Raw genomic sequence first — 72,089 nt, 5'->3', positions numbered from 1 at the left:
TGCGTTGACACATAATTTAAAATAAGTCTCAACTTATTCATTAAATCTAGTGTTGCCCAGAGATAGTCACCCAAGAGGGGGGTGAATTGGGTGTTTTAAAACTTTTTATCTAATTAAAAATAAAACACACAAATGTATGAACTAGAGTAAAGATAGAGGTATGAGAACAGTCAATCGCAAACACAAGATTTTATAGTGGTTCGGAGCTTCCACTGCTCCTACATCCACTCCCCAAAGCACCTTTGGAAATTTCCACTATAATTCAAGATTACAGTCCGGTAGTTTTGCGAGTGCACTACCCAACTCGTTGTTTTACTCCGGGCTAACAACGAACCCTACAATCCCCCAATTTCACCTAGGCTTGGGATGCCTTTCCCTTGTTCCAAGTCCCTTGACTGGAACAAGCACAATAATGAAAAGTTTTACAAGGATTTAAAAGCTCTTAATGAAGCAAATATAGAAATGAGAAATATTAAAACCCGGAAGAACCCTTTTGGCCGTTGGAAGCTTGGGGAATGATGGTTCTTCCGATGTGGATCGCGTTGGCTTGAATGTGAGCTTTGAATGCCAAGTGGGAGTGAGTGGTTGAGCACGAAATCAGTTGGAAAAACTTGAATGCACTTGATTTCTCCTCTTGAAAGCTCTAACTCCCTTGAACCTCTTTTTCTTTCTTCTCTCTTGAATGATCTTGTGTTGGGTTGGTGAGAAGTTGTTGGAAGGCACTTAAGAGCTCCCTTTTATAGCCCAAAAAGCAAATAGATCCGTTAGACACAAAGATATGGAAGTTTGAAATTCAAACAAACCTGTAAAAGTGTGTCAGTCGCGTCCCAGGCGCTCCGGAGACGTCTCCGCTTCAACGCGAGACGTCTCGGCTGTATGAAATTACTTTTGACGATGTTGGGAGTCGACTCGGTGCTTTACGGGGACGACTCTGAGGATGAACAGTTTGAATCCTTGTTTTTCTGTTTTTCTGAGAGAGTCGCCTCGGCACTTTACGGGGACGTCTCGGGATGTTTATGCTTTTTGCATGGGGACGACTCCACTACCTTGGGGACGACTCCGCTGATTTATCTCCGAAAAATAAGTCTTCTGGAATTCTCTAAGAGAGTCGACTCCGCTACTTCGGGGATGTCTCGGCAGTTCTGTCAACGAAAAATATATCCTCTGGAATACCCTGAGAGAGTCGACTCCGCTACCTCGGGGACGACTCCGGAAGTCTGCTTTTTACTTGTGGGGACGACTCCGCGTCCTTTGGAGACGACTCGCGCGCATCCCTTGAAATCGGCCTTTCTGCCGCCTCTGAGAGAGTCGACTCCGCAGAGCCTGCGGGACGCCTCGCCAGGTGCCAGGGACGTCTCCAGACGTGCCAATTCTGCCTGTTCGTGCCAGAGACGTCTCTGAGACAACCCGGAGACGTCTCGGCTGTCCCTGATCTGTTTTCTTCATCTCAAAAATTCTTCAATAAATCCTTGAAAAATATGGGAACTTGCCTGGACATTTCTTAACAATATTCTTAATTAAGCACATGAAATCCTCAATTAAATTGTTAAGATAAAGGGAATTATACTCTAGTGTTTTGTATTCATCAAAATCCATTAGGGGGTCAACAATCTCCCCCTTTTTGATGATGACAAAACACTGAGTGACGTTTCCTCAGCGGCATTTACATTTAATGCTCAAAATTCGAAATTTAAACATATACACAGTATTTGATCAGATGTACAAGTATAGTGTTTTGATCAGTTCTTCCCTTATGCATAAGTATTGGTCTTAGTAGCTCTTGAGCAATTTTGGTATATCAACTGAATTTGAATCAAGTTAAATTGTAAATTACTGAAATATTGATGCTAAAGACAATTGAAAGCTAAGTACTTTTTGACTCCCCCTTTTTTTTCCAGAAGGGCAATTATCTTAAAGCTAATATTCTTCAATTTTATCTTTTCTAATTCAACTTTTAAGTATGAGTGTAAATTTTGCATTCCATATTTAGGTTTTACTCCATATACTCCATATATAGGTTCTATATATCTACTCCCCCTTTTTGTCATCAACAATGAAGGGGACAAATTATCCTTAGGTACTTAAAACACAATTCCTAGTGAAATTCAGCATGTTACCATGAATCACTCAAGGATATTCAAGTTATGCTCCCTCTGTCCAAGTTATTTCTATTAATGAATTCATTTCAGACTTTTTTTTTAAAAGTAGTTGTGCTCCCCCTATTTCATATGCATTGATAAGTTGTATCAAATTTGAACACTTAAGGTATGTTATGAGATTTTTATGGCACATCACAGAATCACATACACAAAGTATGATTCCACAGAATTTGAAACATACACAAGGTTTCAAAAGAAATTGTATGACAAGTATTGTCATATATCATTGCAATCATTTGAAGTCATTACAAAGTTAAAAAAAAAAGGAAATCATTACAAGTATTGATTCCTTATACAAAAGAAGTTTCAAAATGAGCCTAGGGTTTACAAAAAGAAGAACCCTTGATGTTTACAAAATGTCCCTCATCGGCGACGTTGCTCAATAGCCCTAGCCGCTGTCTCTATAAATGCATTTATTGAATCTAGTAGAGTCTTAAACTGATCTCCCTGAGATTGATGGAAGGCTGCTACTAGTGCTTCAAACTCAAGACTCGCCCTTTCAATTTTTCCTCTAAGTTGGGCAGCCACGGTGCCTATACTGCCTCCAGGGCTTGTCAACTCTTGAAGACCATCTGATATGATCTTCAATTTCTCCTGTAGCTCAATTGATCTTATAGTTTGGATGGTGCTCACATGAACCAACTCTGATGCTGTAGCTTCTACCTGAGTTTTGATTTCCTTCAATTCTTGTAGAAGTGCTTCATGTGAGGTTCGGATGGGGGCCAACTCAGCAGTGATCATCGATCTCATTTCCTCCCTCATCTGCTAGCATATCACAGATGCTAGTGTGTGCATCTGTTCATCTGATAAGGAGAGGGATCCACTGACTGGAGGAGGAGGAGGAGGCATAGAGGTGGAAGGTCCAGCTGAGCTGGAGGGTACATCAGGGAAGGCCATATGACTATGTGGAGGAGAGTGGTGGTCAGGCTCCTGATGTGGGATCTCAGGCTCTAGGGTTTGAGATTTTCTTTTAGGTTCCTTAACCCAAGACCCATCTACCTTGTAAAACTCCATTCTACGCATTGTGCTTTCATTATAGTAGTCGGTGTTTCTCAAAGGTTTTGCAGGCTCATTTTCTGGAATGGGAACTTTGAAATGTTTGAACAGTAGGGTAAAGATCATCCCATATGGTATGCTAAACCTAGAATACCTATGACATATGGAAATGTAGTTCAACATAAGTCTAGGAAGGTTTAGGGGAATTCCTAGTAGGATGTGGTGCATGATGACTAAATCTCGCTCCGAAATGAAATCGAAGCGGCCGGTTTTTGGGAATAGGACCCGGTTAACAATGCTCAAGAGTAATCTCATCTCGGCATTGAGGTCTTGGGAGTTAACCACATCAAGAGGGCCGCAGTCCTCTCATCTAAAACTAAGTTTAGGGCAATTTTTCTTTGAGGGTGTGAGGTCGGAGCCTCACCATATTTAGGAATTTGTAATACACTAGATAGAACATCCTCATTAATCTCTATCAATGTCCCTCAGACATATCCAGTGTACCCCGAGTCCCCTAAGGCCATGTTGCTAAACATTTCCCTAACTAGGCCGGGATAGGTTGATGTATTTAGGGTACAAAGGTATTCTCAACCTTGGGCTCGGAGTTTCTCTCCAATAGAGAACCCCTCATTTGCTAGAAACTGAAAGTCGATGTACCTACTAGTGGTTACTGTGCGATTTGCACAAGAAAGGGTCGTGGTTGGCGGAGCAACCGGAGGAGATGGCGCGGAAGGCTCTTCCCTCCGTTCCTCGCCGTCGGTCGCTACCCTAGGACGCCTCCCACCCGTTCTCCTAGCTCTCTTAGGTGCCATGAATCGAAAACCCTAGGGAAATGGGGAGATTTTGGTTCGGTTTGAGGTGGAGAGCAAACGGAGGCTAGGATTTTTTGTTTTTGTCGGGGACGAAAGAAGATAGCTCGGGTCGGCTCGAGCTGTTTCACCTATTTTAAAAACCCTCGTTCGGTCCCCGAGACGTCTCCACGACTAGCGCGAGACGTCTCGCCGGGGGGACGTCTCTGTGATTTGCCAGAGACGTCTCCGGCACTGAAAATTTTCTGAATGATTTCTATCTTTTCCCAATTTATTTTATTTAACCACACTAATCAACATGATTTCTTTTGGTGAATATAGAGTGAGTTTGTTTGTGATCCTCCCCTTTAATAATACACCCTATAAAAGTTTGATAATGATTTTTGAATTATTAATATTGAAATGAGGAATGTTTGACCAAATTTCGAATACCTATGAAATAGGCTCTGAAAATATCTCCATGAAGAGTCCAAGGGAGGGTAACCATCCTCCAGAAAGTCAAACAATTCGTCATTTAACTTAGATAGATTTATGCTTTCACTTAATAGATGCTAGGTTTGCTATTTCTGACCTTGTGGTGGATTACTAGCTTGAGTAGCAAAGCATTGCATTACAAGTTCAATTTATTTGCTAGGATCAAATAAGCACAAAGCATTCCTTAAGAAGTTGAACCTATCTTTACAAAGGGGCTTTGTAAAGATATCGGCCAATTGATTTTCAGTACATACATACTCAATCATCACATCATTTTTCAGCACATGATCTCTTATAAAGTGATGCCTAATTTCTATGTGTTTTGATTTAGAGTGTTGGACAGGATTCTTTGTTAAATTAATTGCACTTGTATTATCACATCTAACTGCTATGTTGTCCATTTTGATACCGAAGTCTTCGAGTTGTTGCTTAATCCAAAGCACTTGGGCACAACAGCTTCCAGCTGCAATGTATTCAGCCTCAGCTGTGGATAAGGCCACTGAATTCTGTTTCTTGCTAAACCAAGAAACTAAATTAGCACCCAAGAATTGACATGTGCCACTTGTGCTTTTTCTGTCGAGTTTGCACCCGGCAAAGTCAGCATCGGTATAAGCAATTAAATTTATGTCAGATTGCTTAGAATACCATAAGCCTACATTAGATGTCCCTACTAGATATCTGAAAATTCTTTTAACAGCTTGCAAGTGTGATTCCTTAGGACATGCTTGGTATCTAGCACACATGCAAACACTGAATAATATATCTGGTCTACTAGCAGTAAGGTAAAGTAAAGAGCCTATCATACCTCTGTACAATTTGCAGTCTATACTTTTACCTTTTTCATCTTTGTCAAGCTTGCAACTTGAGCCCATGGGTGTGCTGATTTCCTTTGCATCCTTCATCTTGAATTTTTCCAATATTTTCTTGATATATTTGGACTGACTGATGAAGATGCCTTCCTCTGATTGTGTTATTTGTAGCCCAAGGAAGAAGTTGAGCTCACCCATCATGCTTATTTCAAATTCTCCCTGCATAAGCTTGGCAAACTCTTGACAAAGACTATCATTAGTAGCACCAAAAATTATATCATCCACATAAATTTGCACAAGCAATAAGTCATTCCCTTTTCTTTTAATGAAGAGAGTTTTGTCTACATTTCCTCTCTTAAATTTATTTTCAATTAGGAAATTACTTAATCTTTCATACCATGCCCTAGGGGCTTGCTTAAGTCCATACAATGCTTTGTGCAATTTATAAACGTAATCTGGATGTAAGTGATTTTCAAAACCTGGAGGTTGTCCTACATAAACTTCCTCCATTATATAACCATTTAAAAATGCACTTTTTACATCCATTTGATAGAGTTTGAAGTCCATGAAGCATGCATATGCCAAGAGTAGTCTAATAGCCTCTAACCTAGCAACAGGAGCAAAAGTTTCATCAAAATCTATTCCTTCCTCCTGATTATAGCCTTTGGCAACTAGTCTAGCTTTGTTTCTTATAACTATTCCATCTTCATCTAGTTTATTTCTATATACCCACTTGGTACCTATAATTGAAACATTAGGGGGTCTTTTCATTAGAGTCCAAACTTGATTTCTTTCAAATTGATTTAATTCCTCTTGCATAGCATTTATCCAATTTTCATCCTTTTCGGCTTTCTCTAGTGATTTAGGCTCTATTTGTGAAACGAAAGCAAGATAATTACTAGTATTTCTTAGAGAGGATCTTGTCCTTGCCCCTTGTGAAGGATCACCAAGGATTAGATCCCTTGGGTGACCGTGTGCATACCTCCATTCCTTAGGAAGATCTTGATTTCTTGCTTGGGGTTGATCTTCTTCATCTTGCTGAATTGTATCTTCTTTGACTTCATCTTCAAGTTGTTTGTCTTGTATGGAGAACTCCTTCATTCTGTCTTCAAGTATACCTGCATCACTATCTTCTTCTTTTCTAGAAGAATCTCCATTAGCTTCATCAAAAACAACATGAATGGATTCTTCAACAACGAGAGTTCTCTTGTTGAAGACCCTGTATGCTCTACTAGATGAGGAATAACCTAAGAAGATCCCCTCATCTGATCTAGCACTAAATTTACTTAGATTGTCCTTTCCATTGTTTAAAATAAAGCAGCGACAACCGAAAATATGAAAATAGCTTATATTGGGCTTCTTATTTTTCATTAACTCATAAGACGTTTTCTTTAAGATAGATCTAACTAAAGCACGGTTTAAAATATGACAAGCAGTATTTATTGCTTCAGCCCAAAAGTACTTTGGTAGATCCGATTCGCACAACATGGTACGAGCCATGTCTGCTAGTGTGCGATTCTTCCTTTCTACCACCCCATTTTGTTGGGGTGTCCTAGGTGCCGAGAAATTGTGATTGATACCGTTTTCTTCACAAAACTTTTCAAAATGCTGATTTTCAAACTCGGTACCATGATCACTCCTAATTGCTTTTAGTTTAAGATTGAGTTCATTCGAAACCTTATTATGAAACTTGATAAAAGCGGGAAAGGACTCATCTTTATGTGCAAGAAATGAAACCCATGTAAAACGTGAAAAATCATCAACAATTACAAGACCAAATTTCTTACCCCCTAGACTAGCAGTTCTAGTGGGTCCAAACAAATCCATGTGAATTAGTTCTAGGGGTTTTGATGTTGAGACTATATTCTTAGACTTGAAAGAACTTCTTGTTTGTTTTCCTAATTGACATGCAGCACAAATTTTGTTCTTTTCAAAGTCTATTTTTGGTAGTCTTTTGACTAGATCTTTTGTAATCAATTTAGAAATTAAATCCATGCTAGCATGCCCTAACCTACGATGCCATAACCAACTAGTCTCATTGACTTTGGAATCCATGGCTACAAGACATTGGCCATCCTTCATGGTGAGATCATCAAGGTCTACCATGTAAACATTTCCATGCCTATGTCCTGTAAGTATGATCTCATTGTCAACTGGACTACTAATTATGCATAGTGAAGATTCAAATGACACTTTAAAGCCCTTGTCACAAAATTGACTTATACTTAATAAATTATGTTTTAGTCCATTAACTAACAATACATTGTCAATAAATGAGGAGGGTGATATGGAGATTTTACCAACACCAATGATTTGACCTTTAGCATTGTCTCCAAATGTGACTGCTCCTCCCTCTTTTGATTTCAAGGTGACGAAGAGACTCTTGTCACCGGTCATATGCCTTGAGCAACCACTATCAAGATACCACATTCTCTTTTTATTTCCGGCTGCAAGGCATACCTGCGAAATAATCATGTGAAGCTCTTAGGTACCCAAGTTTTCTTGGGTCCTTCTTGGTTAGTGTAGTTTGTTCCCTTGGGCACCCATACTTTAGTTGTGTTTTTACCTTTTACAAATGTACTCTTGTTAGTTTGAATCTTTCTTTGAATACAAGAATAGGCTTTATGTCCACTTTTTTCACAATGAAAGCATGTAGGTTTTTCAGTTTTGACATCTTTTGCTTTCACAAAGAAATTCTTTAGATACTTTTGTTGTTTGCTAGTTTTATATCCTAATCCGGCTTTATTAAAAACAGCTCTTTGATTTGATAGAATAAGATTTAATTTTTCAGAGCTTTGTGTAAATTTCTCCACAATTGGTTTGTACTTATGTACCTCATTTTTAAGAACCAAATTTTCTTTAGCCAATTCTTCCTTATCATTTTTAAGGGTTTCAACATTTTGTGCAAGTGAGGCATTACAATTGAGTAAGGATTTTACTTTTAGATTCAATTCCTTAATTAGTATTTTTGCCGTTTCATTTTCAATGCTAAGTTTTGAATTTTCATTTTCTAGGTCAATGGTGTTAACATTTTTAACGCTCTCCTTCTCAATCAATAGGTTTTTAATATCATCCTTTAGTCTTTGATTGGAGGCTTTTAATTCTTTATTCTTTGCTCCTAGCATACTACAATCACTCATGAGTTCTTGAAAAGCTTCATATAACTCTTCTAATGTAAAATTTGTAGTTGAGCTTTGACATACCTCATCGTCTTCGAATGCCATGAAGCACAAGTTGGCGGTCTCTTCCTTCTCTTCCTCGGAGGAGGATGTGTCACTATCATCCCACGTTGCTTTCAACGCCTTCTTCTTCTTCTTTCCAAAGTGCTTCTTCTGTTGAGGGCATTCGGAACGGATGTGTCCCGGTCTTTTGCAATCATAACATATGATTGGGTCTCTTTCCTTTTCTTTTTCCTTTTCCCAATCATTTCTCCCTCCAAACTTCTTTCTTGGGAAGGGTTTCTTTCTTCTCATGAATTTCTTAAACTTCCTTACTATTAAACCCAAGTCCTCATCTTCGCTTTCTTCTTCACTCTCACTACTTTCTTCTTCACACACACTCGAAGTAGCCTTGAGTGCGATTGTCTTCTTCTTTGGCAAATCTTCTTCATGTTGCTTCATTGTGAGCTCATGCGTCATCAATGAGCCCAATAGTTGTTCAAGCCCCAATGTGTTGAGGTCTTTGGCTTCTACGATCGCCGTGACCTTCGCTTCCCATGCTTTCGGCAAAGACCTGAGAATTTTACTTACAAGTTCTGGATTAGTGTAGGATTTACCCAAACTCTTTAGACCATTTATTATATCGGTGAAGCGTATGAACATGCATGAGATTGTTTCATTGGGTTCCATCTTAAATAACTCATATTTGTGAACTAGAATGTTCACTTTAGACTCTTTGACTTGATTTGTACCCTCGTGGGTAACTTCAAGCCTATCCCATATTTCCTTGGCGGAAGTACAGGTAGAAACTCTATTGAACTCATTCACATCTAGAGCACAGAATAACGAGTTCATGGCTCTAGCATTGAGTTGAACCATCTTATTATCATTCTCATCCCAATCCTCCTCAGGTTTGGGAACTTGAATGCCATTAACCATGTGAGTTCGTGTGGTCCCTTGATTATAACCCTCCACAAGGCATAATCTTGTGCTTGAATAAAAATCCTCATTCTAGTCTTCCAATAGGTATAATTTTTCCTATTGAAGAGTGGAGGTCTATTGGTTGCCTGCCCCTCAGCAGGAACATTATTGAAGGGTGTTGCCATCTAGATCTTTGGCTAAGACGGTTAGGTCTTCAAAAAATACACAGAGCACCTGCTCTGATACCACTTATTGCCCAGAGATGGTCACCCAAGAGAGGGTGAATTGGGTGTTTTAAAACTTTTTGTCTAATTAAAAATAAAACACACAAATGTATGAACTAGAGTAAAGATAGAGGTATGAGAACAGTCAATCGCAAACACAAGGTTTTATAGTGGTTCGGAGCTTCCACTGCTCCTACATCCACTCCCCAAAGCACCTTTGGGAATTTCCACTATAATCCAAGATTACAGTCCGGTAGTTTTGCGAGTGCACTACCCAACTCGTTGTTTTACTCCGGGCTAACAACGAACCCTACAATCCCCCAATTTCACCTAGGCTTGGGATGCCTTTCCCTTGTTCCAAGTCCCTTGACTGGAACAAGCACAATAATGAAAAGCTTTACAAGGATTTAAAAGCTCTTAATGAAACAAATATAGAAATGAGAAATATTAAAACCCGGAAGAACCCTTTTGGCCGTTGGAAGCTTGGGGAATGATGGTTCTTCCGATGTGGATCGCGTTGGCTTGAATGTGAGCTTTGAATGCCAAGTGGGAGTGAGTGGTTGAGCATGAAATCAGTTGGGAAAACTTGAATGCACTTGATTTCTCCTCTTGAAAGCTCTAACTCCCTTGAACCTCTTTTTCTTTCTTCTCTCTTGAATGATCTTGTGTTGGGTTAGTGAGAAGTTGTTGGAAGGCACTTAAGAGCTCCCTTTTATAGCCCAAAAAGCAAATAGATCCGTTAGACACAAAGATATGGAAGTTTGAAATTCAAACAAACCTGTAAAAGTGTGTCAGTCGCGTCCCAGGCGCTCCGGAGACGTCTCCGCTTCAACGCGAGACGTCTCGGCTGTATGAAATTACTTTTGACGATGTTGGGAGTCGACTCGGTGCTTTACGGGGATGACTCTGAGGATGAACAGTTTGAATCCTTGTTTTTCTGTTTTTCTGAGAGAGTCGCATCGGCACTTTACGGGGACGTCTCGGGATGTTTATGCTTTTTGCATGGGGACGACTCTGCTGATTTATCTCCGAAAAACAAGTCTTCTGGAATTCTCTGAGAGAGTCGACTCCGCTACTTCGGGGACGTCTCGGCAGTTCTGCCAACGAAAAATATATCCTCTGGAATACCCTGAGAGAGTCGACTCCGCTACCTCGGGGACGACTCCGGAAGTCTGCTTTTTACTTGTGGGGACGACTCCGCGTCCTTTGGAGACGACTCGCGCGCATCCCTTGAAATCGGCCTTTCTGCCGCCTCTGAGAGAGTCGACTCCGCAGTGTCGGGAGTCGACTCCGACCCTGCGAGACGCCTCGCCAGGTGCCGGGGACGTCTCCAGACGTGCCAATTCTGCCTGTTCGTGCCAGAGACGTCTCTGAGACAACCCGGAGACGTCTCGGCTGTCCCTGATCTGTTTTCTTCATCTCAAAAATTCTTCAATAAATCCTTGAAAAATATGGGAACTTGCCTGGACATTTCTTAACAATATTCTTAATTAAGCACATGAAATCCTCAATTAAATTGTTAAGATAAAGGGAATTATACTCTAGTGTTTTGTATTCATCAAAATTCATTAGGGGGTCAACATCTAGTATCAGGTTTAACATTCTACATTATATATTAAAATTACGATACTCTCTACATCAAAGCTTTAAATGCCTTATATGTATGTTAAATTTTTATCTCAACAATCTTAGCATAAAATTTTTCTAGTGCTTGCATGATAATAAGAAAACAATGAATGAATATGTATAACCTTCCCCTTTGAGTTTTTTAAAATCTAAATTTCTTCTCTAGTATAAATGTTTGATGCTGATTTCATATTAAAACTTTATTGAGCATAATACTTATAAAATCTTATGTTATCCTTTGTGAAGGTATGAATGTAATTCATCATGTTATTATTATACCATTCATTCCTTATATGATTATCTGAAATGTATTATGATTTGCTTTATAAGTCTCATATATGCATCATAGGTTAAACCATAATCATCTCAAATTGGTTCAATCATAAATGATTAATGTGTTATGATCATAATAAGAAACTTACTTAAAAATTTTTATAATAACAAATTGTCTTCCCTCTTACAAGTAATGCTCAAGACTATTCTAAAATTCAAAATCAATAAATCTGATCGCCAAAATATTTCATTGAGCATAATCGTTGTATCCATGATTAATATCTTCTCTAAAATTATCTCGAACTCTACTGACTATCTCTCATAAGTCAAAAATAAAATCTTATCTGCTCTAAAAGAAGATATCTCTCTGAAATATGATTACTTGTGTTGAAAGTTGAAACATAATCAGAATTCTGATAGAAGCAATTGTTTAAGATAATTTGATTAAAATCTAACTTGTTTATCTTATTGATAATTATCTTAAGCAAATAAATCTAAGCTAAATTAATTTTGAAAACAAGAAATTGATTTGACCTTGATGAATCTTCCGATTGCCTCACACGCTTGTCCTTGAACCATCTTACTTAATGAAACTATCTCTTTAGTTCAAGTGACTTGTGCTTGCTTATATTTAAGCAATCTCTTGAGTAGAATGACTCAATATTCAATTATTGTCATATCTTATTTTGAGTCATCTAGTTAAAAAAAAAAAACATATGTTGTATGAATATTTTGTATCTTGAAGAAACTAATAACTTTCCTTCAAGAAAGAAAAAGATTTTGCTAATAATGCAGGATCTATGAGCAAGAAATGAGAGATTTCAACTTGAAGGACACCTCCACGTAAGGTACAATAAACATTCACATGCAAACAAGAAAGAGGATCTTCTTCAGCCAAAAACTTTACACATAAGAAATTTAGTAGGTATTTGACTTGAAGAATGCAGAATGAATCGGTAACTTCAGATACCTCTCTTGTAAATTAACTGGGCAAAGTCAATAACTTAAATCTGATTGTGGTATGATTAAAGTCTTTAATTACTAATTTTTTGATATCATGCCTACAGATGTATTGACTAACTTATGCTTTTGGAAATTATTTTATGGTTTGCCTAAATTGAAATATACCTTTGCCTATGTAATGCATAACCATGAAATACACAAGTTTATGCTTCAAATTTTGATTTAAAATAACTTGTGATAAACTATGAATTCTTAAGCATAATTAAAATGTTGTTTGCATGATATACATCTATATGATACATTAAATTATTTCTTTATTCTGCTCTTTCATGTAAATTACTTGAGACTAACAAAAAGAGAGAGAGATAAAGAAAAGAAAATAAATATTATTCAAGGGCAAATACTCCAATCTTAAGGAAAAACAAAACAAGCATAATATATTCGGCACATTTGTGAGACTTGTGTGAGCATTCTTTTGGAAGGAATAAAATTCGTAATTAATTATATTTAAATAGAAAGAGTTTGGAGTGAATATTTTTAAAGAAAACAGTTTAACCTTTCTATATTGCTCATCATAGGGATGGTGTCAATGAGGAGGCTAGTGGTAGTACTCGGCACTATTTGACCCAACTATTCGGTGTAGGGCATATTAGGGACGGCACAAGAAGGAGGCTAGTGGTAGTACCTCGTGCCTCTTCCAACTTCACCGGATAGGGAGCAAATAGAATATAGAGCATAGAAAAGTAAAACTGAAAAACAAATGAAGATAATCAAAATGTTCATTGAGTGGTTAAAGAAAGAAATTAAAAAAAAATGGAGAATGAATGACAAATAAATGAAAATATATAAGAAGGTTGTGAAAAACCAAATGAAGTTTCAATCACTTGAAAACATACCTTAAGGATAAAATCAGTGCTAAATTGTATTTAAATAGGAGAAATTTTATTTGAAAAGAATTGATTTTGATCCTTGACATACTTGTTCTTAATACTTTAATGGTATACATACTATGTTTCGCATATGGCATGATGTTTTGAATTGTGAGTTTTCAATATTCAGATAAATTGAGGATCTTATTCAAATATAATTTGTAATGCTCTATGCCTAGATAATTTAATTGAAACATGTTTCTACCAACAACAACATTATTTTGTTTTAGTAAATATCTTCTGAAAAAATAAAAAAAATAATCTAAATTTGCAAATTAGGCAGAATGAATTAATTCTGATTTATCTTTCATCTTGCCTAACATTGGCACATAATGTTCTGATACATGTTAAATGTCCTCCAATTTGTACCAAAACTCAATATTAAAAATAAAGATGCTGAATGTGCTCTGATGTGCTTGAAATATGTATTTTTAATCTTAATGACTTGAGATGAGCTACAATGTAAAAGATACATATCTCAAATTATAAATTTTGAAAGCCTCCTTGAAAATTCTTATGAAATTCAGAATATGACCTAGTATAAAAGTTTAAACTCCATATAAAATGCTTATATCTTTGCATTTTTGTAATTTTCATTATATGCATCAAAGATTGCATCATGCTGGAGAATAATTTACAATGATTCTTAGATAAAAACTACAGCTTAAGAAAAATAGAATTAATTTTGATACCTTGATTGTTTGCTCCGATACGCATCTGAAACATATCATTTTTTATCTTATAAGTGTACTTAAATTGGACTAAATGATGTGTTTTTCAACGATCTTGATTGCGAGCAAATGTTTCTAAACATATGATGTTATTTTGATATTAAAAAGATTTATCGTGCTTCATATATACATTGCTAAAAAACTATGACTAAGAAATTAATATTTTGAATATACCCTCCTACATAATTAAATACTTTTATCATTAAAAAGAAAACCTATTCTTAAGAAGAGTTAATGATCCTAAAGCTTAAAATATTTCAACTCACTCCAATAATTCTTATAGGAAAGAAAATGTAATTGATTCAAAAAAAAAAAATTGAGCTTCAAAAGAATTATTTTCTAATTAATATTTCAGTGCATACTCTCAAAAATTAAGAGGAAGCATAACTTGTTCTTGAAAGATTAAAAAGGGTGATTGCTGTAAATTTTGAAAAACTCTAGATCACTCTACATTTTTGATATCATAGAATTTCAGCTTATTATTAAAGTCTGAAATTCAACAAAAGAAAAAGAATGATTAAAAAAAAATGCATCTTTTAAGGAGGAGCTTTAGATATTCAATCTAAATATAGTCTGTATCTTATTCAAAAGTCACTAACATTTAATGCATACCTTGAATGTTTTATGTTTTATTCATTATGATTCTTGTAAATTTCTGAACTTAACTGCTTTACCTTCAAAGCATGAATAGATCTCAAGAGGCTAATTTAAATCAAAGAGAAATGAATTTTCTTAAAAGCTAAATCATTAAAGATTATGCTATGTAAATTTGGCAAAGGACTTTTAGTATGCTTTTGATGTCTAATTGATTTCAATTTGATATCAATTTAAGCATATTTTGGTATTAGACTTTGTGTTTATTGAATATCTTTTGGAAGTTGGATTTTTATTTGCACTTAATTGGTAAATCATTTGTTTTGAAAACTAATTAAAAAGGATTCCATTTGTCTTATTATCGAAAATTTATTTTGGAATCTACTAATGAGTCTTATTGGCATGCACCTTAGTGTTTCAATCCTGAGCCAATTCATTCTAATTGATTTTGATGCTATAATCTTTAAAGAAGTAAAAGAAAGTCTTTAAAAGAGCTCTAAAAGAACTCTCAAAGCTTTGAATTTTATGTATCATATATTGCATAAATTCATGTTTTGGTATCTGTGCCCAAATATTTTTATATCATAAAAGAACTTTGAAGTCATTAAGAATTAATGATTCAACATGATCTTATGTTTTTCGAGTATATAAGTTTTGATCTTTATCTTATAGATTCCATCTACACTTGATTTGAAAACTATCTTTGGAATCTATATTTAGAGATCTCTTCTGGCTCGTATGTCTCATTTTTAAAGCCAAATGTTTCATGCTTGATCTTAATGATATTGATGTGAAGTAAAAGAACTTTAAAAGAATGGTATCAAATTTGATATGATCTTATCATAATTTTGAAACTACCTTAATTGGCTTCGTTCTATACTCATTATCTTGCCCTGGCATTATTGCTTTGAGTCACATGATTCATATTCTTGCAATAATCTGACATGCATTGAATAAAATATTGTCTTGTGCTTAATGTTTCATTATTTTGCAACCTTTTTGATGTTATCAAAAAGGAAGAGAAATATCTGGAGTATATGCTCATAATGCTTTATGCCTTGAATTGAATATAAATCAGTTTAGATTGAAATATGTTGATTATGTTAAAGCTGATTAACTCTAAAGCATTATCATGAAGTGTGTTTCTTAAAGTATCTCCTAGATTATGTATTTGTTTTGACATGTATTTGCACTTTGTGGTAGTTTGTGCTTTTGGCATAGATGAAATACAATGCTTCTCTTGAGCTATGATCTTTGTGATTGTCATTACAATGCTATCCATTTCATTATTATTCATTCTTTTTATGATAACAAAAAGGGGGAGAAAATATAAGAGAGAAACTAGAAGCAAATTTTATAAGAAAAACTGTATAGGAGATAAAATATAATAGGGGAGAAAATATAAAAGGTATATATTGCATACTTAGGGGGAGACATGTATTATATACTTAAGGGGGAGACATGTGACCAAAAAAAAAAAAGAGAAAATCTAAATTCTGGCACATAATAATAGAGATTTTTCTTGCCTCGATACATGACTTGAAACTCTTGCTTTAAGGGGGAGCAAAGCTAAAATTCATTAGGCATTCTACTTGGATAAGATAGGGGGAGCTTTTGGTTCATTGATACATTCTCTAAATTGGACTATTTGAAACTTTTACACCAAAAGCATTTCCTATACATTAAACCTTACTTCTCACATGAATATCAAATTTGTTTATACTCAATATTTTGTAATCATCAAAAAGGGGGAGATTGAGGATCCTAGTGTTATTTTGATGCTTACAAAGCCATTGAGGCCATATGAAAGTGCTAATGCTATTAACTCAATTAATACAGTACATAAGTGAGTAAGGAAGAAAGATTTGATACATCCTTGATACACTTTGCTTGATACATTTAAAAGAACCTTCAAGAGTACATCTAAAACAAATTATATTGGAAGAACTTGAGAAAAGAACTAATTTACAATTTAATATGCCATAGAGTCAAGTTATTTTAATTGAGGCTTAACTCTGTCATTTACATGCTTAATGAGCTTAAACTTTAATGTGCCAAGCATCCTAAGGAGAAAGAAATGATTTGCAACGTTGTTACTTCTTTTATATGTTTAATGTGCAAATCTAACCTAAAGATGCAGAAAAACAGAGTTAGAGTCGACCCCATAAGAGATGGAGTCGACCCTGGCACAATTTGGCACACTTTGGCACATTCTGGCACAAATGGCATAGATCTCGGGTCAATCCCAGAAAAGCTCGGGCCGACCCCAGCTCGGGTCGACCCCAGAAAAAGCTCGAGCCGACCCCAGCTTCAGATATCAGAAAAATAGCCTTCTGAAATTCACTGAGAGGGGCGACCCTAAGAAAGTTGGAGCCGACCCCAGAAAAGTTTGAGCCGACCCCAGAAAAAGTTGTCGACCCCAGATTGAAACGTCAAGAAAGCAAGTCTCTGGATTCCTGAGAGGGCCGACCCCAGAAAAGCTTGAGCCGACCCCAAAAAAGCTTGAGCCGACCCCAGCCTGATGAACAGTAACTTGAGCCGACCCCAGATTTGCTCGGGTCAACCCCAGCACGGCTGACAGCATAACGGCTAGTTCTGCAGAAGTACTTTTTGAGCTCCCAACGGCTATAAACGGTTAGTTTCTCCATTCCAACGGCTAGAAAGTCATCTTTGAAGGTTGGGAGAAGTATTTAAGAGCCACTATTCATCAAAGAAAGGAATCTTGGTGAGTGATCTAAGTGTGCATTCAAGAGAAAAGAAAAATCCAAGAGAGTTTAATTTATTGCTTCAAGTTCAAACCCAAAAGAAATATGTTGAGCAGAATTTAAGTGCCTTCAAGAGCTCAACCAATCCATTGAAGAGTAAAGCAATCTCAACGAAGAAAAGAAAAGCGCCTTCAAAGAGATAACATTTTTTCTTTTCTTCTCGTTAGTGCATATTTGATATATTTGCTCATTTAGAAGCTTTATACCTTTGATTTCTTATTCATTGTAAGGTTTATTGGTGAGCCCGTAAAACCAATGTAGGTTGTTAGTGAGCCCGTAAAACCAACATAGATTGTTGGTGAGCCCGCAAACCAACGTTAGGTTGTTGGTGAGCCTGCAAAACCAACGTAGGTTATTGGTGATCCCGGAAAACCAAACTATAAAGGTTTAATTGTGAGCCCGAAAAAACAATCCTACTGTAATCCGATGGATTATAGTAAAATTTCCAAGGGGACACTTGGGGAGTGGACGTAGGTGCCTTGGGGTGCACCGAACCACTATACATCGTAGTGTTGTGTTATGGCTTCACTTGTGATTATTCTTGCATTATCTTTTATCTTTGCTATAGTTTAATTCATTGAAGTAATTTAAGAAAGCATCCACCGCACTCAACTAAGGAAGTTTTTTAAAGCACTAAAAATTTGGAAAAACCCAATTAACCCCCCCCCCCCCCCCCCCCCCTCCCGGGTTGTCACCTTGGGCAACACCATTGAAGGCCCAAAGGAGATTAGATCCAGAACTCATATGCTCATAGTTAGACTAGAGAGCAACATGATTAAATCAACACATTTATCATTGCAAAAAATTTCAGTTCATGCCTAAGTTAATCATGTCATCCTTGATCAAATATTTTAAAAAAATCATTATATGCACAACATATAATTTAAACATAATATATGCATAGATAATATCAACAGTTTAAATTTCAAATAATGTAGGTAACTATAAGGCGATATAGATTACATATCAAATCATGTGCACGAAAAAACACTAGAGGCAGAGATAATTTACAATGTAAGTTGACCAGATCCAAAATTCCTTCTCGTAAAACTAATCATGCTCTCCACAAAAATTTATCAACTCATTAGGTTGTCTTCCTTAATCTTACTCATCATCTTAAATCTGTAGAATGTAGCACCCTTCTAAGTCTCAATTTTCTATCAATTTCCAGTTTTAAATCCAACCTAGGGATCTTCAATTTTCAGAAGAAAAAAATTTAAAATAGGATTTATAGTGGTTACATTAGATAAGTGGCTCAATCTCTAGATAGTGGCAATGAGTGGCCGACGAGAAAAGAAAAGAAAACATGACCGAATAATAGGGCTAGAAAATAACGATTTTCTTTCTCTCTTAATAAGAGGAAAAAGCCAACTCGGGTGGTTGGTGACACTGGTGGGTCACAACCCGTTATAAGTAGTAGATGATCAGCAAGAGGCTAGAAAATATAGAAAAAATCGAGTAAATAAGAGTTCAGCCAGTATAGGGGGTATCAAATGTCTCGTCAGTAAATCAGGCTCTAGCTTACTTGCTAATGTCTGGCGCTTCGATGTCCTATTGGGAGGTACGATCATGGAGGTGCCAATAGCTTGCAGTAGTGGCATTAGTGGTGGAAAGAGAAAAAAGAATAGAAAACATGGCAGAACAAGGGATACGACGAGGGGGATTTTTTGTTACTTATCTGGTCTAAATCTTAGCAGATGATAGGGCCATATGTTGTGGTGGATAAGGAGAAAAGAGATTCATGAAGGGAGGATCATTTAGCTCGACTCTTGGTGAGGTTTTCACCAAGATTCCAGCAGGACAATAATAGGGCACAACAACACGAGAGAGAAAGAAAGGGAGAAGGGGGTTGGTGAAGCTCGAAAATAACAGATGTATAAGTGCTGCCATGTAGAAGTTACTGCCTAGTTGTCCATCCACTCTGCTACATTTGTTTGATCTGGTCAGGAAAGAATAGGCATTTGGCCCAAAAATAACAGACGTATACATGTGAGATGTTGGCCCCACAAATCTAGGGCTACCACCTTACAGCCAATTTATCATAGGTGCTAAATTTGGAGAAACAAAAGCCTCGGAAATTTGACTGTAAACCATAGGTACTACAGAGCACCTCTAAGCTCATAACCTTCAGTTAACGAAATCTTGAGTTCTCACCAAATCTATCTCCAATTTTCTGGATGAGAAACTAAGACAGTTGGGCCTCTACATTGAGGGTCTTGGAAGAAGAATTATCTAATAAACCATCATCATCTGAGCTGGCATAGATGTACCAATCCAGTAACCGAATTGGGTGATAGAGAGCCCAAGAGTAAAATATAACTCTCCTCTAGGTTGCAAAATTAACCGGGTCACTAATCCAACTGCCAGGTCACCGGGTCACTAATCCAACTGCCAGGTCAATCCATCAAACAAGGTTATAATTAAAAAAATAAAAATAAAAATACTATAATATAAAAAATATATGAATAAATATCAACAAGTGTACTTTACATCTACTCTTCACATGAATCTACAGTCTAAACTAGTCATCAGTTGCAATATAAATAGATAATATTTACAAATCATTTTTAAAAAAAATATTCTAAGAAGCACAATATATAATGTAGAAAAATTCATAACTTTTAAATAATGAAACTCCTAAAATGACCAAAAAAATTAAATGAGTACATTTTTTATTTTCTATGAAAATGAAAAAGCATAGATTATCTTTCTTTTTTGATGGAAAGAATTGGTTATTTAAATTTCACATCAAAGAAACTCTTAATTTTTTGGGGATAAGAACCAATAAATCCATTCAGTAAAACATTTATAGCTAATTGAATCAAGTCAAAATGCTTGAACATGGTGCACTGCATTTGTTTTATGGTTTCTTGCCTTGATGCTACAAATCATTACAAGGTGTATCTTGCAACACAGAGAACCATATTTGCTCATTTTGGTGAGCATTAAAAAACAACCTGATAAAAAGGAGATTATATTCTGTAGCTTTCATAGGCATTTTGCTCCCACCATTCAGCTTCCTTGTTTTACAACGTAAGCAACCAAAGAAAGCAAGCCATCTCCTATTTCATGCCAAGTTATTTTGAGGATTGATTCATCATTTTAATGTCTGACTACTAGGAAAGAATGGAGGTGCTCGTTGTACATCCTGAACATCGGTTAAGGGTGATTTCAAATATGACCTCCTTCAAGGTTTGCAATTTTTGATCTTGTCCCACGTACTTCATTGACCTGCATTCCATGACGAACAGCTTCATCGATAACCAATGCATCCATTCTGCTCATAAAGGGTAGAAGCATATTAGACAGTGTGAAGCCTGAGTGCCGGGGGGCTCATTACAATCAGCTCTATCTATAAAAATGAGTTGACAGCGCAACAATGAATACTAATATAAAACAATGCCCATGTTGATAGCAGATAATAATGACACAAAATAACTCATTGACATATGACTAGACTTGGTCATTCTTCAAGGTTTGCTCATTAAATCTAAATGCAAGTAAGAGTATGCATATGTGGGCATAAGCTTTGCTTATACATAGCAGCAAAAATTGGTAATAATAACATAAACAAGCATCATGCAGGGGAACAAGGAAAGACAATGCTGCTAGCCAAAACAAACTGCGGAAAATACAAGGACAAAACATCCAGAACTAAACTCATGTTAATGTCTTCACTCAGCAAGCAGCATGATACCACTATCAAACTGGACCTGACATGACTCCAACTCACAAAAAGTGCAAATTGCGGAGCCTCGACTTATCTGAGAAAATAGAAATGTCCTTAGAGATGGGGACTGCAGGCCATTGTTGATAACTGTTCATTTCAAAACGATGAAGCGTCCCAACTGCAGGCCCTTAACACCCCACCTATTTATAAATGCCTGAAAACCGTATGAAGAGTTGATGGGATAAAAGACAAGATCCCAGGTCAAGTTGACTATCAAATTTGCTAGAAGTTCAAATGAAAACATAGTCAAACCTACAATTACCTTGCTTCTCACAGAAGGAAAAGAAAAGGAGAAAAAATAGAGCCAATCTCCAAGGTTTATACCTTATCAAAGGACATACGATTAAGACCCTATATATTATTTCTCAATGAAGTAAAAATTGTTGATTATATGATCAAGCTTATCTAGCGAAATATCATTTCTACCCTTTTTTTTTTCAGTTATGTAGAAGTCCTAGAGTTAAACTGGTACAGAAGTGTTTCTTCATGGGATAAACATCTAAATGTTATATAGGAATGTTTTAGTTAAAGAAAAAATTAGGATTTATTTAAGCCTTTGATGGTTCAACTGCTTTGTGTATCATTATAATCTTACACGTAAAGCAATAAAAGTAGGATTTTTATTGGAATATTCAAATATTGTAATCTTATCATTTATTTTAGAGAATTTCACAATATACCTAATTCTGACATTTATCATCCATATTTTATCTAGGTCGTTTCTTCAGTGTGCTCATTGGATCTACACATCACCCATTAATCAACTATACCAAATGATAATATAGCAATTTCTTTTCTAATATGATGGATTCATCCCACACTTACCCTAATCTCATCCATGTATCAGTAAATTAACGAAAGGTTTGATCCAAGAAGAAAAAGATAAAAGAGGCAGGGAGTTGGATAATTTATTTTGCATGAATGAAAGAAAACTGGAAACGTTTTGTGAAACATTATGCCAAGATGGAAAACAAGATTGCCGTCATCTACCTAGTGGCAAGTTACCATCTTCAAGTTATAATGTTTGTGTCATCCATCTTCCTAATCACCCTAAACTTTCTCCTACAAAGATTCATAATTCCAAGATATACACTGAATTCTTTGTTTTCTCTTCTTCTATATCTTAAACATAATTTGCATCCTTTATACTGGGTATTCTAGTCTAGAGATACATGTATAAAACATGATGAACTTTAGATCATGAAGATAACATTGAGTGTACTGTAATGAGCAGTTAGGACATCAATTTCATGGATTCATGACAACCAAAAAACAACAATCAGATTGAACCAAAATGTTAATTATCTTACCATGACCAACCTTTATTTGATTTTATGAATTTACACTCTCGTTAATGAATGAGCAAATTTCTCTAGTACATCCCAACATCATTCATGCACAAATTCTTCAATTTCTAGTACATTTGTAAATTTTATTTTACGCTTTCCTATAGCACAAAAACCTATATACAGCTGAGTTTATCTGGATTATTATTTGCCATTGCATTGATCTTATAAGGTTTCTAGAAGCCTGAAATTTAATTTCAGACCATCTTAAAACCTTATTATCTTTTACTCACCTACTTTTCCACCCAATTCAAAGCAGTTCTTTAAAACCAATGCACAATAACTATTAGGAAATCTTATTTAAATAACTGTACCTTAGAGACCCACCTTTTTGTTCCCTAACCACAAATCCTATTTCTTTCTACCAAAACCAGGATTCGATCATGGATTGGGAACAAGCTACCCAAAGCTTAATTTTGTGCCTCACCAAAAAGAAAAAAAAATCCTAATTCTTTGAGACAGATTTCAGAGATGTAATTTAGGTTAGACGATGTATTGGTCTGCGATCTACATCTGAAAAAAAAATTATTTGCTACATTGATCAAAAATTTTAAGACTTTTTGAGCAGGAATAAACTAAAGTATGATTATATAAACGAGTGCAAGTAGTTTTTTCTAATAAGTAAATAACACAAAGCTAACAAGTAAATAACATCTTGGTGCCCATCTTTCTAATTTTTAACAAATATAGTACATAATTTCAAAAAAAATGCAATTGTATCAGGGAGCCACTCACCTATATCCTTTGGTTGATAATCCATGATTTAGTGAATCATAAAGAACATATTTTAATGCAAGCCAAAGCTGGCGTAAGACTTGGTATTTTCTTTTTAGGAACAAGACTTGATACTTTAGCACTAGCAAATTGTCAAATAATGAGAGTTTCAAAATGATGGTGTGGCCATTAGTTTTCTTTTTCCCGGGATAATAATGGGATTAGGCTAAGATCAAACAGAGTGTATTCTGTTAAGAATTCCTAAAGTATTTTCTTGGAGAGAGGTGCAAAATTACAGTACAAAGATGCATGCCAAAGAGGCTAATCATGGTTGCGACACCCCCCCCCCCCCGGCCTAGTGTGGCTAGAGGCCAAATATGCCAATACCACTAAATAAAATAGAATCTTTATGTTTGCGGAGCCGACAGCCTCCCTAGCTCCTCCTCTGACTGCTACCATACTTTGATCCTCAAAATCCCAGGAATATCTTTCTAAGTTTTCCCAAACCCATATATCTATCCATATCTTTCTTCTTGCAGCAGAACAGCAAACCACCAATATCATATAAACTCTAATTAAGCCCTTCCCTAGTTGGCCTACCATCAACTTTATGCATTCAGTACTTATTAGGATCTAACATTGGTCTCGAATTAGAGCAACTTGCCTGCTTTGTTCTCCTCACTTCAGTTCGTTCTCTTTCCTTAGTACCATTACAGGTTGCAATGTTCCTCCCAACAAATTGTTTGAGAGTTTCTGTCATGATTGCGATGACCAAAATACTCCTCCACTTAAGGTGTGTTTGGTTGCAAGGAAACTTGTGGAAAAATAAAGGAAAAAAGTTTTCCATGGAAAAGTTAAATTTCTGAGTGCTTTGCTTCATTAGAAATGGAAACATGATTTTTCTTTCCTACTGTTTGAAATACAAGAAATGGAAGCAGGAAATATTTTCCTTTCCTTTTCTACAGTTTGAAATGGAAGCAAGTTAGGATCCTGTTTTCTCCTCAGAAAGTGGTGACAATACCAATTGATGAACACAGAAAATAAATGAAGGTTGAATCTCACGGTGGCCTCAACATTCTATTGGGTACATGCTATCCAACATAAAACCTGCCAACATGATCACTTGGTACCCTAGCAGTGGTGATGGTGATGATGGTGTGCTGTTGGTCAATCTGGCTGTAGGGCAGAGATGGTGGTGATTACATGGTTAGTGGAGGCCAGCATGATGATGCACAAGGTCAACTAGAAATGGGATGTCAGGAGGGCGTATTCTTTCTTGACTTGAGAGAAATAGGGTTAATACTTGCAACAGATCAGACAAAAACAGCTTAACCTGATTAGATTTGTTGATCATGGGACCAGATCTGGTAGATGTAGGAATATCATGAAGAGAACAGGCTGGATTTAGTTGCTGGCAATAGGTTTGGTAGAGATGAGGTTGGATTTCAGCAGTCAATGTCAGGTACCCTTTCAATTCAAGAGGGGGTGGGGGTGACAGCAAACAAGATAAAAGGACAACAGTTTCCATAGAATGAGGAAAGTAAGGTTGATAGAAGAACTCAGGAAATATACTTTCTGGAAAAAGTTCAGAACAAAAAAAAAGTTTAGTTTTCTAGGAAATCTGGAAAAGTATTTTCAAGAATTTCTGGAAAATCTGGAGATTCATAAACCAAAGATCTTCAACAATCTGCTGCATAATTTTGGTTTCCTCAAATGATATAGACTGAAGAAGGATAGGAAGCTTGTCATTTTTTGCAAAGCGAAAATGGACGGGTATAGAAAGATTTTTGTGGGCCGCCATCATTGGGGGTGTAAGAGACTAAGCATGATGGAGCCAGTGTCTAATCAATCTCCGCTTGACATTATTTTCAAGATTGAAGTTTGAGATCAAGCTCAGCTGATTTGTTACCTGATTAAACCTAACTGGACCTTAATTTCAAACTAAGCTATACACACGTCTATTTTGATTAACTTGATAAAATTAAATTGAGTTGAAATGAGAATTCGAGCTTGCAGCAAACTTCAATCAAGCTCGACTTAACCTTGAATTAAAGCTTGATTAAACCATTGGATTAAATCCAATGAGTAGTTATATACTAGCTTATGCATAATATTTAAATTAAAAATCTATAATATATCTAACCTACTTCTACACTTATAAACCGAAGCCTAATCATGCCAGGCTCATTTCCAACTCAATTCATAATAAATTTCAAGCCTATAATCTGGGTTCAAGGTAGATTCACGAATTAACCTGATTAAAGTTTATGTCAAGCTGTGCTTGAGCAGAGCTAGAGCTTCTCAGATCAACTGACAGCCCTAGCCATCATATCTTGGAAAGACATGAAGACTGCCATGAGCTCATATTAGCAAACTACAAGACACCAATAGCGTCTAGGCATCTAAAACCTCTAAGTTAATTGTATTTCTAGTGATCTATAAAAATTTGAAGACTTCTAAAGACCAAACATGGAACAGGCTTTAAAGTCGGATTTTTTTGGACCGAATTTGGTTTTTGATTCCCCTCAAAAAAGAAACTATTGTGGTTTTATGACTAATAGAATAGGGGAGAAAGAGAGACGGAGAGGGACAGGTAGAGAAGAGATAGATAACAAAAAAGATGGGCATTATTAAGTAGGAAAGAGACAATAGGAGCAATAATGTTGGAGGTTTGGTAGAACCAATGTTTTAAGCGAGGTGAAGTAACATGATTTAGAGTTCGAATGATAGAAAAAGACGGACTAATTTGAATGACCGAGATAATCCAAATTAATTTTGAAGGATTTGATGATAAGTTCCATTAGGTTTAAATTTCAAATGGGATCTGAACTTAGATTAAGGGTCAAGATTGTCTCCGACAGAAATTTATTGGTACTTTTGTATATAGTATAAGGATAAGTCTTTTCAAGAAATTATTGGAATTTTGATCAAAAGAGAAGAGAGGATCAAGCTTTGACTACTTATCCTTCTCATTCTCTTATTCTTCCTCTTCTTTCCTTTTACTATTTCTTTCTTCTTCTATTTTCTTTTCCCTTCTTACTCTGCAAATTTTTTTTTTTTTTTTGCTTTGATTACTAATGCATGCAATCACTATTGTCAGCAAGATTCGCCATTACGGTACCAGACAACGTATCGATATCATCTAATTATAGTGTCAGTACATGGTACGATACAAGATTGCAAAGCATACCAAGTATCGGCACAGTACTAGACAACGTACCGGTTTAGTACTGGTATGGTATGCCCTTTTTGGTATAGTACGGCAAACCTTGATTGTCGGCTCAATTCACATCATCGTTTGTTATTGCAATGAGTGTTCAACACTCATATATACCTGAAATTAAAGGTCATATCAGATATAAGATAAATCTACCCATTCTTTCCATAATAGTACATAACAGCTTGTGGAAAACCTGATTTTCAAAATCAAAGACTAGAAGTCCATGAAATTTATTCCTCAACCTAAATCCTACTTATGATTATCATATCCTAATGATAGAAATTCTAGGAAGGTCATTCTTCTTTTTTTCATTTCCAAACCCCATATGCAAGTCCTCTTTCTTGCCCCAGAACAACAAATCATTAATACTGCTTAAACTCTAGAAAATCTTCAACTACTAGACTATTGTTACTTATGCGCAGCCATTACCCCATCCTACACCGATCCATGTTATCTTAAGACCATGCTTTGAATAGAAACATTAATGGAGGAAAAATGTCAACGGAACCATTAGGAACTGTCGTTTTGGGGCGTACCGAGCAGTACTGGTAACAATAAGGGACAGTTCCGACCTTCAAATAGAGACATTGGCGAAGGAGGGAGAAAGGGAGAAGGAAGAGAGGAAAAGAGAGGGGGGAGGGAGAGGGAGAGGGAGGAGGGAGCGGAGAGGGAGAGGCAGATGGTCAGCGAAGGGCCAAAAAGGGGCAGAGGAGGGGCTCCGCCCTCCGGTTCCCCTGTTTCATTTGAAACAAAGCATCCAAAGGGGAGCTTCTTTTAATTTTGAAGAATTTAAATAAAGTTAGCAACCACCTTACCGACTTCACTTATTTTTTAAAAATAAGAAAAAGCCCCCTTCTTTGGAACCCTTGTTTCGAGCAAAACAGGAAAACCAGAGAGCAGAGTCTCTCCAGCCCTCCATGCCCCTCCCTGACCCTCCGCCAGCCTCCACCGGCCACCCACCATCCTCTATCTCTCTCCCTTCCTTCTTCCCTGCCCATCTCTCTTTTTTTTCCTCTCTCCCATTCTCCCTCTCCCCCGCCCTCTTTGCCGTGTCTGGCCATGCTCCGCCGACCCTTTTCCTCTCTGGCCCTTCCTCTCCCTTTCCATTCCTTCCTCTCCCTTGAGGATGATAGTGTTATTTCGATGATTGACACAACCATTGAGGAAATATCAAATTAATGATACAATTTAACGTGATACATCACTAATGAATACGACGCCCTCAATACATTAAGAGAATGAGATCAAGATGTCTTCCAATGATTAACAACGAGATAAAATTTGTAATAGAAAAGGGATAGAGAATTCTTAATTCTAATTCAGCAAGGTTTCAAGTGAAATATACTCTTAAGGGCAAAATAGTGATTTTCATTGTTAAGATTATGTAGCTCTACCGTGGCATACACTCAAAATTGTTTGAAATATATTTCATTGATTATATGGATTAATCTAACCTTAAGATGCAGCAAAGTATGGATTGAGTCGACCCCAACATAAGTTGAGTCGACCCTGGCACACCATTGAACCATCTGGCACACCCCTGCAAAAATGGCACAGATGAACAGTAAGTGGAGTCAACCCCATGTATGCTTGAGTCGACCCCAGGAGTGGAGCCGACCCCAAAGAACCTTGAGTCAACCCCAGCTCAAGCCTCAAGAAAATAACTCTCTGAAATTTACTGAGAGGGCCGACCCCAAGCTTCCTTGAGCCGACCCCAGCTGGAGCCGACCCCAATGAAGCCGACCCCATCTGAACATGAGCCGACCCCAAGGATATATGCTCAAAAACCATGTCTCTAGAATCCCTGAGAGGGTCGACCCCAATGAAGTTTGAGTCGACCACACTGTAGTATGGGTCGACCCCAAGAAAGCTTGAGTCGACCCGTGAGAACAGCCGGAAATACAAGATTCTGTGATTCCTGAGAAGGCCGACCCCACTGTAGCAGGGGTCGACCCCAGTGGAAGTTGGGTCGACCCCACTGGAAGTTGGGTCGACCCCAAGTCTGATGAACAACAAGTTGAGTCGACCCCAGAAAAGTTTGGATCGACCCCAGCACGGGCAGAGGCATAACGGCTAGTTCCGCAGAAGTACTTTTTGACCACCCAACGGATAGTTTTTCAAATCTGACCAATGGGAGTGACCAAATGATATGATCCAGCTCAAGGACTTTGACAAGGACAAAGAAGATGCTCAAGATGATGTGGAGATTCCAATTGGGCCAATCACAAGAGCTCGGGCCAAGAAACTTCAAGAAGCTGTCCAAACTTTATTAACTCAAGCCCAAGGAGAAGGTTCTAGTCCACATGAAGATTTGGACTTGAAGATGGTTAATATGTGGCAAGTCCATTTCGACAATATCAAGCCCAATTAATTATTTAAATATGGAAAAGAAGAGTCTAATCCTTTCAAATTCGGACTCCTCTTTATGGTGCATTTATCATCGGCTTTTGGAAGGCTGAAGAACATTTTTGAGGCTTGCAAATGAAGGATGAACCTAGTCAAAATGGTTGGGAGTTTTGCTGCAACTTCCCAAGGTTAATTAATTGCTGCCAAGACTTTAAGTAGTATTAATTCCTTTCATCTTTACCAACTTTCATTTAATGTTTTTCTAGTTGGTTCAATGCACCCAAGGCTTGTTTTGCCTATAAATACTTGATGTTTTCACTTGTAATCAAGCAATTCCGAAATATAATCTTTTTGTGAGAATTTTCTCTCTATTGTTCTTATGTAGAACTTACGGTAGTTTCAAGTACAACCACTTGAACCTCCAACCCTTGATAATATTGGTTTCTGACTCTCTATAGTCACGGGGTCAATATTCTTAATCCTTTGATAATATAGGTTTCTTGCTCTTTATAGCAACGGGGTCTATATTCCTTTCCTTTTAACCTTTTTGGACGATCTGGAAATTGATTTTCCAAACTATTGTTGTTGGGTCTCACGGCAGGTTCGTTGAGGTTTGCACCATTTGATATCAGAGCCTAGGTTTCCAATCAGGTTACCTATCCTTTATTTGCTTTTATATTCTATCATTTATATTTTTCCATCCTTTTGCATCGTTTGATACCATTTCATCCATAACCATTTCATTTCTATTCTCTACCATTTCTTTTTGTGCTTCATCTCTGTTGATATTGCTATTGGTTCTATTATCGAAAAGAAAACATAAAAAGAGGAGACTGAAGTTGTAAAAAAAAAAGAAAAAGAAAAAAAAAGAAGAAAAAAAGAGAAAAAAAAAGAAAAAAAAGGAGATCAAAAAGAGTTAGAAGGTCAAATGTTTTGAAAGAAAAGAAGGAGAAGTTTGCCTTTTATTATCATCTATTTCTCATATTTCATCTCTATATATCCATCATTCAATTTTTCATATCCATTTGCTTTCTTTTCATATTCTTTGCTTTTCTTTTCATATCCATTTCTTCTCATCATTTATGTTTCTAAACTCTTCACACTTGTTGTTTCCATATTGACTCCACTCAAAAATCTGTACTTTTAAGTGTGTTGGTTTTTCATTTGCTTTGTTTTGAAATTTACCTTAGTTTTCTCAAGAACTTTTAAGAGAAAATTGAGTGGTAAAAGGCAAGAGTGTGTGAGATCATATCAGAGGGAAAAAGCCAAATCATTGTGTGCAAATACGAGTGATTGAGTGAAATATATTTGAGTGAAACACGTGAGGGAGTGGTAAGGTTCTTTTCATTTTTACAACATGTCTCAAGGCGGAAGTGAGGAAGCACCAATAGATACCAAACTGAACATTCAAGCTCTGCAACAACAATTCCAGTGGATGAATGCCCAACTTGAAGAAATCTGAGAATGTTTAGATCATAATGACCAACAAGTGAATCAAATACAGCAAGGCACTATGCCACGAGGGAGAAGGCAAAACAGATGTCCCTCCATTCCTCCAGCTGATCATGTTGATACTTATAAAGGTGAAAATGAAGAATTTGATCTTCCAATTCTATGAATCTTTCTAGAACATTTTTCTCTTGAATATCATTCAAAAAAGTTTTCCATACGAAGACAAAGAGATCATAGACCAAGACGACATCGCCAGCACATGCATCAAAATAGAGATGTTGTCGATCGCAACACAGGTTCGATTAAACTTTCTCTCCCACCTTTTCAAGGTAAAAATGATCCTGATGCTTACATTGAATGGAAAAGAAAAGTGGAACTTGTTATCGATTGTCATAACTATTCGGAGGAAAAGAAAGTTAAGCTTGCAGCTGTTTTTTTTACTGACTATGCAATTGTTTGGTGGGACCAATTGGTTCTAAGTCGAAAAAGAAACCGAGAGATTCCAATTGACAATTGGGATGACATGAAAGCTACCATGAGGAGAAGGTTTGTTCCTTCACACTATTATAGAGACTTACATTTGAAGTTGCAAAGTCTTAAATAAGGAACAAAATCTATTGAAGAATACCATAAGGAGATAGAAATAACCATGATTCGTGCCAATGTTGAAGAAGAAAAGAGAGACAACAATGGCTAGATTCATTTGTGGTCTTAACTGTGAGATTGCGAATGTTGTGGAGAACTACAACATTATATGGAAATTGAAGATGTGGTCCACATGGCTATGAAAGTTGAGAGGCAACTTAAAAGAGGAGGAAGATCATCATCCAAGCATGAAGCTACTGGTTCATCTAATTGGAAGTCCAAATGGAGTCCTACTCCAAAACAAGAAGAAAAGCCTACTTCTAGGCCTAAAGAAGAGAAAACTATGACCAAACAATCTGAAAAAAGTACTTCCAACCAAACTCAAAAAAATCGTGATATTAAATGCTTCCGATGTCAAGGCTTTGGTCATATTTCTTCTCAATGCCCAAACAAGAGAACCATGATCTTGCTAGATAATGGGGATATTGTTTCTGAAGAAGAAAATGATAAAGAGTCTATGCCACAACTTGAAGATGCTAGTGATACAGAACAGGCTGTTGTTGGTCAAGCCTTAGTTGTTCTTAGAGCCTTCTATGTTCAAGCTCAAACAGACAATGATGAACAACAACGTGAGAATATCTTTTACACTCGCTGCCATGTCAAAGAAAGAGTTTGTGGTTTGATAATTGATGGTGGAAGTTGTGTGAATGTGGCAAGCAAGCTGATGGTGGACAAGCTAGGGTTGAAGACTCAAAAGCACCCTCTTCCATATTGACTTCAATGGCTTAATGATAGTGGAGAATTAAAAGTCACAAAACAGGTACTTCTATCTTTTTCCATTGGAAGATATTCTGATGAAGTTCTTTGTGATGTGGTTCCAATGCAAACAAGTCGCATATTGCTTGGAAGACCTTGGCAATTTGATAGGCGTACCCTCCATGATGATTACAAAAATAAGTACAGCTTTACCAAGAATGGCAGAAACATCACTTTGGCTCCTTTACCCCCTCATCAAGTTCTTAAAGAGCAAAATCAAATCAAGAAATCTGTAGCAACCAGTGCTAAACAAAGTAAGGATGAAAATGAGAGTTCAAAAGAAATTGTGAGTAAAGAATCTGATAAGAAAAGTGAGAAAAAGAAAGATGGAACTTGAAGGATGTGCATTGACTGCCGTACTATCAACAAAATAACGGTAAAGTATCGTTATCCTATTCCCCGTCTTGATGACATACTTGATGAACTCCATGGTTTCACTATCTTTTCTAAAATTGATTTGAAATCTGGATGTCATCAAATTCGAATGAAAGAGGGAGATGAGTGGAAAACTGCTTTTAAAACAAAACATGGACTTTATGAGTGGTTAGTTATACCCTTTGGATTAACTAATGCACCCAGCACTTTTATGCGCTTAATGAATCATGTCTTGCGTAAGTTTATTGGAAAATTTGTGGTTGTCTACTTTGATGACATATTGATTTACAGCAAGAACTTGCATGAACACTTAGGGCATTTAAAGAATGTTTTACTTGAGCTAAGAAAAGAGCAATTGTGCGCTAACCTTAAGAAGTGTACATTTTGTTTGGACAAAGTTATGTTTCTTGGCTTTGTTGTAAATGCTAGAGGTGTAGAAGTTGATGAAGAAAAGGTAAAGGCGATCAAAGACTGGCCTACACCAACTACCATCACCGAAGTTAGGAGCTTCCATGGCTTGGCGGGATTCTACCGAAGGTTTGTTCCAAACTTTAGCACTATAGCTGCTCCATTAACAGAAATCGTCAAGAAAAGTGTTGAATTCAAATGGGGTGAAGCACAAGAGAAAGCATTCAACACCTTGAAAGAAAAGCTAAGTTCTGCCCCTTTATTACGTTTACCAGATTTCTCTAAAACTTTTGAAATCGAATGTGATGCCTCTGGTATTAGTATAGGTGCTGTCCTAATACAAGACAAGAGACCCTTGGCTTACTTTAGTGAGAAGTTGAGCGGAGCTGCCTTGAACTATTCCACCTATGACAAAGAACTCTACGCATTGGTGAGAGCATTAGAGACGTGGCAACACTACCTATGGTCAAAGGAGTTTGTTATTCACACCGATCATGAATCTTTGAAGCATTTGAAGAGCCAAGGTAAGCTTAATCGAAGGCATGCTCGTTGGGTTGAGTTTATTGAGATGTTCCCATATATTGTCCAATACAAGCAAGGTAAAAATAATATTGTTGCTGATACTTTATCAAGAAGGTATATTCTTCTATCTACTCTTTCAGCAAATTTTTTGGGGTTTGAACATATCAAAAAGTTGTACCCACAAGATTCTGAGTTTTCAACAGTTTTTGAAGCTTGTGAAACAAAACCTTTTGAAAAATTTTACAAGCAAGATGGGTACTTATTTCGGAAAAATAAGCTTTGCGTTCCAAAGTGTTCTTTAGATGAGCTTCTTGTCAGGGAGTCTCATGAGGGAGGATTAATGGGACATTTTGGTATTTTTAAAACTCTGAAAATTTTGAAAGAACATTTCTTTTGGCCTCACATGAAAAGAGATGTTGACAGAATTTACAACAGATATGTCACTTGCAAAAAGGCCAAATCAAGAGTGAAACCTCATGGATTATATAAAGCTTTACCTATTCCTAGTCACCCTTGGACTGATGTTTCTATGGATTTTGTTTTAGGTTTACCTAGAACTAGAAGGGGAAAAGATTCAATTTTTGTTGTTGTAGACCGATTTTCTAAAATGGCACATTTTACCCCTTGTCATAAAACTAATGATGCCGTTCATATTGCTGAATTGTTTTTTAGGGAAGTTGTTCGTCTTCATGGTCTTCCTAAGACAATTGTTAGTGATAGGGATGTTAAGTTCCTTAGTCATTTCTGGCGAGTTTTGTGGGGTAAGTTGGAAACAACTTTATTATTTTCTAGTACTTGTCACCCTCAAACAGATGGTCAAACAGAGGTTGTGAATCGGCCTTTAGGTACTTTGTTGCGTGCTATAATTAAAAAGAATTTGAAGACTTGGGAAGATTGCATTCCTTTTATTGAATTTGCTTATAATAGAACTGTGCATTCTTCTACTTCTTATTCACCATTTGAAGTTGTTTATGGTTATAACCCATTAACTCCATTGGATTTACTTCCTTTACCTGTTAACAAAATTACCAGTTTAGATGGGAAGAAGAAAGCTGAAAAGGTGAAGAAAATCCATGAAGAAGCACACCAACATATCCTTAAACGAAATGAGCAAGCTGCTGCCCATGCCAATAAAGGAAGAAAGGAAGTCATTTTTCAATCAGGAGACTTGGTTTGGGTACATTTTCACAAAGAGAGATTCCCTAGCCAACGAAAATCAAAGCTCAATCCACGTGGGAATGGTCCTTATGAAGTACTGGAAAAGATCAATGACAATGCTTACAAGATTGATCTTAAAGGTGAGTTTGATATTAGTTCTACCTTTAATATTTCTGATCTTTCTCCCTTTTATGCAGATCTTGATTCGAGGACGAATCCTTTTCAAGAAGAGAGGAATGATATGATCCAGCTCAAGGACTTTGACAAGGACAAAAAAGATGCTCAAGATGATGTGGAGATTCCAATTAGGCCAATTACAAGAGCTCGGGCCAAGAAACTTCAAGAAGCTGTCCAAACTTTATTAACTCAAGCCCAAGGAGAAGGTTCTAGTCCACATGAAGATTTGGACTTGAAGATGGTTAATATGTGGCAAGTCCATTTCGACAATATCCAGCCCAATTAATTATTTAAACATGGAAAAGAAGAGTCTAATCCTTTCAAATTCGGACTCCACTTTATGGTGCATTTATCATAGGTTTTTGGAAGGCTGAAGGACATTTTTGAGACTTGCAAATGAAGGATGAACCTAGTCAAAATAGTTGGGAGTTTTGCTGCAACTTTCCAAGGTTAATTAATTGCTGCCAAGACTTTAAGTAGTATTAATTCCTTTCATCTTTACCAACTTTCATTTAATATTTTTCTAGTTGGTTCAATGCACCCAAGGCTTGTTTTGCCTATAAATACTTGGTGTTTTCACTTGTAATCAAGCAATTCCGAAATATAATCTTTTTGTGAGAATTTTCTCTCTATTGTTCTTGTGTAGAACTTACGGTAGTTTCAAGTACAACCACTTGAACCTCCAACCCTTGATAATATTGGTTTCTGACTCTCTATAGTCACGGGGTTAATATTCATAATCCTTTGATAACATAGGTTTCTTGCTCTTTATAGCAACGGGGTCTATATTCCTTTCCTTTTATCCTTTTTGGACTATCTGGGAATTGATTTTCCAAACTATTGTTGTTGGGTCTCATGGCAGGTTCGTTGAGGTTTGCACCATCAAAAAATGTGGGAAAGTATTTAAAGTGATACTATTCATCAGAGAAAAGCATCTTTTGCAAACAAATCAAAGTTCATTCAAGAAAAAGCAAGCCCTAGCCTTCTTCAATCAAGTGCTTCATTCAAAGAGCCAAAAAGAAGTGGTTGAGCAAATTCTAATAGGCATTAAGAGCTCCACCAACTCTTGAAGAGTGAAACAATCTTGACAAAGAAGAGAAGAGCCTTATCAAAGCGATAACTATATTCTAAACTCTTCTTTGTAGCTCATAATTGTTATATTTGCTCATATATGAGTTTCAACTCCCTTCTTTTTAATCAATTTGTAAGGTTTGTTGGTGAGCCCGTAAAACCAACGGTGTAGATTAGTTGGTGAGCCCGTAAAACTAAGGGTGAAGGTTTGTTGGTGAGCCTGTAAAACCAACATAGATTTTTGGTGATCCCGAAAAATCAAAGTGTAAAGGTTTTTGGATTGTGAGCCCGAAAAACAATCCAACTATAATCCGCAGGATTATAGTGAATTTCCAAAGGGTCGCTTAGGGAGTGGACGTAGATGCTTAGGAGAGCACCGAACCACTATACTTCTTGTGTGTTTGCATTGTGTATTGTTCTAACTTCACTACAGCACTCAATCAATATTAACTAAATCACTCACTCATCAATTAACTCAATTAAGAAATTAAAAATTTAGAAAAACCAATTCACCCCCCTCTTGACTTGTCACCTTAGGCAATAAGTGGTATCAGAGCAAGGTGCTCTCATAGTATTTGTTGATCTCACAATCAAGAGTCAAAGATTATGACAACCCAAGTAGGATGTTCTATGAACGAGGGGCAATCCACAGATAGACCTCCTCTGTTTAATGGCACTAATTACACATATTGGAAAGCTAGAATGAGGATATTCATTCAAGCTCTAGACTATGACTTGTGGAATATCATAACTAGAGGACCACACACACTCACAATTAGTATAGAGGGCACAATTATTCCTAAACCAGAAATGGATTGGAATGAGAGTGATAGAAGACTAGCACAATTAAATGCTAAAGCAATAATGTACTTTACTGCTCACTAGATGTAAGTGAATTTAATAGAATATCTACATGCATCTCCGCGAAAGAAATTTGGGATAAACTAGAGGTCACACATGAAGGAACTAATCAAGTCAAAGAGTCAAAAATAAATATATTAGTACATAAGTATGAATTGTTTAAAATTGAATCCACTCAGTCCATAACTAAAATGTTCACTCGATTCACGGAAATCATAAATGGATTAAAGAGTTTAGAAAAGTCTTATACTAACTCTGAACTAGTGCGAAAAATTCTCAGGTCTCTACCAAGAGTTTGAGAGGCCAAGATAACTGCAATTCAAGAAGCAAAGGACCTCAATACACTACAATTGGAAGAACTTCTAGGATCACTCATGACCCATGAGTTGACCATGAAGCAAAATTCAGAAGATGAGGTCAAGAAAAAAAATATCATTGCCTTGAAGTCTACAACTCCAAAACAGAAAATTGAATCAGAAGAATCTGGTGATGAGGAGGAATATGATGAAGGAATGGCTATGCTCGCAAGAAAATTCAGAAAATTTATGAGAGGAAAGAAGAAATTTCATAAAAGGAAGCCCTTCCTCAAAGGTAGCTCGAGCAAGAAAAAAAGGAAAGGACAGAGAAAAAGAAAGGGAACGCCAATTTGCTATGAGTGTAACAAACCCGGACATTTCAAGATAGATTGTCCGGAATTGAAATAGATGGCAAAAAAACTTAAAAAGAAGAATCTCATGGCTGAATGGAGTGAAAGTGAGGAGTCAAGTTCGGAAGAGGAAGATCAACAAGAGATGGCCCAAATCTACTACATGGCCAATGACGATGAGGTAGATTGTGAACTTGAATGTGATTTTATAGTAGAAGAGTTACACGATGCATTTTTAGAACTCATGGAAGAACACAAGAAGCTAATCAATAAAAATAAAGTTCTAAAAGATGAAAATCAATCTCTTATCAAAGAAAAGCTGAAACTATCTACTAACTATAAAACATTAAGTAGGAGGTTCATTAATGACTATAAAACATTAAGTAGGAGGTTCACTAATGAAACCAAAAGTCTAATTGCTGAAAATGTCAAACTAAAAAAAGATGCAGAAAAATACAAATCCTTAGTGATGCCGGACCAAATTTAAAATGGAAGCAGGAGAAGAGGGGAAGAGGAGGAAGAAGAAGAGAAGAAGGAGAAGGGAGGAGAAGAGAAGAAGAGGAAAACGTGGGGGAAAGAAATCTTTAATTCTTCATTAAACCCTCATCATGAAAAAAAAGGTCCCTATATATAGGGCCAAAATACAAAATTTGCATAAATCCCCTTACACAGAAATAAATCCTAATAAACCCACAAATAACACAAATAACCCACAAATAAGCCCTAAAATGCAAACAAGCCCAGAAATAAAAATAGACAAATAAATATGCAAATAAAATGGGTCTGACTCAATCCGGGGGCTCAGGATCATCTGGATGAAGGGCTCTGATGTCCCCATCAACTCCTCCCGGGTGAGAAAAACTCGACCCCGTCGAGTACAGGTCTGGCCGGCTGTCGTACTTCTCCAGAAGATCGGGGTCAAGGCGCTGCAACTGTGCTCTGGAAATCCACGTCACATCAGACTTTGGTCGACCTTTCCACCGAACAAGGTAACGTTGGTAACCACCATTTCTGGTTGAAATAACCTGCTCATCCAATATATGTTCTATTTGTTCTCTGCGTGCATGAGATTTGGGAGGTGGTGGCTCAACAGCAGGTAAGAGGTCAGGGTGTCCAACATGGGTAGGTATATCATTAAAGGGGTCAGAAGGCATGAATATTAGCTTTTTGTATGGGACTAAATCTTCAATATTAAATGTCGCACTAATCCCATAGTCATCAGGAAGATCCACAACATATGCATTCGAACTGATTTTCTTTAAGATTTTGAACGGTTCTGCACTACAAGTTTGCAATTTCTTAAACGTATTTGAAGAAAATCGTTCAAGCCTAATTCTTATCATGAAGTAATCTTTTTCACTTAACTCTTTATAACGTCTGTGTAAATCAGCAAGGGATTTATATTTTAAGTTATTAAAGTGACTAAAATTGCTGATTTCTTGATGCAATGAATGTGGATGTGATGCAATTGATTGTGCAGACTCAAAGACTCTATACTGATGAGACATGAAAAATAGGTCTATGGGTTGCCTAGGTTTGTAATCATGCATCACTTCAAACGGATTTATGCCTATGGACTTATGAACCGAACTATTATATGCAAACTCAACTGTCGGTAATATTAAATCCCAGGTCCTAGCATATGTCTTTGGGTTGAGCCTATGATTGGAAGGTTGGGCAGAAATACTCCGAAAATTAGATCAATTGCGTGTTGGACATCACACATCGGAGAAAGTGCATCCGGAAGATCATCAGGGACTACATCATTAAACTCCTCTAGAAGGAAAACTACTATAGGGGAATATTCAAGATTGGACTCCACATGGGTATCTTTAGCTACAAGTGCCAATTCAGGTGACTGGCTCTCAATATCTGTCACTACCTCTTCCACAGTAGTGATGTGAAATGACTTGGTTGTACTTAGATCAATAGTCTCCCTTTGGAAATTATTTTGGACAAAATCTAATTCTATAGGTGCGTCTTCAAAGTCTTCTTCATAGTCTTCTATATTTGGTTCATAGACTTCTTCAACATATTCGACCTCTTGGCTCCTAACTTCTGGTTCAGTAATCAGGTAGGTCCTAATAGGACATTGGGATGCTATGTGGTCGAATTGTTGACATATTGAGCATTGGGTTTGGTGCCCAAGAGAATGGGGAAGGATTACAGGTGGTGCAACCAAACCGATTTTAGGTTGGGCTGCAACAGGGGTTGGCGGTGTAGGGGTCCTAGAATTTTGCCTGAGCTCACGGATCTCTTGTGTGAATTCCTTGTATCCAGCCCGCATGGCAACGATCTGTTCCTTGATAGACCTCAAAATGTCGGAATTCATGGTAGTTACAGGGGTTCTAGGTTGACTGAAATAGTACTCCATATTACTACAGGTTGACATGCAATGATGACACTAGGTGATGATGTGAAATGCAGTGTCACTAATGAAACCCTAATAACTATGATGTAGGACCAAATTTGATGCAGGACAACCTACTAATGCAATCTATTATGATTTCAGAAATCAGCAAGTCTTCACAATAATAACTTAAAATTTAAATGTTGCTGATTTTTACTTCGGTTATTTAGAATTAAGAATTAAGATTATTCAATTTAAGAAGTTAGATTGCAATCAAGTAGTACAGTTGTTCTGATCCTAAAGTAATCTGATCGAATAATATTGAGAAACGTTCTGTTACTAAGGTGTGCTAATTTAATATCAAGATTTAATGGGTAATAGGGCGGGTTGGGAAGTGAAAGTTCAATGTTCTGAATTGTGACAGCAATATAAGTTTTCAAAATATGGCTATCATGCAAGAGAACTAGAACATAATTAAATGAACAAGCCCAAGAAAAGTGGAAACCTATCACCTGTCGTGAAGTAGTCGACCAAAATCGTTTGCTCGTGGCTTCCCAAGCAGTGGAGACGATGACAGTGCCGACACTCAGTGGGGGCTGATTGTTGAATCCGAGCTGTTCAGTTGAAATGGACACTAAGAGGATGCTGCTGTGGGCCTGTAATAGTTGTACAGGGTGAGCCTGAAAGGTCTGCGGGCCTGTGGCTGCAGTTGGGCCCGTGTAATGAAGAAAGGAGGGTGGGGTGGGGTGGTATGGCCCTGCTGAGGGGAGGGTGATGGAGCCTGTGTAAGAAAGGGCCTGTTGGGCCCTCAAATTGAATGAGGGAGTGGGGATGGGTTGGAGCACGGCAGCGGAAGGGAGAAGATGTAGTTGGTGGAGCGCGGCGGAAGGAAGAGGGCACGGGCGCAACGGCGGAGGCGGTGAAGGTGCGGCAGAGGCGGTGGTGGCGCGGCGTGCGAGCTTCGGCGGCGGCAGGAGGTGGCTTGGACTCGGGCGGCGCGGCTCGGTGGGGAGGGAGAAGACGGGGCTCGGGCGATGGCGGATCTCAGCGGCGGCAGGAAGCGGCTCGGATGGAGGCGGGGCGAGGAAGTGACCGAAGGGAGGCAGGGCGAGGGAACCGATGGCGGATGAAGCGGTTGGGAGTCTTGGGCGGCGGCCGACGGAGGAAGAGGACGGCGCTGCGATGGAGGCGGTCGCAGCACGGGGCGGCGCTGCGTGTCGGCGGCAGTGGCAGATGGCGGCGCTGCGACGAGGCGGCGACGGCGGCATCGATGGCGGCGGCGGCGGAAACCCCTTAGGGTTTCCTCTTCATCAGGACAGAGGTAAGTTTTTTTTTTTTTTTTAACACGTGCAACTCACGTGATTCTACGGTTTTTTTTTTTTTTTTTTGGGACCCGGGTTATCGGGTTGTGGGCTAACGGGTGTGAAGCTTACCCGTTAAGCACTTTAAACCTCCCGACGGTTCGGGAGGGTTCTCCGACCCTTGCGGCGGCGGCTGCGGGGCGGGGCTCCGATGGCCGTGGCGGAGGGCGGTGATCTCGGCTGCGGCTCCGTGTTCCGCGGCGACGGGCGGCGGCCGGTGGCGCGAGGGATCTTCTCCGGCCGACTGTGGACCGCGTGGTTGGAATCCTTGGCGGCGTTGCTAACAGGGGAAGGGCACATTCCGGTGGTGCTCAGTGGAAGGGGAAGTGGGGTGCTCGGTGGAAGAAGCAGCGGCCGGCGGTGAGACAGAGGAGGTGGAGCACGGCGAAGGGTACTGCTTGGCGGAGGCGAGCGGGGTGGTGTGGCGGCGCTCCTCTCCCGTATCCGGCCACAGACGGTGGCGGCAGGTCGCGGCCGAAAGGGCTTTCCGTCGGACCAGGGGCTGCGGGTCTCCGTGGGTCGCGGTGGTCTCCTGTGGTGAATCGGCCGCGAGCGTGCCTCTTCCGGGTGGGGCGGCCACGAGCGGGCAAGGGAACAACAGGAGCAGTGGAAAGGCAGGCCTGCTAGAGGTGTCGGGCTTTTCTCCTCTGGAAAACAGAAGGAGGGTTTTCTTCTCTGTTTTTTCTTTTTTTTTTTTATCTGATGAGAACACAGACCGAGACAGAGGGAGGGTCGGATGCAGATGGGCGGCGATATGGGCCTTCACAGACTCGGCGGTGGTGTGAAAGATGGAAGACGATGCTGGATCGTGGCTTTGGCAGCAGGGGCAAAGCCTTCGCTCTGATACCAAGTTGATGCCGGACCAAATTTAAAGTGGAAGCAGGAGAAGAGGGGAAGAGGAGGAAGAAGAAGAGAAGAAGGAGAAGGGAGGAGAAGAGAAGAAGAGGAAAACGTGGGGAAAAGAAATCTTTAATTCTTCATTAAACCCTCATCATGAAAAAAAAGGTCCCTATATATAGGGCCAAAATACAAAATTTGCATAAATCCCCTTACACAGAAATAAATCCTAATAAACCCACAAATAACACAAATAACCCACAAATAAGCCCTAAAATGCAAACAAGCCCAGAAATAAAAATAGACAAATAAATATGCAAATAAAATGGGTCTGACTCAATCCGGGGGCTCAGGATCATCTGGATGAAGGGCTCTGATGTCCCCATCACTTAGTGGACAAGTTTACACTTAGCTCAACTAAATTAAATATGATTCTTGATAGTCAAAAAGCTGAATATGATAAAGCTGGGTTAGAATATAAAACAAATAGGAAGCAAAAATACTTAAAAAACATATTTGTGAAAGCCAAAAATGAAAATATAACTTGTCATTGCTGCAATAAAATAGGACACAAAGCATATGAATGTAATTTTAGAAAGTCTAACTATAACAAATTGAGTGATAATAGTAAGCTAAAATCCAAAAAAAATTGGGTTCCAAAAGGAACATCAAGTACTAACCCTAAGGGACCCAACATAGTTTGGATACCTAAAGTACATTCTTGATTTTGATTGCAAGAGTGTCTTACAGCTAATAAGAGGGATAAACGATGGTATCTAGATAGCGGCTGCTCAAGACACATGACAGGTGACGTAGAACAATTTGTCACTTTGGAATCTAAGGAGGGTGGAGTGGTAACCTATGGAGATAATGGAAAAGGACTTATCATTGGAAAGGGTAAAATTTATATTACTCCATCCACTTTTATAGAAAATATTTTATTAGTTAATGGTCTGAAACATAACTTACTTAGCATAAGTCAATTTTGTGATAAAGGTCTTAAAGTCACATTTGAAGCCTCAGTATGCATAATTACAAATCCTAAAGATAATAGCATTGTACTTATGGGACATAGGCATGAAAATATTTATATGGTAAATCTTCATGATTTAGGCAAGAAAAATGGATTATGCTTAATTACTAATGAAGAAAGGAAAAGTGAAACAAGTTGGCTTAGGCATCGTAGACTAGGACATGCTAGTATGAACTTAATATCAAAAATAGTCAAGAAAGATTTGATAAAAGATGTGCCAAAATTGATCTTTGAAAAAAACAATCTGTGGACCATGCTCATTAGGAAAGCAAATAAAATCATCCTTCAAATCAAAGAATATGGTATCAACCACTCCACTAGGCCTTTTGAACTCATACACATTGATCTATTTGGGCCTACTAGAACTGCAAGTCTAGGAGGAAAAAAGTATGGACTAGTTATAGTAGATGATTTCTCAAGATATACATGGGTTTCATTTCTTGCACATAAGAATGAAGCATTTTCAGCATTCTTGAAATATTATAAAAATATCATAACTGAAAAGAAGCTCACCTTAATTGCAATTCGAAGTGATCATGGAACTAAATTTGAAAATCAACACTTTGAAGAATTTTATAATGAAAATGGTATCTCACATCAATTTTCAGCACCTAGAACGCCTCAACAAAATGGGGTTGTTGAAAAAAAAAAAATAAGACCTTGGCAGAAATGGCACGCACGATGTTGTGTGAGTCAAATCTTCCAAAGTACTTTTGGGCTGAAGCTATAAGTACTGCTTGCCATATTCTAAATCGTGTTTTAATACGACCTATAACCAAGAAAACTCCTTATGAACTTTGGAAGAATAAGAAACCAACTGCTAAATATCTTAGAGTATTTGGATGTAGATGTTTCATTTTAAACAATGGTAAAGAGGATCTAAGTAAATTTGATGCCAAGTCAGATGAAGGTATCTTCTTAGGATACTCTACATCTAGCAAGACATACAGAGTGTTCAACAAAAAAACTCTTGTAGTTGAAGAGTCAATTAATATCATTTTTGATGAGTCTGATAGTGAGTCTCCTAGGAGAGAAAATACTTTTGATGATGATGCAGGAATTATTGAGTTTGAAAAATTGAATCTTAATGACGTGCCAAATCAAGAAAAGGAAGATGATCATGTGCCACCACAATCTTAAGACTTGCCAAAGGAATGAAGGTACGCACATGGACACCCTAAAGACTTAATCATTAGTGATCCATCTTAAGGTGTAAGAACTCAATCCTCTCTTAGAAATTTAAATGGCTATCTTGCTTTTGTTTCACAAATAGAACCTAAGACTTATAAAGAAGCTGAAAATGACATAAATTGGATTAATGTCATGCAAGAAGAATTAAATCAATTTAAAAGAAGCAATGTTTGGACATTAACTGAGAGACCAAAGCATAATTCTGTAATTGGAACAAAATGGGTTTTTAGAAATAAACTCGATGAAAATGGGGTAGTTTTAAGAAATAAAGCTAGAGTTGTTGCTAAGGGATACAATCAAGAAGAAGGGATAGATTTTGAAGAAACATTTGCACCCGTGGCTAGATTAGAAACTATTAGATTACTTCTAGCTTTTGCATGCTTCATGAATTTCAAATTATATCAAATAGATGTAAAAAGTGCCTTCTTAAATGGTTATATAGAAGAAGTGTATGTACAGCAACCCTTTTGAGAATCATGAATTCTCTGATCATGTATTTAGATTACATAAGGCACTATATGGATTGAAACAAGCACCTAGGGCATGATATGATCGACTAAGCAAATTTCTGTTAAATAATGATTTTAGTAGAGAAAATGTAGATAAAACACTTTTTCTCAAGAGAAAAGACAAAAATTTGCTAGTAGTACAAATATATATAGATGACATAATTTTCGGTGCCACTAATGATAGTCTTTGCAAAGAATTTGCTGAATTAATGCAAGGAGAATTCGAGATGAGTATGATGGAAGAACTGAATTTTTTTCTCGGATTGCAAATCAAGCAAACTAAGGAAGGCATCTTTATTCATCAAACTAAGTACACAAAAAAAATATTAAAAAAGTTTGGAAATGAAAATCACAAGAAAATAGGCACCCCAATGAACCCCACTAGTAAGCTAGACAAAGATAAAAAAGGAAAAAGTGTAGATATGAAGCTCTATAGAGGCTTAATTGGATCTTTGCTTTACCTCACTGCTAGTAGGCCAGACATAGTATTTAGTATGAGAATATGTGCTAGATACCAATCAGATCCTAAGGAGTCACATCTAAGTGCTGTCAAAAGAATTCTTAGATATTTGAGAGGAACCACAAACATAGGATTATCGTACTCTAGAGACTCCTGTCTAGATTTGCTTGCATATTCTGATGCAGATTTTGCTAGATGCAAATTAGATAGGAAGAGCACTAGTGGAACATGTCAATTCTTAGGGAATAACTTAGTATCATGGTTTAGCAAAAAGCACAATTCAGTAGCATTGTCAACGGTTGAGGCCGAATATATAGCTGCCAGAAGTTGCTGTGCTCAAGTACTATGGCTCAAGCAACAACTAGAGGACTATAGAATTAAATTAGATAACATTCCTATAAAGTGTGATAATACTAGTGCCATTAACCTTACCAAAAATTCGGTTCAGCATTCTAAAGCCAAACATATTGAAATAAGGTATCATTTCATTAGAGATCATGTACAAAATGGGAATGTATGTATTGAACATATATGTACCGAGAAAAAATTAGCTGACATATTCACAAAACCTCTAAGTGAAGATAGATTCTGTATGCTTAGGAGGGAATTAGGTATATGTGATCCCTTTGATTAAAAACAAATGAAAAGAACAAGTTGTCACATGATACTCTCCTTCCATTTTGAAAATCCCATGAAACATGAGTAAAATTATTCATTTATAGATTCCTTACTCATATATCAATGTCCCACAAAGATTAGGTAAGGATCAGAAAGGAGAAATTAAAAAAAAAATTTAAAAAAAATTTTTTTTGGCCTGAACTGGGGCCGACCCGAGCCAGAATGGGGTCGACCCCTCCTTGAGTCGACCCAAGAAAAATCTGGGGTCGACCCAATGGTGGGATCCGTTTTTAAAAGGAGACCCGTGAGCCATTCTAGGGCACTGTTTCTCCTTGTCCTCTTCCTAAAACCCTATTTTCCACTTTCCAATCCCTTCCAATCATCTCCAAACAGTACTAGATTGCTTCTCTAAGCCGTTAGATCAAGACCTAAGGAAGGACTTGATGAAAAAGGAACCCAAGCGAGCCGTTGCTAAGCGATCCGGGAGAGTCTCACGGCCAACCATTGTTGATAGGCATGCTAGGGATTCTTCTACAGTGCCTCCACAAGATGAGACACGTGCAGAGCCTCCTCCACCTCCTTCCTCTTCAGTTCAACTTGCTAAATATGCGGGAAGACCGGTAACCACGGGAAGAAGGATCCATTCTGAGTTTTTGGATCAAGAAGGATTTCGGTTGGGTGGTTGGATCCGAAGGCAAGGATGGGAGTATCTTTGCTCCCTAGATTTGGTGACCTACCCGGGCTTAGTTCGTGAGTTCTATGCCTTCCTAAAAGTTGAACCGGGAGGGCTTGTGTCTGAGGTCCGAGGAGTGCGGATTCGTGTCTCCGAAGAAAGCCTAAGTGAGTTGCTTCATCTCCCCTGCGAAGGAGCCACACCAAAAAGACCAGAGAGCAAGTTGAGGGCTCTACAGATAATCTTTGAGAGAGATGACTTTGACTACTCCGAAAATGTAATAGCTAGCTCTCTATCAGCTAAGATGAGGTTGTTGCACAACTTCATAGATTGGATTTTGTTTCCGAAGAGTGGGAGATTTGATCACATATCTAAGCGAGATATGGTCATTATGGAGCATGTCATTCAGGGTATTCCCCTGAATCTTCCAGCTATGATGATCAGACAGATGAGAGAGGCCATTTGCAAATCGAGAGTTTTCTTGCCCTACGGTATGATACTCACACCGATATTCCGACAGCATGACATATCTGTGGAGGGAGAGATATCCAGGCATCTGCTATTTACTGACACTTACACTGCACGGTCCTTAGTTCGCATGGGTTATGAGAAGGTGGACGGTCAGTGGGTGCGTGGAGGTGTAGGGATACATACACCGGAGGGTGATACACCAGAGATTGGAGACTCTGTCCCTGAGCATGAGATACCTGCGGATCATCCTACAGCACCTTCAGAGGCTGGACCTTCATCATCCATACCTACGGGATGTACAGATGAGTTTTGGAGTAGGATGACTGAGCTTGTGTCAGCTCAGGTGAGGACTCTCTCTGATGGGATGATGAGCAGGATGGATATTATGACTGCTGAGATTAGAGACCTCAAAGACTAGGTGAGAGCATTACAGAGAGAGAGAGAGGCTCATGGTCCATCTGTGCCCCGAGCAGCTGAGTCGGAGGTTTCGGCACAGAGTCACCCAGCTCATCGAGGTCCATGCTAGACTCAGTCCCATCAGGCTCGACCTCCCCTCGCCACTTATGCTAGGAGGATGAGGACTAGATCATAGCCCTTAGATTCCCCCTAGGCCCGATGTTAGCACTACAGAAGTCCATCATGACTAGTGCCTAGGATTTATCTAGTTCTCATATGCATTTTACTTGGTTGATGTACTTTGCACCTTAATTGAAGAACATTGTACTTTTGGCATTAATGTACAACAATGTTCCATTTTGATCAGTAAAATTTGAATTTTTATCATTTACTGCTTCTACTTGTCTATTGCTATACACTCGTTTGATGATAACAAAAAGGGGGAGAAGTAAGAAAAGAAAGAAGTTGCAATATAGAGGGAGAAACAAGTTTGAAAATTATAGAAGAGATAATATTCACTTAAGAAGAGCAATATGTAACAATGAAATAAGTTTGGAAATTATAAGAAGAGATAATATTAAGGGAAGAGCAATATGTAACAATGAAAATTTTTAAAACAAGAAAGTCTGAATTTTCAATCAAAATTTCTGAATTTGGCACATACTTCTCATGCCTCGATATATAACCTGAAACTCTTGTTTTATCTCAAATTTTTGAAGTTTCATCCTTAATAAAATACAAAAGAAAGGGGAAGAAAATCAAAAGTTCTAATTTGCAATATCTGGATGAAAGAGGAGTCTTCACTTTCAAATTTGAAAAGCTGAAATTCAGCAACTTGAACTCTTTCTAAAACAAAACTTCTAATTTTAATATAAGTATCAATCTGTTCATACTCAATGTTTTGTAATCATCAAAAAGGGGAAGATTGAGGATGATAGTGTTATTTCGATGATTGACACAACCATTGAGAAAATATCAAATTAATGATACAATTTAACGTGATTTTGTTTCTATGGATTTTGTTTTAGGTTTACCTAGAACTAGAAGGGGAAAAGATTCAATTTTTGTTGTTGTAGACCGATTTTCTAAAATGGCACATTTTATCCCTTGTCATAAAACTAATGATGCCGTTCATATTGCTGAATTGTTTTTTAGGAAAGTTGTTCGTCTTCATGGTCTTCCTAAGACAATTGTTAGTGATAGGGATGTTAAGTTCCTTAGTCATTTCTGGCGAGTTTTGTGGGGTAAGTTGGAAACAACTTTGTTATTTTCTAGTACTTGTCACCCTCAAACAGATGGTCAAACAGAGGTTGTGAATCGGCCTTTAGGTACTTTGTTGCGTGCTATAATTAAAAAGAATTTGAAGACTTGGGAAGATTGCATTCCTTTTATTGAATTTGCTTATAATAGAACTGTGCATTCTTCTACTTCTTATTCACCATTTGAAGTTGTTTATGGTTATAACCCATTAACTCCATTGGATTTACTTCCTTTACCTGTTAACAAGATTACCAGTTTAGATGGGAAGAAGAAAGCTGAAAAGGTGAAGAAAATCCATGAAGAAGCACACCAACATATCCTTAAACGAAATGAGCAAGCTGCTGCCCATGCCAATAAAGGAAGAAAGGAAGTCATTTTTCAATCAGGAGACTTGGTTTGGGTACATTTTCACAAAGAGAGATTCCCTAGCCAACGAAAATCAAAGCTCAATCCACGTGGGAATGGTCCTTATGAAGTACTGGAAAAGATCAATGACAATGCTTACAAGATTGATCTTAAAGGTGAGTTTGATATTAGTTCTACCTTTAATATTTCTGATCTTTCTCCCTTTTATGCAGATCTTGATTCGAGGACGAATCCTTTTCAAGAAGAGGGGAATGATATGATCCAGCTCAAGGACTTTGACAAGGACAAAAAAGATGCTCAAGATGATGTGGAGATTCCAATTAGGCCAATTACAAGAGCTCGGGCCAAGAAACTTCAAGAAGCTGTCCAAACTTTATTAACTCAAGCCCAAGGAGAAGGTTCTAGTCCACATGAAGATTTGGACTTGAAGATGGTTAATATGTGGCAAGTCCATTTCGACAATATCCAGCCCAATTAATTATTTAAACATGGAAAAGAAGAGTCTAATCCTTTCAAATTCGGACTCCACTTTATGGTGCATTTATCATAGGTTTTTGGAAGGCTGAAGGACATTTTTGAGACTTGCAAATGAAGGATGAACCTAGTCAAAATAGTTGGGAGTTTTGCTGCAACTTTCCAAGGTTAATTAATTGCTGCCAAGACTTTAAGTAGTATTAATTCCTTTCATCTTTACCAACTTTCATTTAATATTTTTCTAGTTGGTTCAATGCACCCAAGGCTTGTTTTGCCTATAAATACTTGGTGTTTTCACTTGTAATCAAGCAATTCCGAAATATAATCTTTTTGTGAGAATTTTCTCTCTATTGTTCTTGTGTAGAACTTACGGTAGTTTCAAGTACAACCACTTGAACCTCCAACCCTTGATAATATTGGTTTCTGACTCTCTATAGTCACGGGGTTAATATTCATAATCCTTTGATAACATAGGTTTCTTGCTCTTTATAGCAACGGGGTCTATATTCCTTTCCTTTTATCCTTTTTGGACTATCTGGGAATTGATTTTCCAAACTATTGTTGTTGGGTCTCATGGCAGGTTCGTTGAGGTTTGCACCATCAAAAAATGTGGGAAAGTATTTAAAGTGATACTATTCATCAGAGAAAAGCATCTTTTGCAAACAAATCAAAGTTCATTCAAGAAAAAGCAAGCCCTAGCCTTCTTCAATCAAGTGCTTCATTCAAAGAGCCAAAAATCAAATTCTAATAGGCATTAAGAGCTCCACCAACTCTTGAAGAGTGAAACAATCTTGACAAAGAAGAGAAGAGCCTTATCAAAGTGATAACTATATTCTAAACTCTTCTTTGTAGCTCATAATTGTTATATTTGCTCATATATGAGTTTCAACTCTCTTCTTTTTAATCAATTTGTAAGGTTTGTTGGTGAGCCCGTAAAACCAACGGTGTAGATTAGTTGGTGAGCCCGTAAAACTAAGGGTGAAGGTTTGTTGGTGAGCCTGTAAAACCAACATAGATTTTTGGTGATCCCGAAAAATCAAAGTGTAAAGATTTTTGGATTGTGAGCCCGAAAAACAATCCAACTGTAATCCGCAGGATTATAGTGAATTCCCAAAGGGTCGCTTAGGGAGTGGACGTAGATGCTTAGGAGAGCACCGAACCACTATACTTCTTGTGTGTTTGCATTGTGTATTGTTCTAACTTCACTACACGCACTCAATCAATATTAACTAAATCACTCACTCATCAATTAACTCAATTAAGAAATTAAAAATTTAGAAAAACCAATTCACCCCCCTCTTGACTTGTCACCTTAGGCAATAAGTGGTATCAGAGCAAGGTGCTCTCATAGTATTTGTTGATCTCACAATCAAGAGTCAAAGATTATGACAACCCAAGTAGGATGTTCTATGAACGAGGGGCAATCCACAGATAGACCTCCTCTGTTTAATGGCACTAATTACACATATTGGAAAGCTAGAATGAGGATATTCATTCAAGCTCTAGACTATGACTTGTGGAATATCATAACTAGAGGACCACACACACTCACAATTAGTATAGAGGGCACAATTATTCCTAAACCAGAAATGGATTGGAATGAGAGTGATAGAAGACTAGCACAATTAAATGCTAAAGCAATAATGTACTTTACTGCTCACTAGATGTAAGTGAATTTAATAGAATATCTACATGCATCTCCGCGAAAGAAATTTGGGATAAACTAGAGGTCACACATGAAGGAACTAATCAAGTCAAAGAGTCAAAAATAAATATATTAGTACATAAGTATGAATTGTTTAAAATTGAATCCACTGAGTCCATAACTAAAATGTTCACTCGATTCACGGAAATCATAAATGGATTAAAGAGTTTAGAAAAGTCTTATACTAACTCTGAACTAGTGCGAAAAATTCTCAGGTCTCTACCAAGAGTTTGAGAGGCCAAGATAACTGCAATTCAAGAAGCAAAGGACCTCAATACACTACAATTGGAAGAACTTCTAGGATCACTCATGACCCATGAGTTGACCATGAAGCAAAATTCAGAAGATGAGGTCAAGAAAAAAAATATCATTGCCTTGAAGTCTACAACTCCAAAACAGAAAATTGAATCAGAAGAATCTGGTGATGAGGAGGAATATGATGAAGGAATGGCTATGCTCGCAAGAAAATTCAGAAAATTTATGAGAGGAAAGAAGAAATTTCATAAAAGGAAGCCCTTCCTCAAAGGTAGCTCAAGCAAGAAAAAAAGGAAAGGACAGAGAAAAAGAAAGGGAACGCCAATTTGCTATGAGTGTAACAAACCCGGGCATTTCAAGATAGATTGTCCGGAATTGAAATAGATGGCAAAAAAACTTAAAAAGAAGAATCTCATGGCTGAATGGAGTGAAAGTGAGGAGTCAAGTTCGGAAGAGGAAGATCAACAAGAGATGGCCCAAATCTACTACATGGCCAATGACGATGAGGTAGATTGTGAACTTGAATGTGATTTTATAGTAGAAGAGTTACACGATGCATTTTTAGAACTCATGGAAGAACACAAGAAGCTAATCAATAAAAATAAAGTTCTAAAAGATGAAAATCAATCTCTTATCAAAGAAAAGCTGAAACTATCTACTAACTATAAAACATTAAGTAGGAGGTTCATTAATGACTATAAAACATTAAGTAGGAGGTTCACTAATGAAACCAAAAGTCTAATTGCTGAAAATGTCAAACTAAAAAAAGATGCAGAAAAATACAAATCCTTAGTGATGCCGGACCAAATTTAAAATGGAAGCAGGAGAAGAGGGGAAGAGGAGGAAGAAGAAGAGAAGAAGGAGAAGGGAGGAGAAGAGAAGAAGAGGAAAACGTGGGGGAAAGAAATCTTTAATTCTTCATTAAACCCTCATCATGAAAAAAAAGGTCCCTATATATAGGGCCAAAATACAAAATTTGCATAAATCCCCTTACACAGAAATAAATCCTAATAAACCCACAAATAACACAAATAACCCACAAATAAGCCCTAAAATGCAAACAAGCCCGAAAATAAAAATAGACAAATAAATATGCAAATAAAATGGGTCTGACTCAATCCGGGGGCTCAGGATCATCTGGATGAAGGGCTCTGATGTCCCCATCAACTCCTCCCGGGTGAGAAAAACTCGACCCCGTCGAGTACAGGTCTGGCCGGCTGTCGTACTTCTCCAGAAGATCGGGGTCAAGGCGCTGCAACTGTGCTCTGGAAATCCACGTCACATCAGACTTTGGTCGACCTTTCCACCGAACAAGGTAACGTTGGTAACCACCATTCCTGGTTGAAATAACCTGCTCATCCAATATATGTTCTATTTGTTCTCTGCGTGCATGAGATTTGGGAGGTGGTGGCTCAACAGCAGGTAAGAGGTCAGGGTGTCCAACATGGGTAGATATATCATTAAAGGGGTCAGAAGGCATGAATATTAGCTTTTTGTATGGGACTAAATCTTCAATATTAAATGTCGCACTAATCCCATAGTCATCAGGAAGATCCACAACATATGCATTCGAACTGATTTTCTTTAAGATTTTGAACGGTTCTGCACTACAAGTTTGCAATTTCTTAAACGTATTTGAAGAAAATCGTTCAAGCCTAATTCTTATCATGAAGTAATCTTTTTCACTTAACTCTTTATAACGTCTGTGTAAATCAGCAAGGGATTTATATTTTAAGTTATTAAAGTGACTAAAATTGCTGATTTCTTGATGCAATGAATGTGGATGTGATGCAATTGATTGTGCAGACTCAAAGACTCTATACTGATGAGACATGAAAAATAGGTCTATGGGTTGCCTAGGTTTGTAATCATGCACCACTTCAAACGGATTTATGCCTATGGACTTATGAACCGAACTATTATATGCAAACTCAACTGTCGGTAATATTAAATCCCAGGTCCTAGCATATGTCTTTGGGTTGAGCCTATGATGTGGAAGGTTGGGCAGAAATACTCCGAAAATTAGATCAATTGCGTGTTGGACATCACACATCGGAGAAAGTGCATCCGGAAGATCATCAGGGACTACATCATTAAACTCCTCTAGAAGGAAAACTACTATAGGGGAATATTCAAGATTGGACTCCACATGGGTATCTTTAGCTACAAGTGCCAATTCAGGTGACTGGCTCTCAATATCTGTCACTACCTCTTCCACAGTAGTGATGTGAAATGACTTGGTTGTACTTAGATCAATAGTCTCCCTTTGGAAATTATTTTGGACAAAATCTAATTCTATAGGTGCGTCTTCAAAGTCTTCTTCATAGTCTTCTATATTTGGTTCATAGACTTCTTCAACATATTCGACCTCTTGGCTCCTAACTTCTGGTTCAGTAATCAGGTAGGTCCTAATAGGACATTGGGATGCTATGTGGTCGAATTGTTGACATATTGAGCATTGGGTTTGGTGCCCAAGAGAATGGGGAAGGATTACAGGTGGTGCAACCAAACCGATTTTAGGTTGGGCTGCAACAGGGGTTGGCGGTGTAGGGGTCCTAGAATTTTGCCTGAGCTCACGGATCTCTTGTGTGAATTCCTTGTATCCAGCCCGCATGGCAACGATCTGTTCCTTGATAGACCTCAAAATGTCGGAATTCATGGTAGTTACAGGGGTTCTAGGTTGACTGAAATAGTACTCCATATCACTACAGGTTGACATGCAATGATGACACTAGGTGATGATGTGAAATGCAGTGTCACTAATGAAACCCTAATAACTATGATGTAGGACCAAATTTGATGCAGGACAACCTACTAATGCAATCTATTATGATTTCAGAAATCAGCAAGTCTTCACAATAATAACTTAAAATTTAAATGTTGCTGATTTTTACTTCGGTTATTTAGAATTAAGAATTAAGATTATTCAATTTAAGAAGTTAGATTGCAATCAAGTAGTACAGTTGTTCTGATCCTAAAGTAATCTGATCGAATAATATTGAGAAACGTTCTGTTACTAAGGTGTGCTAATTTAATATCAAGATTTAATGGGTAATAGGGCGGGTTGGGAAGTGAAAGTTCAATGTTCTGAATTGTGACAGCAATATAAGTTTTCAAAATATGGCTATCATGCAAGAGAACTAGAACATAATTAAATGAACAAGCCCAGAAAAAGTGGAAACCTATCACCTGTCGTGAAGTAGTCGACCAAAATCATTTGCTCGTGGCTTTCCCAAGCAGTGGAGACGATGACAGTGCCGACACTCAGTGGGGGCTGATTGTTGAATCCGAGCTGTTCAGTTGAAATGGACACTAAGAGGATGCTGCTGTGGGCCTGTAATAGTTGTACAGGGTGAGCCTGAAAGGTCTGCGGGCCTGTGGCTGCAGTTGGGCCCGTGTAATGAAGAAAGGAGGGTGGGGTGGGTGGGGTGGTATGGCCCGGCTGAGGGGAGGGTGATGGAGCCTGTGTAAGAAAGGGCCTGTTGGGCCCTCAAATTGAATGAGGGAGTGGGGATGGGTTGGAGCACGGCAGCGGAAGGGAGAAGATGTAGTTGGTGGAGCGCGGCGGAAGGAAGAGGGCACGGGCGCAACGGCGGAGGCGGTGAAGGTGCGGCAGAGGCGGTGGTGGCGCGGCGTGCGAGCTTCGGCGGCGGCAGGAGGTGGCTTGGACTCGGGCGGCGCGGCTCGGTGGGGAGGGAGAAGACGGGGCTCGGGCGATGGCGGATCTCAGCGGCGGCAGGAAGCGGCTCGGATGGAGGCGGGGCGAGGAAGTGACCGAAGGGAGGCAGGGCGAGGGAACCGATGGCGGATGAAGCGGTTGGGAGTCTTGGGCGGCGGCCGACGGAGGAAGAGGACGGCGCTGCGGTGGAGGCGGTCGCAGCACGGGGCGGCGCTGCGTGTCGGCGGCAGTGGCAGATGGCGGCGCTGCGACGAGGAGGCGGCGACGGCGGCGTCGATGGCGGCAGCGGCGGAAACCCCTTAGGGTTTCCTCTTCATCAGGACAGAGGTAAGTTTTTTTTTTTTTTAACACGTGCAACTCACGTGATTCTACGGTTTTTTTTTTTTTTTTTTTTTTGGGACCCGGGTTATCGAGTTGTGGGCTAACGGGTGTGAAGCTTACCCGTTAAGCACTTTAAACCTCCCGACGGTTCGGGAGGGTTCTCCGACCCTTGCGGCGGCGGCTGCGGGGCGGGGCTCCGATGGCCGTGGCGGAGGGCGGTGATCTCGGCTGCGGCTCCGTGTTCCGCGGCGACGGGCGGCGGCCGGTGGCGCGAGGGATCTTCTCCGGCCGACTGTGGACCGCGTGGTTGGAATCCTTGGCGGCGTTGCTAACGGGGGAAGGGCACATTCCGGTGGTGCTCAGTGGAAGGGGAAGTGGGGTGCTCGGTGGAAGGAGAAGCAGCGGCCGGCGGTGAGACAGAGGAGGTGGAGCACGGCGAAGGGTACTGCTTGGCGGAGGCGAGCAGGGTGGTGTGGCGGCGCTCCTCTCCCGTATCCGGCCACAGACGGTGGCGGCAGGTCGCGGCCGAAAGGGCTTTCCGTCGGACCAAGGGCTGCGGGTCTCCGTGGGTCGCGGTGGTCTCCTGTGGTGAATCGGCCGCGAGCGTGCCTCTTCCGGGTGGGGCGGCCACGAGCGGGCAAGGGAACAACAGGAGCAGTGGAAAGGCAGGCCTGCTAGAGGTGTCGGGCTTTTCTCCTCTGGAAAACAGGAGGGTTTTCTTCTCTGTTTTTTCTTCTTTTTTTTTATCTGATGAGAACACAGACCGAGACAGAGGGAGGGTCGGATGCAGATGGGCGGCGATATGGGCCTTCACAGACTCGGCGGTGGTGTGAAAGATGGAAGACGATGCTGGATCGTGGCTTTGGCAGCAGGGGCAAAGCCTTCGCTCTGATACCAAGTTGATGCCGGACCAAATTTAAAATGGAAGCAGGAGAAGAGGGGAAGAGAAGGAGGAAGAAGAAGAGAAGAAGGAGAAGGGAGGAGAAGAGAAGAAGAGGAAAACGTGGGGAAAAGAAATCTTTAATTCTTCATTAAACCCTCATCATGAAAAAAAAGGTCCCTATATATAGGGCCAAAATACAAAATTTGCATAAATCCCCTTACACAGAAATAAATCCTAATAAACCCACAAATAACACAAATAACCCACAAATAAGCCCTAAAATGCAAACAAGCCCAGAAATAAAAATAGACAAATAAATATGCAAATAAAATAGGTCTGACTCAATCCGGGGGCTCAGGATCATCTGGATGAAGGGCTCTGATGTCCCCATCACTTAGTGGACAAGTTTACACTTAGCTCAACTAAATTAAATATGATTCTTGATAGTCAAAAAGCTAAATATGATAAAGCTGGGTTAGAATATAAAACAAATAGGAAGCAAAAATACTTAAAGAACATATTTGTGAAAGCCAAAAATGAAAATATAACTTGTCATTGCTGCAATAAAATAGGACACAAAGCATATGAATGTAATTTTAGAAAGTCTAACTATAACAAATTGAGTGATAATAGTAAGCTAAAATCCAAAAAAAATTGGGTTCCAAAAGGAACATCAAGTACTAACCCTAAAGGACCCAACATAGTTTGGATACCTAAAGTACATTCTTGATTTTAATTGCAAGAGTGTCTTACAGCTAATAAGAGGGATAAACGATGGTATCTAGATAGCGGCTGCTCAAGACACATGACAGGTGACGTAGAACAATTTGTCACTTTGGAATCTAAGGAGGGTGGAGTGGTAACCTATGGAGATAATGGAAAAGGACTTATCATTGGAAAGGGTAAAATTTATATTACTCCATCCACTTTTATAGAAAATGTTTTATTAGTTAATGGTCTGAAACATAACTTACTTAGCATAAGTCAATTTTGTGATAAAGGTCTTAAAGTCACATTTGAAGCCTCAGTATGCATAATTACAAATCCTAAAGATAATAGCATTGTACTTATGGGACATAGGCATGAAAATATTTATATGGTAAATCTTCATGATTTAGGCAAGAAAAATGGATTATCCTTAATTACTAATGAAGAAAGGAAAAGTGAAACAAGTTGGCTTAGGCATCGTAGACTAGGACATGCTAGTATGGACTTAATATCAAAAATAGTCAAGAAAGCTTTGATAAAAGATGTGCCAAAATTGATCTTTGAAAAAGACAATCTGTGGACCATGCTCATTAGGAAAGCAAATAAAATCATCCTTCAAATCAAAGAATATGGTATCAACCACTCCACTAGGCCTTTTGAACTCATACACATTGATCTATTTGGGCCTACTAAAACTGCAAGTCTAGGAGGAAAAAAGTATGGACTAGTTATAGTAGATGATTTCTCAAGATATACATGGGTTTCATTTCTTGCACATAAGAATGAAGCATTTTCAGCATTCTTGAAATATTATAAAAATATCATAACTGAAAAGAAGCTCACCTTAATTGCAATTCGAAGTGATCATGGAACTAAATTTGAAAATCAACACTTTGAAGAATTTTATAATGAAAATGGTATCTCACATCAATTTTCAGCACCTAGAACGCCTCAACAAAATGGGGTTGTTGAAAAAAAAAATAAGACCTTGGCAGAAATGGCACGCACGATGTTGTGTGAGTCAAATCTTCCAAAGTACTTTTGGGCTGAAGCTATAAGTACTGCTTGCCATATTCTAAATCGTGTTTTAATACGACCTATAACCAAGAAAACTCCTTATGAACTTTGGAAGAATAAGAAACCAACTGCTAAATATCTTAGAGTATTTGGATGTAGATGTTTCATTTTAAACAATGGTAAGGAGGATCTAAGTAAATTTGATGCCAAGTCAGATGAAGGTATCTTCTTAGGATACTCTACATCTAGCAAGACATACAGAGTGTTCAACAAAAGAACTCTTGTAGTTGAAGAGTCAATATCATTTTTGATGAGTCTGATAGTGAGTCTCCTAGGAGAGAAAATACTTTTGATGATGATGCAGGAATTATTGAGTTTGAAAAATTGAATCTTAATGACGTGCCAAATCAAGAAAAGGAAGATGATCATGTGCCACCACAATCTTAAGACTTGCCAAAGGAATGAAGGTACGCACATGGACACCCTAAAGACTTAATCATTAGTGATCCATCTTAAGGTGTAAGAACTCAATCCTCTCTTAGAAATTTAAATGACTATCTTGCTTTTGTTTCACAAATAGAACCTAAGACTTATAAAGAAGCTGAAAATGACATAAATTGGATTAATGTCATGCAAGAAGAATTAAATCAATTTAAAAGAAGCAATGTTTGGACATTAACTGAGAGACCAAAGCATAATTCTGTAATTGGAACAAAATGGGTTTTTAGAAATAAACTAGATGAAAATGGGGTAGTTTTAAGAAATAAAGCTAGAGTTGTTGCTAAGGGATACAATCAAGAAGAAGGGATAGATTTTGAAGAAACATTTGCACCCATGGCTAGATTAGAAACTATTAGATTACTTCTAGCTTTTGCATGCTTCATGAATTTCAAATTATATCAAATAGATGTAAAAAGTGCCTTCTTAAATGGTTATATAGAAGAAGTGTATGTACAGCAACCCTTTTGAGAATCATGAATTCTCTGATCATGTATTTAGATTACATAAGGCACTATATGGATTGAAATAAGCACCTAGGGCATGATATGATCGACTAAGCAAATTTCTGTTAAATAATGATTTCAGTAGAGAAAATGTAGATAAAACACTTTTTCTCAAGAGAAAAGACAAAAATTTGCTAGTAGTACAAATATATATAGATGACATAATTTTCGGTGCCACTAATGATAGTCTTTGCAAAGAATTTGCTGAATTAATGCAAGGAGAATTCGAGATGAGTATGATGGAAGAACTGAATTTCTTTCTCGGATTGCAAATCAAGCAAACTAAGGAAGGCATCTTTATTAATCAAACTAAGTACACAAAAAAAATATTAAAAAAGTTTGGAAATGAAAATCACAAAAAATAGGCACCCCAATGAACCCCACTAGTAAGCTAGACAAAGATAAAAAAGGAAAAAGTGTAGATATGAAGCTCTATAGAGGCTTAATTGGATCTTTGCTTTACCTCACTGCTAGTAGGCCAGACATAGTATTTAGTATGAGAATATGTGCTAGATACCAATCAGATCCTAAGGAGTCACATCTAAGTGCTGTCAAAAGAATTCTTAGATATTTGAGAGGAACCACAAACATAGGATTATCGTACTCTAGAGACTCCTGTCTAGATTTGCTTGCATATTCTGATGCAGATTTTGCTGGATGCAAATTAGATAGGAAGAGCACTAGTGGAACATGTCAATTCTTAGGGAATAACTTAGTATCATGGTTTAGCAAAAAGCACAATTCAGTAGCATTGTCAACGGTTGAGGCCGAATATATAGCTGCCAGAAGTTGCTGTGCTCAAGTACTATGGCTCAAGCAACAACTAGAGGACTATAGAATTAAATTAGATAACATTCCTATAAAGTGTGATAATACTAGTGCCATTAACCTTACCAAAAATCCGGTTCAGCATTCTAAAGCCAAACATATTGAAATAAGGTATCATTTCATTAGAGATCATGTACAAAATGGGAATGTATGTATTGAACATATATGTACCGAGAAACAATTAGCTGACATATTCACAAAACCTCTAAGTGAAGATAGATTCTGTATGCTTAGGAGGGAATTAGGTATATGTGATCCCTTTGATTAAAAACAAATGAAAAGAACAAGTTGTCACATGATACTCTCCTTCCATTTTGAAAATCCCATGAAACATGAGTAAAATTATTCATTTATAGATTCCTTACTCATATATCAATGTCCCACAAAGATTAGGTAAGGATCAGAAAGGAGAAATTAAAAAAAAAATTTAAAAAAAAATTTTTTTGGCCTGAACTGGGGCCGACCCGAGCCAGAATGGGGTCGACCCCTCCTTGAGTCGACCCAAGAAAAATCTGGGGTCGACCCAACGGTGGGATCCGTTTTTAAAAGGAGACCCGTGAGCCATTCTAGGGCACTGTTTCTCCTTGTCCTCTTCCTAAAACCCTATTTTCCACTTTCCAATCCCTTCCAATCATCTCCAAACAGTACTAGATTGCTTCTCTAAGCCGTTAGATCAAGACCTAAGGAAGGACTTGATGAAAATGGGACCCAAGCGAGCCGTTGCTAAGCGATCCGGGAGAGTCTCACGGCCAACCATTGTTGATAGGCATGCTAGGGATTCTTCTACAGTGCCTCCACAAGATGAGACACGTGCAGAGCCTCCTCCACCTCCTTCCTCTTCAGTTCAACTTGCTAAATATGCGGGAAAGACCGGTAACCACGGGAAGAAGGATCCATTCTGAGTTTTTGGATCAAGAAGGATTTCGGTTGGGTGGTTGGATCCGAAGGCAAGGATGGGAGTATCTTTGCTCCCTAGATTTGGTGACCTACCCGGGCTTAGTTCGTGAGTTCTATGCCTTCCTAAAAGTTGAACCGGGAGGGCTTGTGTCTGAGGTCCGAGGAGTGCGGATTCGTGTCTCCGAAGAAAGCCTAAGTGAGTTGCTTCATCTCCCCTGCGAAGGAGCCACACCAAAAAGACCAGAGAGCAAGTTGAGGGCTCTACAGATAATCTTTGAGAGAGATGACTTTGACTACTCCGAAAATGTAATAGCTAGCTCTCTATCAGCTAAGATGAGGTTGTTGCACAACTTCATAGATTGGATTTTGTTTCCGAAGAGTGGGAGATTTGATCACATATCTAAGCGAGATATGGTCATTATGGAGCATGTCATTCAGGGTATTCCCCTGAATCTTCCAGCTATGATGATCAGACAGATGAGAGAGGCCATTTGCAAATCGAGAGTTTTCTTGCCCTACGGTATGATACTCACCCCGATATTCCGACAGCATGACATATCTGTGGAGGGAGAGATATCCAGGCATCTGCTATTTACTGACATTTACACTGCACGGTCCTTAGTTCGCATGGGTTATGAGAAGGTGGACGGTCAGTGGGTGCGTGGAGGTGTAGGGATACATGCACCGGAGGGTGATACACCAGAGATTGGAGACTCTGTCCCTGAGCATGAGATACCTGCGGATCATCCTACAGCACCTTCAGAGGCTGGACCTTCATCATCCATACCTACGGGATGTACAGATGAGTTTTGGAGTAGGATGACTGAGCTTGTGTCAGCTCAGGTGAGGACTCTCTCTGATGGGATGATGAGCAGGATGGATATTATGACTGCTGAGATTAGAGACCTCAGAGACTAGGTGAGAGCATTACAGAGAGAGAGAGAGGCTCATGGTCCATCTGTGCCCCGAGCAGCTGAGTCGGAGGTTTCGGCACAGAGTCACCCAGCTCATCGAGGTCCATGCTAGACTCAGTCCCATCAGGCTCGACCTCCCCTCGCCACTTATGCTAGGAGGATGAGGACTAGATCATAGCCCTTAGATTCCCCCTAGGCCCGATGTTAGCACTACAGAAGTCCATCATGACTAGTGCCTAGGATTTATCTAGTTCTCATATGCATTTTACTTGGTTGATGTACTTTGCACCTTAATTGAAGAACATTGTACTTTTGGCATTAATGTACTACAATGTTCCATTTTGATCAGTAAAATTTGAATTTTTATCATTTACTGCTTCTACTTGTCTATTGCTATACACTCGTTTGATGATAACAAAAAGGGGGAGAAGTAAGAAAAGAAAGAAGTTGCAATATAGAGGGAGAAACAAGTTTGAAAATTATAGAAGAGATAATATTCACTTAAGAAGAGCAATATGTAACAATGAAATAAGTTTGGAAATTATAAGAAGAGATAATATTCACTTAAGGGAAGAGCAATATGTAACAATGAAAATTTTTAAAACAAGAAAGTCTGAATTTTCAATCAAAATTTCTGAATTTGGCACATACTTCTCATGTCTCGATATATAACCTGAAACTCTTACTTTATCTCAAATTTTTGAAGTTTCATCCTTAATAAAATACAAAAGAAAGGGGAAGAAAATCAAAAGTTCTAATTTGCAATATCTGGATGAAAGAGGAGTCTTCACTTTCAAATTTGAAAAGCTGAAATTCAGCAACTTGAACTCTTTCTAAAACAAAACTTCTAATTTTAATATAAGTATCAATCTGTTCATACTCAATGTTTTGTAATCATCAAAAAGGGGAAGATTGAGGATGATAGTGTTATTTCGATGACTGACACAACCATTGAGAAAATATCAAATTAATGATACAATTTAACGTGATACATCACTAATGAATACGACACCCTCGATATATTAAGAGAATGAGATCAAGATGTCTTCCAATAATTAACAACGAGATAAAATTTGTAATAGAAAAGGGATAGAGAATTCTTAATTCTAATTCAGCAAGGTTTCAAGTGAAATATACTCTTAAGGGCAAAACAGTGATTTTCATTGTTAAGAGTATGTAGCTCTACCGTGGCATACACTCAAACTTGCTTAAAATATATTTCATTGATTATATGGATTAATCTAACCTTAAGATGCAGCAAAGTATGGATTGAGTCGACCCCAACATATCGACCCTGGCACACCATGGAACCATCTGGCACACCCCTGCAAAAATGGCATAGATGAACAGTAAGTGGAGTCGACCCTATGTATGCTTGAGTCGACCCCAGCTTCAAGCCTCAAGAAAACAACTCTCTGAAATTTACTGAGAGGGTCGACCCCAAGCTTCCTTGAGCCGACCCCAGGAATACTTGAGCCGACCCCAATGGAGCCGACCCCATCTGAACATGAGCCGACCCCAAGGATATATGCTCAAAAACCATGTCTCTGGAATCCCTGAGAGGGTCGACCCCAATGGAGTTTGAGTCGACCCCACTGTAGTATGGGTCGACCCCAAGAAAGCTTGAGTCGACCCCAGTGAGAACAGTCGAAAATATAAGGTTCTGTGATTCCTGAGAAGGCCGACCCCACTGTAGCAGGGGTCGACTCCAGTGGAAGTTGGGTCGACCCCAAGTCTGATGAACAGTAAGTTGAGTCGACCCTAGGAAAGTTTAGGTTGACCCCAGCACGGGCAGAGGCATAACAGCTAGTTCTGCAGAAGTACTTTTTGACCTCCCAATGGCTAGTAACGGATAGTTTTTCAAATCTGACCAATGGGAAGTGACCAAAATATGTGGAAAAGTATTTAAAGTGACACTATTCATCAGAGAAAAGCATCTTTTGCAAACAAATCAAAGTTCATTCAAGAAAAAGCAAGCCCTAGCCTTCTTCAATCAAGTGCTTTATTCAAAGAGCCAAAAGGAAGTGGTTGAGCAGATTCTAAGAGGCATTAAGAGCTCCACCAACTCTTGAAGAGTGAAGCAATCTTGACAAAGAAGAGAAGAGCCTTATCAAAGCGATAACTATATTCTAAATTCTTCTTTGTAGCTCATAATTGTTATATTTGCTCATATAGGAGTTTCAACTTTCTTCTTCTTAATCAATTTGTAAGGTTTGTTGGTGAGCCCGTAAAACCAACGGTGTAGGTTTGTTGGTAAACCCGTAAAACTAACGGTGAAGGTTTGTTGGTGAGCCCGTAAAACCAACATAGATTTTTGGTGATCCTGGAAAACCAAAGTGTAAAGATTTTTGGATTGTGAGCCCGAAAAACAATCCAACTGTAATCCACGGGATTATAGTGAATTTCCAAGGGATCGCTTGGGAAGTGGACGTAGGTGCTTAGGAGAGCACCGAACCACTATACTTTTTGTGTGTTTGCATTGTGTATTGTTCTAACTTCACTACACGCACTCAATCAATATTAACTAAATCACTCACTCATCAATTAACTCAATTAAGGAATTAAAAATTTAGAAAAACCAATTCACCCCCCCTCTTGGCTTGTCACCTTGGGCAACATCCCTCTTCCTTCATTCCCCCTCTCTCTTTTCCTCTCTCCCATTCTCCCTCTCCCCCACCCTCTCTATTGTGTCAATACGGGCCCGGCCCAAAACAGTATGGGGGCGTACCGAACCATACTGCCAAGCAACCAGTACAAGCCTCGGTACTGGTAAAACGATCCTTGAGAGGAAGTGATTGAGCTTAGTTGTTTCACATAAAAATCCAAAAGTTGGGATAGATATAAGAGTCTTTTTCAAGTGGATAGTATGAGTTTAAATGGAATCAGAATCAGGATTTGATTCAACTTTGATATTTTTATATATGGCAGTAAGCTAGAACGCAGTGTGATAAATACCATAACATTTCTATTATAATAGTTGTTTTACATAGCCCTTTTGTGATGGAAAATTCCACCATATCTTTTTCATTCGTCCGTCCTCTAGATTTCGTATGTTAATCAGATCACTGTAATAACCTCCTAAAGAGGGTTTCCAAGTAATCTTATTCGTAATTGTTGACCTAATTCTAGACGGTACCTATAGAAAATTTCCGATAGCTAGGCCTGTTAACGGGCCGAGCTACTCGGGCTTGGCTCGGGCTCGGCCTGGTAAAAGCTCGGCTCGAGCTCGGCCCGTTAGTCAAACGAGCTCGAGCCCGAGCCTAAAATGAAGTTCATTTAAACCCGAGCTCGAGCCCGAGCAGCTCACAAGCCCATTTGGGCTCGCAACTTCACTGCCTGGTATCAAGCACGGAGCAGGCCGAGCCAGTTCCGCACGGCTTTGGATTTGGTTTTCCGGGTAGAAGAGGCCATGGTTCCTCTCCGAGGTGGGCTCCGGCTTCTGGTCCTCGTTGAAGACGGCGAACAGGCAGACGTCCAGGTCCGCCTACGGCCGCCGCGGCATCCCGGCGTTCCCTAACAACACACGCCGCACCAGATTGCCGTTGTAAGCCGCCGCGTTCGCCACCCCCGCCCCTGTCTCGTTCGCATCCCCCTTCGATGGCCACCCCGTCTCAGAGACCACGACTTTAACATCGTTGTACTTGAGGGCAGACATGGCCGCGAACACGGCGTTGATCTGGGCATCGAACGACGTTCCCTGGCCTTTTTTTCCCTCTTCCCTCCCCCCACGGGCCCACCCGCACTTGCTAGCTTTTAAAAGCTCACACCCAGTTGCCGTACAGGACCAGTGCTTCGATATTGGTGTAGCGATGGGAAACTCTGGCGCTCCCCCCTCTTCCCTCAAGCAAAAGATATGCCACTGTTACTCGCCGCAGCAAAAAGCAATCAAACACCCCTTAAAAGACGTCACCGCCCCTTTAACAGCGTCACAGCTGTAGCACTGCACTCTCCCATCTCCCGCACCCCTCAGCCTAGCCATGGTAGGATGTAATGGCATCTTCAGCCATGCTTGTGGCCGACGCCGTGCCGGCGGCGCTCGCGGCCGAAGCCGGCCGCGGCTGCCGCACGCGACGAGGTGAGTCCTTTTTTTCTTTCTTTCCTTCTTCCCTTCATTCTTCTCTTCTTCTTTATTTCTTTCTTTTTTTCTTCTCTCTCCCGCCCGCCCATCCCCATCCCCTGGTCGCCATCCCAGAGCTCGGGCTCACGCTCGGGTTCGGGCAAATGGGCTTTACGAGCCCGAGCCCGAGCCTTTGTTGTGCCTACCGAGCCCGAGCCTAAAATTTGGCTCGGGCTCGGCTCGGCTCGTTAACAGCCCTACCGATAGCATACCAATAAACTAAGTAACTTCACCCTTTTCTTCTACAGATTCCTAAATTAACTAATAACTAGCTATCAGAAAACAAAGATCCTATTAAGCAAATCCTAGGTTGAAAACAGTGAGCTAGTTGAGTAAGAAGCTCAGCTTGGTCGATTTAATATGAAATAAATAACTCAATCTGCTATCTCATAAAGCCCCCAGCAAACAAGCTAGATTCCACCAAACATCATTAGAAATGATCAATGCCACAGATGCTTTAATAATGTTAAATCCCTTTCAGTGAAATATATAGATCTTTTGATCTTCAATTTCAATTCACTATGCTACTTAATTTGAAGTGTATTGAATAATTAAATAGGATAAGCTAGATACCAGTCCAGTTTGCAACTGCATAATCTCTGAATATGATCATTATAATCCCAAAAGTACATGAATTACCTGCATACAGATGAAATCTTGTCCAAGTAGTTGAGGAATTTAAGCTATTGGTAGAACAGAAGATATTATTGAAAGTTCAGAGATTAGAAATGCTATAGATAATGAACAGTTATATATATGGCCCTTCCAAAAGCTTAAACAATTTTGAACATGTAGCAACTATATATTGAAACATACACATAACTGTTAGCAACAAGAAACAAATATATACTAATTCCTGCAAATCAAAAATGGCAAGGTCATTAAAGATGCAGAATGAAATTGAAAAATGTACCTCTTAGCTCGAGACACATAAGCCAGTATGAATCTGCATTTGCCTTCCTGAAAATGGAGAAGCTTCTCCACCGTATTGAAAAGAAGAGGAATGCTGGACTGTTGAAAGCTTGCACAATGTCAAGGACTAAAAGCATATAATTTGTGAAAGTTAAAGGGGGAAAATGAAAAGAAAAAAAAAACCAGGATATAAATATCAGCTCCAAGAACTAGATCAAATCCCCCCGGATGCTTTTGTAAGATTTCACTGATCTGAACACTATTTCCCCACTCCAGTTTCTCAGCTGTCAAACCTGCAAGACAACAAGTTTCAGCTACAATCACCCTGTCAGGTTATAAGATGACCATGCTTCTGGGAGATTCTCTTGATTGCAACCAAAACTGTTCAAAATTTGTAACTTACGAGCAATAAAATATGCAGCAATTTTAAGCTTAAAACCTCGTACCTGGAGAACTTGGTTCTGAAGAAGATAAATGGATTTCTATGTTTTTCTTCATGATCTGAATAAGACCAGTTATTGACAATCAGAATATAAAAATCACAAGAAGAACTTAAGGAGAGGATGTAATGAAGAATACACAAGAACAATATCACTGGACATAAAAATGTGAATCCTGGTAAGGTGTTCAACACAGAAGATATTTTGAAATGTTAGCAATCTATATATAGTACACTTTTATTAGTTATTGACTGATTATTTGAACTTTCATAAATGCAACATTTACTGAATGCTTCCACTCTGGCAAATTAAAAGGTTGAGAGAATCTATTTCTGCAGTAGAGACTTATCATCTAAATTTAAGCATAGTTTTTGTCATTGTGTTTCGACAACTTATTTGAACTCTGAAAATAGATACCAAGTATCGCAAAGCAAATAACAGTGAGAATTTGGTCAGATGGTGCTTAGACCTTGCCTCAAGAACATCTTCATTATGATCAGTTAAGACAACCTCTCGGCAGAATCGACTGCACAATATGCCAGTAATACCTGGAAAATGACAAAAATGACATTTTTGGTTTTAAGTGGGAACTTCAAAGAAAGAAGACATGGTTAGTCATTAGCTTACCAACTCCAGATCCTAGTTCAATCACTGAATGCCCTTCAAGTATTTCAGCATTCTTTGAGAGGTAATTGTTCAACAACACTGCACCTGGCCATACTAATTGGCCTGTAAGATCGTAGTCAGCTGCCATGCAGATTGTTGGAACACATTAGAAGAAAGCCATGAGTCTTGAATATTTGAGAAACTGCATCTAACATGCAAAAGGGAAAGAAGCATCTTAGATTCCTCCCAGAATGCTAGGTCAACTATACTGTTAATAATCTCCATTTACAGATGGATACGAGTTGTTCATACAGTTCACCTCTTTAAGCATATGCAAACTGCTATCGTATGCACCTACTTAGTGGTGTGGCTGAAAAGCTACTTCTGACACAGTTCCATACTTCCAGAAACTCAATTAGGGTAAGTGGCCAATTAGCAAAGAACAAACATTCTTTTTGTTGCTACAGAATCCATGGAAAATAACTTTGGGCAAGGTTCCATTTTAATAGTAAACCTTTGCTGACAGAAAACAACTGATGTCTGGTTGTCCCTTTCAGTTCATCAAGAGTGTGCTGACAGTAAACAACCTTCATACGATAGATCACGTGATAGTTGATCTCAATTCTCAACAACATAACAAGAAACAGCATCCTAGTTCTTGCTCTTCCTTGAGATGAGAAATCTCTAAAATTACACCAGCCTAATTAGAGTCAAGAAAAGAAGAACTTAACTCAATTGCAGAAGCAAAAGCAATTTGGTGCTTCAGCATATAAAATTCAAAAATCAGAAAAACCCTAGAGATTTTGAATAGAATATCAGTTAAAGTGGAGAGAAATCGATTAAACATATTGGAAACATCACAGTGTACAGGAAAAAAAATAAGAAACAAGGTATTCGAAAAGTTTTGATGATTTTTTTCAACCGATTCAGAAATTAAAAGAATAACCGATGAACAATATTATTGGACCATATTAACAATATTATCCCATAATGATAACATGAATAAAATACCACTTGAGGAAGCATAACCTAGCAAAATACCTATAATTGACGATCATTAACCATAAATGAACAAAAACTTAACTTGATAAGTCCTCTACCTCTAAGTGTGAAAATCACAGTGATCATTTCTAATCTAAATCCAACACAAACACTTCCGGATAGAACAGCCAAGCCCTAAACAAACCAAGCAAAAATTGAAACAAATCAAATCCCTAAAATCAAGGAACAGTACTGACCAAGAAATTTCTTATCCTTCTTCGACATTTTGAAAACCTTCTTAAACTGATTGGTTTTTAATCCACTCCCACCTCTACTCCAATGCAAAATAGAATAGCTATACAAAAGCCAATAACTAAACCAATAGATTAGACTAGACCTCTGACGGCCCAAATAACAAAGCCGAACCAACGCGATGCTACTACAAAAAATAAGAGTTCCAAGAAATGACTCCAAAGCAAAAAATTATAAGAACAGAAACTTACTAGAAGCAGAACGAAGGCAGAAGAGATTAAGAACATGAGACCCAAATGTAAAAGTGGTGAGATCATAGCTGCAACCAAATGAAAACAGAGAAGAAGCAAAAATAAAAATAAAAATAAAAGAAACTCAGCATTTTCCGGTGGAATAAATTAAAAAAGAAAAATTATCAAGGAAAAGGAACCAGAAAGTAAGGTTTTATTACTCGCGATTGACGAAGAAAGATTCGTCCAAGAAGAGGGTATCGTCAGCTTCGTCTTCTTTCTGCATCTTTCTCTCGTGGCCGCTCAAAGGCAGAGGAATCCGCAGATGGCAAGCGAGTTCCGCCGATCCCTTGTGCGGCATCTCAGACACGGTTTTTAATACCGGAGATCTCGTCAATCTCGGTGGTGGCCCGAGACCGAGAAACATACACGAGCGAAATGTCGAATATCATCGTGGGTTCTGGTTGATTCAGGGCTAGAGGGCGATCTTGTTATTTATGATGGGTAGACTTATCCTAACGAAATTGGTTCTGAGCTCTATACCAGTCTACCTCATGTTCAACACTATAGTGCCAAAAATTATGCTATAAAGGATCGAGTAGCTGCTCCAAAACTTCCTATGGGATCACATGGGGGATGTTGCAGTGTGCACCTGCTAGCTTGGGAGACGATCTATTAGCCGACTCGTGAGAGAGGACTGGGGTACAGTCTCTTCTTATGAGAAAAGAGACGTTGATTGCTCGATATGCGGCAGCCTGGTGATATACCTCATAGTAGCCAGCGGTGCTTATATCATTGGCAGGAGATCTGTAGGTATGTGCCCATTACCTTGGCTAACTCTAGGTCTGATAAGTGATTGATGGAGTGTAGATGTGGTAGAGGACGCTTGGGTGGACTCTCTCCCGGTGAGGCTCTAGCCGACCATAGTCAACATCGAGGTCATTGACGGACTTCAAGTCTGCTATCTCCTTCGCCTGGATGGGGCTAGGTAGGATGCCAACCAGATTGATCAGCTGTTTGGGAAGTGCTGGCTAGGTGGCAGCCCAAGAGGGAGGGTAAATTGGACTTTTAAAATTTTTAATTACTTCTAAACTTTTGAGTCAAAACTTAACAACAGATTAATTGTAATCTAATCAAAATTAAAACTATTAGGCAGCAGATAAATGAGCTCAATAAAAGATTAGTCTAAGTTTGCCCAAGTATGCAATTCAATACAATAAATACAGTTTTATCAAGTGAAACTTCGTTAAATAATTTGAATATACTTGTAACTAAAGGATGTGTGAATAAGAGTTAAGTAAGCAATTCAATCAGACATTTGTCTAAATAAATAAGTGAGGAAATCAAACAATAAAAGGAAGCATCACAAACACAATAATAAGACCCAAAGCGATTTGATTATAATTCAATTCGTGACGATCAGAAGTAGAAAGTTCATATTCTTCAGTCATTGATAAACAGTTTGTTGGACAATACTCGACACAATTACCACAAAATATACAGACCCCAAAATCAATACTATAATTAAGCAATTGTTTTTTTTTAATATCTCTGTCAATTTTTCCCTCCGAAGAATTAGAATTAGGGAAAATAAAAAAAAAATTCTCTGGCCTTCTTACGCAACTTATTAGAACATGCAGCAGAGAATTCAACTTATGGAGTTAAGCATAGCAGAGAGATAATCTAAACAGAGGAACTAACTTACAATCAAGAGTATAATTCTAATCAAAGTTAGCAAGATGAAGATGAAGCAAGTTAGAACTAGCTAAACAATTTTAACTAGAATTGCAACTGAATGAATAGGCAAGTAAGCTAAAGAAGCATTACAAACACATGAAAGTATAGTGGTTTGGCGCCAACTGCACCTACGTCCACTCTTCAAGCTCTCTTGGGAATTTCACTATAATCCTCCTGATTATAGTATAGTTGTTTTTTTTGAGTTCACAACCCAACTCGCTGTTTTCTCAGGATCACAACGAACCCAAGTTGGTTTTCACAGGCTTACTAACTGTTACGGGGGAACTTAGCCACCATGCCCCATGTGACCGGCACGCGCGCCCAGGAAGACTACGGCAGCCCCTTGATCCAGCAATCCGACCCCGAGTCGGACATCTTCGGCTCCGCAGCCCGACCCCGAGTCGGCTGCCCCTTGATCCAGCAATCCGACCCCGAGTCGGACATCTTCGTCTCCGCAGCCCGACCCCGAGTCGGCAGCCCCTTGATCCAGCAATCCGACCCCGGAGTCGGACATCTTCGGCTCCGCAGCCCGACCCCCGAGTCGGCTGCCCCTTGATCCAGCAATCCGACCCCGAGTCGGACATCTTCGTCTCCGCAGCCCGACCCGAGTCGGACATCTCTCGATAACGACAGGCCTATTCCCCAGAGGCACGCCGCAGCCTCCTGCTCCACTACTCCCTGCAACGGTTGTATCTGGCGCTGCTCCACGATCCCCTGTAACAGCCGTACAAGGCGGAGCTCCACTACGCCCTGTCATGGCCGTACCCAGCGCTGCCCCACGACGCCCTGTAACGGCCGTGTCAGTGGCAGCTCCATCGTGCCCCACGATGACGAACCCCCCTGAAAGAACCCCCAGCCTGGTATATATGCGGCTGGGGGGAGGAGGGGGGGTAAGCAAGAACTTCCAGAGCATTCTCCTTACTTGCTACTATTGTCTCTCCCTTATCCTCCCAATCTCCTCTGACTTGATCGTCGGAGGGCCCCCGCTACCCCAGTGGTGGTGCGAGGCTTGCTTGCAGGTTTTTTCGGTGGAAGGTGGAGCGCAATCAACACCAACCAAGGGCAACTCAAACGGAACCCCGTTCACACCGCTGTGCCCAATCGTTCTCCGTTTGGACCACCAGCAACAGTTGGCGCTAGAAGGAGGGCACGAATCTCAGAGCGATCGTAATGGCACGGCGAGGTGGTCGTGGAGCTTCCAATGCCTCCGGTCGCGGGGCCCTCTCGCGTCTCCGGCCGGGAGGCCGCTGCGTCTCCAACACATTCTCAGCAACACTCCACCGCTCCACCTCCCATTCAGATGGTCGAAGCCGCTCAGTTTTGACCAGTTAGCCCAGCAGGTTCGCACCCTCGCGGAGGCAGTGCAGAACCTGCAGGGTGTGATGTCCTCGGGCGCCGCGGGCCCAGGAGCCGCTGCTCCCTGAGCGCTCACCTGTCCTCCTCAACCCGCGCTCCTTCCTCTCCCATGGGGAGGAGCGCCGGCGCGAGGAAGATTCTCGAGCACGGTCCATTCTGCCGGGCCTTCCCATCGGAGCTGCGCGGGGTACAAGAGGCGGGCCCGGGCGCGTTCCCAGACCCCCCAGTCCTCAAGGAACCTGCGCTCCAGTCGGTTCCCCTCTCGGTGCTCCTTGTCTCCCGCCCCATCGGTCGCGCTCCCTGGACCGGCGGTGGACGATCTCCACCGACAACTCCAGGTCCTGAAGGGCCACTCCAAAGATCCCTTCGCCGACTTGGAGATCTCCTCCC

At 39.0% G+C, this 72,089-nt stretch overlaps 1 pseudogene; it reads right to left on the bottom strand.

Moving 5' to 3' along the window:
• Positions 1-20,206: 20,206 nt before the first annotated feature.
• LOC113461388 lies at positions 20,207-69,282 on the bottom strand (annotated as a pseudogene).
• Positions 69,283-72,089: the final 2,807 nt, after the last annotated feature.

This window comes from Phoenix dactylifera, unplaced genomic scaffold, assembly GCF_009389715.1.
Source record: "Phoenix dactylifera cultivar Barhee BC4 unplaced genomic scaffold, palm_55x_up_171113_PBpolish2nd_filt_p 001083F, whole genome shotgun sequence".
In the NCBI taxonomy this organism is placed as follows: domain Eukaryota; kingdom Viridiplantae; phylum Streptophyta; class Magnoliopsida; order Arecales; family Arecaceae; genus Phoenix; species Phoenix dactylifera.
Note: the sequence above shows the minus strand (reverse complement) of the source record. Positions and strands in the feature narration are given on the sequence as shown.